Raw genomic sequence first — 69161 nt, 5'->3', positions numbered from 1 at the left:
TACGGTCGTTTTTTAGGTTCTAAGAGTATTATAGTCACTTTTTGGTAAATGATATGTTGGTACTACTGAATATGACAATGGAACCATCAAATGTGAGAAAAAAAGAAAAAAAAAAAAAGGGAATCACCAAATGTGACAAAAGAACAATCACATGTGATGTTGAAACTGCACAATGTGAGAATGGAATAATCAAATGTAAGAAAAAAAAAATAAAGGAACCACTGAATGTGACAAAAGTATAGTCACATGTGATATTTTTACTACACAATGTGAGAAAAAACCATCAAATGTGAGAAAAAAAATAAGGGAACCACCAAATGTGACAAAAAATACTGTCAAATGTAATGTTAGAACTGGATAATGTGAGGATGGAACCGTCAAATGTGAGAAAAAATAAAGTTAATACCAAATGTGACAAAAATACTATCAAATGTGATGTTAGAATTGCACAATGTAAAGATAGAATCGTCAAATGTGAGAAAAAATATGGGAACCACCAAATGTGACAAAATAACTATCACATGTGATATTAAAACTGCATAATGTGAGAATGAAACTGTCAAATGTGAGAAAAATTAAAGGAACCACCAAATGTGACAAAAGTACTGTTAAATATGATGTTGGAATTGCATAATATGAGGATGAAACTGTAAAATGTGAGAAAAAAATATGGGAACCACTAAATGTGACAAAAGAACTATCACATGTGATGTTGGAACTACACAATGTGAGAATGAAATGTCAAATGTGAGAAAAATTAAGGGAACCACCAAATGTGACAAAAGTACAATCAAATGTAATGTTGGAACTGCACAATGTGAGGATGGAACTGTCAAATGTGAGAAAAAAAAAAAGGGAACCACCAAATGTGACAAAAGTACTATCAAAAGTGATATTGGAACTACACAATGTGACAAAAGTACTATCAGATTTATAGTTATCATTTTTTTCAAATCCAAAAAATTTGGGGAAATTTCAAACCAACTCTACGGTACGTGAAATGGGTTTCAATCGTCGCCATGTAAAACCCCTTTCCCTGCACCGATGAGGTCAATTAATGGTGAGGTCCTTTCTGAAAATGGAGCGAAGTCGAAGAGAAAGGAAAGAGAGCACGGTCGAGAGAGAGAGGGAACGAAGGACAACAAATAAACAATCGATTTCTTTTTTTTGGCGAGAACAATTCCCTCGCTAGAGTTGGCGAGGAACCGTTCATGGCTTAGGGATCTGTTTCTTCTTTTGTGGTCTTGCTTAGGGTTTTGTTTAGTAATCGTCGCTCTAGATAGATTTTTGTGGATGGTTTGGATGAGAAGAATTTGAGAGACGAAACTGGAGAGAAGCGTAGATTATAGAAAAATCGAGAGAGAGAAGAAGAAAGTCAGAGATTCAGAAACTGAGAGCAGAGACTGAAAATTTTTTATTATACGAAAGTACAGCACGGTGGTACTACTCAATGTAAAGATAATACCATTAAATGTGAGAGAAAATAAGACTATCAGGTAATGTGATAAAAGTGCAGTGACATATGATGCTGGTGTTGCACAATGTGAGGATAGTACCATCAAATACGAGAAAAAAAAAAATAAGGGACCTACTGAATGTAACAAAAGTACAGTTACATGTGATGTTGGTACTATTCAATGTAAGGATGGTACCATAAAATGTGAGGAAAAAAAAAAAGAAAACCATTGAATGTGACAAAAGTACAGTCACATGTGATGTTGGTACTGTGTAGTGGCGGCTTCAGGACATATATTTAGGGGGGTCAATTAAAAGATACATTTTGGATAAAAAAAAGTGAGTCTTGTGGTCTATGTAATTTCTTTATTACAAAATTTTTCACAGTACATACTAGCAAGAAAATAAAAGATGAGAAGTGTTACATTTACAACATTTTCACAACACTCTTCTAACAAATTTTAGGTTATACATTTTTATTAGTTCTAATTTAAACTTACTACTGAAACTACTTTTTTCCCTATCAATAACAGTTAGTAACAATCAGCCACTTAAACTTTGTTGTGAGCGTATTATGAACATAGCGTTTCTCATATAAGATAAACTATAAGTTCATTGCATATTGTTTATTAATATGGTGAAGATACTAATTATTATTGTTGTGGGGCCCAAATAATTTATGGGCCAGGCACATTTACCCGTGGGGAGTCCAAAGGCCCAAGCCGAGGAGGACTATGGCCCAAGCTCGATAATATAAAGCACAAGATAGCCTTGGGATACAGCCGATGACAGTTCAGTCCTCGGCAGACCCAAAGTCCCACCAGAAAGAGGGGTAAAAACGGTATAGGACCAAAACTTGGAAGAAAAATCTAAAATATCCAGGGAAAGCTGCCCTTACTGCCATTCAATACTCTGAACCTGACAGAGCCGTATTCTTCGGCTTTTACAACCACCCCCAACGACTTTGGGTATGGGCTGATGGGACAAGTATCAGTCTTGGAAAGTTTGACCCTACACGTAGACGAAGGATAGTGAACGCAGGCTGGTATAAAAGGAAAAGTAAGTAATCTAGAGAAGGGGCTGGGAAAAATGGCCAAAAACTAGAGCTTCCCAGCCCACCTCCAGGAGAAAGACTCCAGGGGTGAAGAAAACTTAACCATGTACGAACACCACGAAAAAACCCACCGTCTGGTGACCAAGGCCTAACCTTTCAAACCCACGCTCTACAAATGATATTGTTTGGGCCTTTTTACGTTCGAACCCAGCACCGCTACGGTTCGTTACGAATCGCGTCCTTACAATTGGCGCCGTCTGTGGGAAAGGCTTGTGTGTTGGTATAGGCGGTAGGTTGAGAGAGTTCCTTCGTCATTTCTAACAACTGGTTATAGAGTTTTAGTGTAAAGTTCCTCTAGGGGCTACGCGTCTTGACTAGGGGCTACGCTAGGTAGCGTTAGTCGCATGGATAACTCTAGGGGCTCGGTCGAGGAGCTAACTCCCCTAAAGCCAAGGTCCCACGCAATGAGAAAACTAGGTTTTGGACAAAACCAAGGCATTGCATGGTCCTCGGACTCAAGCCTATGGGGAAACCAACTACTTGGATAGGAAAACTAGGTTTTGGACAGAACCAAGGCATTGCATGGTCCTCGGACTCAAGCCTATGGGGAAACCAACTACTTGGATGAGAAAACTGGGTTTTGGACAGAACCAAGGCATTGCATGGTCCTCGGACTCAAGCCTATGGGGAAACCAACTACTTGGATGAGAAAACTAGGTTTTGTTTTGGAAAGGGGGAAACCAACTACTTGGATGAGGATGAAAAACTGGGTTTTGGACAGAACCAAGGCATTGCATGGTCCTCGGACTCAAGCCTATGGGGAAACCAACTACTTGGATGAGAAAACTAGGTTTTGGACAGAACCAAGGCATTGCATGGTCCTCGGACTCAAGCCTATGGGGAAACCAACTACTTGGATGAGAAAACTAGGTTTTGGACAGAACCAAGGCATTGCATGGTCCTCGGACTCAAGCCTATGGAGAAACCAACTACTTGGATGAGAAAACTGGGTTTTGGACAGAACCAAGGTATTGCATGGTCCTCGGACTCAAGCCTATGGGGAAACCAACTACTTGGATGAGAAAACTGGGTTTTGGACAGAACCAAGGTATTGCATGGTTCTCGGACTCAAGCCTATGGGGAAACCAACTACTTGGATGAGAAAATTGGGTATCTGGACAGAACCAGGGTATTGCATGGTCCTCGAACTCAAGCCTATGGGGAAACCAACTACTTGGATGAGAAAAAGATTGAGTTTTGTAAGGTTGGCTACTTAATAACAATTCTAAGGTACTCAATCCTTGGCTCAAAAACTGTAAAAGGTTAATGCCAATAGGAGTGTTGAGAAGATGTTGAAACGCGTCACTATTCAGTAGCCTAGGGGGGTTGTTCTTTTTGTGGGTGATATGTCTTCGGATGGTTACTTCCTACACCGCATCGAGCATTGAGCTATCATCTCGGCTAGTTTTGGGGTAAGTATCGTTTTTCACAGGTCGGCATTGTTGTGCCAAACAACTCTATTAAGGTTATGGTGATATCTTTTTCTTAGCAAGCATTTTGGCCCTAAGTGTCATTGATTCAAATGCTATATTACTATGCCGAACAGCACTTGTAAATACATAATAGCGCCTTTCTCTTAGATAAGGGATTATGGCCCCAAGTATTGTACTCTAAGGTCGGTAGTATGGTGCCAGGCCGACTTAGTAGACCCATCATAATGTCCTTTCTTTTCCTGCCTAATGGGAGTTTCAGCCCTAAGTCTCATTTGTTTGATTCAATATTATTAAGCCGGATTGTTTTTATAAGCACAGAGCAAGGTCTTTCTATTAACTGGGACTTTGGTCCTAGACGTCGGCCACAGTTTAAAAAAAAAAAAAAAAAGTTTCACAAGATTGTATGTCTATTCATTGCGTTATCATTTCGGAAATATAGAGATAGAGTATGTGAAATAAAGTGATAACAATTTTCATTAATATAAAGATGTATTACAACGTACAAAGAGGGGCTTAAACAAGCCTATACAAAAGGTGGATTGCCAAAACAATAAAAAAAGAAAAAGAAAAAAAAATACATTAAGTAAACAGTCAAGTCTCTTTTTTAACTCGTCTCCGAAGTCCTTCCAAACTCTGCCTTAGTAGCGCCCATATTGAGAGAAGGACCTTCTTCAAAAGAAGATGGAGGAGATGAATGAAGAAGATGGAGGAGATGAATAAAAAGAAGGAGGAGAAGAAGAGATAAGAGATGAAAAGAAAGAAAAATGAGCAAAAGAGGGAGAAGGAAAAGCACCAGGATGGATCTGGTGGTGGAAAGAAGAAGAAAGAGAGGCAAAAGGAGACACCAGTGAACGAAGAGAGGAAGAAGCAGAGGCACTTGGTCCCTGCCTCAGTCCTGACTCCTAACACACTGGTGCCATGTTAGGTATGCTCATGAGAGAGCGGTTGGTACTGATGATGGGTGTCCTCGACTCAGTCACGCTGAAAGTTTGACGTGACGAGTCCCTGTTTCGGATTTTGGCTGAAAGGAAGGTGAGATAGATTTTGAGTCTTCGTCATCCCTGCCCTGACCAAGTCATTACGAACTTTATTGGAACGTGGTGTTCACCGGGGGGGGGGGGGGTATGGTTCCTTCATTACTCGTTGTTATGGTGAACGTATTATGATTTAGTGTATAACTAGTGGGTAAAGTAAACGCTAAGGAAGGCTAAGAATTTCAGATCTCAGAAGGATAAAAAGGGTCTCTGTATGAGAGCGATAGCCTCCTACTTGTCTTCTTATAGGAAGGACAAAACGGAAGGTATTAAATTCGTCCAGGTTTCCAAAAGAATCTGTAAACAAGGATGTATCCGTTCCACTTCCCCACCTCATCAAACAAACCGTCGAATTTAAATAAGTCTCGTAAATAGAAGCCATTAAAAGCGCGTTTTGGATAACCAAACGGCGAGAACGCATCAGGAGTAAAATCAAAAGAATGTCTCGTAGATCGGTGCATTTCTTGGGCAGATGGAGAACCGCCAGCATTAGTGAAAGGCCGAATTAAATGAGCCATAATAAATGCTCGGTGTTACCAAAACCCCTCTTTCCAACCAAGAGGTTGGACAGCAGGGTTTTGAGGGGTTATTGTGGGGCCCAAATAATTTATGGGCCAGACCCATTTACCCGTAGGGAGTCCAAAGGCCCAAGCCGAGGAGGACTATGGCCCAAGCTCGATAATATAAAGCACAAGATAGCCTTGGGATACAGCCGAGGACAGTTCAGTCCTCGGCAGACCCAAAGTCCCATCGGAAAGATGGGTAAAAACGGTATAGGACCAAAACTTGGAAGAAAAATCTAAAATATCCAGGGAAAGCTGCCCTTACTGCCATTCAATACTCTGAACCTGACAGAGCCGTATTTTTCGGCTTTTACAACCACCCCCAACGACTTTGGGTATGGGCTGATGGGACAAGTATCAGTCTTGGAAAGTTTGACCCTACACGTGGACGAAAGACAATGAACGCAGGCTGGTATAAAAGGAAAAGTAAGTAATCTAGAGAAGGGGTTGGGAAAAATGACCAAAAACCGGAACCTCCCAGCCCACCTCCAGGAGAAAGACTCTAGCGGTGAAGAAAACTTAACCATGTACGAACACCACGAAAAACCCACCGTCTGATGACCAAGGCCTAACCTTTTAAACCCACGCTCTACAAATGATATTGTTTGGGCCTTTTTACGTGCGAACCCAGCACCGCTACGGTTCGTTACGAATCGCGTCCTTACAATTGTTAAGATTAAAAAAAAAAAAAAAAAAGGTCTAAGGGGTTCAAAATTTATTTTAGGAGCCTCAAATAAAAAAAATTAAAAAATTATATATAAATTTTCTTTTTGGCCCAACTCAGGGAGTTCAACTCAGATAAAAATTGTATAGTGCATGGTACTGATGTGAGGCTGATATGTGTATAGTCACATGTGATATTGGTACTGCGCAATATGAGGCTGGTACCATAAAATGTGAGAAAAAAAAAGGAAACCACTGAATGTGACAAAAATACAGTCACAAGTGATGTTGGTACTGTGCAATATGATGATGGTACCATAAAATATGAGAAAAAAATAAGGGAACCATTGAATGTGACAAAAGTATAGTCACATGTGATATTGGTACTACGCAATTTGAGGATAGTACCATCAAATGTGAGAAAAAAAAAATAAAGGAACCACCAAATGTGACAAAAATACAGTCGCATGTGATGTTGGTACTGCACAATATGAGGATGGTACCATCAAATGTGACAAAAAAATAAAGGAACTACCGAATGTGACAAAAGTACAGTCACATGTGATGTTGGTACCGTGCAATGTGAGAATGGTACCATCAAATGTGAAAAAAAAAAAAAAATAAGGGAATCACCGAATGTGACAAAAGTACAGTCACATGTGATGTTGGTACTGCACAATGTGAAGATGATACCATTAAATGTGAGAAAAAATAAGGGAACTATTGTATGTGACAAAAGTACAGTTACATGTGATGTTAGTACTACACAATGTGAGGATAGTACCATCAAATGTGATGTTTTGGTAACTTGATATAGCAGGTTGCCTACTAGTGGGTACTGTACCCCCCAAAAAAAAGGATGGGTACGCTAGAATTACCCATAATACACATGTTTTAAATTATACAATAAATAAAAATAAAATAAAAAAATTGCATACCAAATACTAGAAAACATTATCAAGGTCATTTTCAAGGTTGTTACCAAACACCGGAAAATGAAATAGTTTTCCAGAAAATTCTTTATGGAATATGAACCATTTTTTAGAAAACGTTAATGCAGAAACAAACAGAGTGTTAGCATTATTGATATCAAAGTGTATTGTACTTCAAAATTTGAAGAAATTTTACAATGCCTCTTCCATTACCTTGTATATCATATCTTTTCCTGTCAATCAAAGGAAAAATAATTTTCGAGACAAGTAAAAACCTTAAGAAGAAGTCTTAAACTCATCTAATCATGCTACTACATACAAACTCAAGTGTAACAACAACACGGTCTGCTAAACATTTCACAACTCAACGATTATGAATCTATTCATAAACAAATTCCAAATTTTGCTAATATTGACAGCCACAGAAAACAAACAAGTACAAATTCTTAAGCAATTGTAACGATCCACAAGGAAAAAAATTCAAACAAAATAACATCTTCATCAAATACAAACAACAAGCCCTATAGAGAGAAACAGTAAAAAGTAAAAAAACCCAGTTTCCACAACATTAAAAAAAAAAAAAAAAAAACCCTATTTGATGTTCAGTTTCTTTTCTATATAGAATCATCAATTTATAATGCTTATACAAATTTCAATATGCAACATGCAAACTTTTCTTTATAAGTTTGCATAATTTTTAATTAATTTGTTATCAATCAGCTTCATATTGACTTTACAGATCAAAAGTTTAGAGAGAGAAAGTACCTTAAGAGATTTAGAGAGAGAGAGAGAGTTTTGTATTTGTATGAACTCTGTGTCTCTCCTTTGAGATTTTTGATGTTGTAGAGAGGAAAAAAAAAAAAAAAAACAAACTTGTTCCATAAGGAATGGGAATTGCTAATTTGCTATTGCCAGAGATGTGAGGCTCTTGCCTGCCTCTTTTTGACTGGTCACTCTCTCACTGCCAAAAGCGCTTTTTTATTGGTGTGGAAATAGCTTTTTCGCTTGGGAAGGGAAATTGGTAGTGTTACTGTGCTGTGATTGGTGTGGAATTGTGGTGCTGGGTTTGAGTGGGGGCCACACGTGTGTGAGCTTCTGAGAGGCTAGAGCACAAGGGCCAAATTTTGTCCGACATTTGGTTCGCCCTCCTGGTAAAGACTTAGGTCAACATGGCTCATAGTATGAGTTTTGAGTTTTTCACTGGGAGTGTGTTGTGACTCTTTATACTCTACCGATAAGTTGTTTATTTAACTTATTAACGACTATAATGTAAGGTATTAGCTAATGATTAGCGTGTTACTCTAGTCACACCTTGATAAGAAAGTTACACTAGTTGCCTCCTCTATCTTTTTTTTTTTTTTTTTTTTTTTTTTTTCCAAAAAAAGGTTGCCTAATAAACCCAAAAAAAATAGACTTTAGCTTAAGGATTTATTGTGCAAAATGTTGTTACCGTGTTTGTGCAAATACCAATAGTTGTGGTATGTTAAAAGAGAGAAAAAGAAATTTACAAAAAGACTTTCCCAACCAATAATAAGTTGTAAGTTTCCAATTCTAATTTTAACCCACTACAAAAATGATTTTTTTACTCATTAATAATCGTCGGTAACAAATTGCCGTATATTCTATCTTAAAATAGACGTGAATTCCTATGCTAAACAGATATCTATGATATTTTTACAATATTTTCTTAACAAATTATTGATGATAAATTATTACCCGTTCTGATTTTAATATACTGTAGCATATCAATGCAGGGTCTCCTTCGAGGTTACCGCCTGATCTAATACGTCTGTTTCTGATGATCTGACGGCTGATGTTTGCGTCAAAAAGAACACGTCGGTCAACCAACACGTCTGGTGACGTGTGGGTTGTTTATGCCGGCTTATCAAATTAGCTGACGACGACGTCGTTCTGCTCTAATGCGGCTAGTATCTTGGATCCATACATTTTTTTACTTTGTAAGGTTTCGCGGAAAGAAAAACAACTCACACTGTTTAGGCCCATTGGGCCATTTGGTATACAATTTTTTTTTCCACTTGAATAAATAGGCACGAAAAAGAAGGAAGAAGTACAAGGTACAAACAAGGAAAAAAGTAGAGAAGTTGCCACCAACTTTTTACTAATAAGTCAACAAATTAATATTATTAAAGAAGAGTTGTGTAAAGGAAAAATTAAACAACCTAAAATGAAACCCAACAACACCTGCATCAATGACCCACCCCAGCCATGACAACCACCCCAACAATCCAAATCTAAGAGGTGGAGCCTATGAAATAAGGAAGAGGAAGGAGGAGAGAGAGTGCGAGAATGGATGATGATGACCAACCCCAACAACACAAGAATCGATGATGACAATGATCCTACAACAGTGATGGTTGTAATCTGAAGAGAGAGAGAGAGAGAGAGAGAGAGAAGAAATCATGTATATAATATCATTTATATTGTAGCAATATGTAAAAATTTGAAGAGCGGTGCATAATGAATGGTTATTCATCATCTTGCATAACCCAATAAGAATGCTCTTATAATAATATATGCTTAAAAATATTTATTTAAATAAAAATAATCATTCGATATGCAATTTTCATATCGTGATCCACTCATATATGGAAGATGAGTAATTTTTTGAATAGTATAAATGAAATTAAATTTGTTATTTTACATAAAAATGTCACGGGTGTGGTTGTCTTAGCTTTAATAAGGCTTCATTCATTTTTTTTTTTTTTTCTTGTTGTTGTTTACTTTTTACTAAAGTCTTTATCATGGTTCTTTGTACGTACGTTGATCCCAAAAGGAAACCTAGTTCTCCAATTCTCCTCTTCTACCCAATCAAAATAGGCATCAATTCTTCTTTTTCCTTGCATCTTGGTTCCTTGTCTATTCTTTCCTTTGAACCAATCACATTCACACGTACGGTTTCGTGTGTAAAGTGCCATGGCATTGTTGTGGAGGACATTCCTATTGATTACCCTATAAATAATGCAAATTAGGTTGTAGTTTTCAAGAAAGTGATTTCTAGATAGTAAACACCAAAATCTGAAGTCATGGGGGAAACCAAGCTCATTGATGACCTCAGTATGTTCTCTTTCCCTTTCCAAGATTATTAGTTTACTCTATTATTTTTGTTTCTTATTTATTTATTTAATTTAAATATTCATAATAAAAGAATATCAAGATTTTCATACTCCCTAAACCCCGTGCAAACACATCAAACAATGGATATTATTTCAAATCTTGCTCTTGAGAGAAAAAAAAAGGGGAATGATATCTCAACTATAGCTCTTCGTTTGTTTTGACATCAAATTTTTCTTAGATTTTTATACATTAATTTAAAAAAAATTTAATACACCAATTTAAAATGTTTAATGTAGAACAAAAATCAACCTAAACACAAGCACAATCAAAATAAAATCATTACAAATTAAAATAATAAGCACAATAAGCGTGCTACAGAAGAAAAAAAACCTATCGACTTTTTTTCCCAATAAAGAAAGAAAGGGGAAAAAAAAACTATTTGAAAGTTGTTTTAGAGAAAATTTTAAACTTTTGAAGGCGTTTTCCCATAATTTTCAGGCATATCATGGTTATTTGAATGTTTTGAAGAGCTACTATTTTCATCATTTCAATATTTTTTAGTTGGTGGTTTTAAGGACATTTCAATAATAGTAGAAAATTTTAAGATATTTTGGTCTTTAAAATTTTGAGGGTATTTTTATCACATTAGATATTTTTGTGGAATTTTGGCCATTTTAGAACTTATGAGAGCATTTTGATCATTATAAAAGGTTTTAGGTGAGGGTTTAAGGTATTTTGGTCGTCTTGAAAATGTTGGGAACATTTTGAGAGTATTTTTGTTACTTTAGAAGTTTTTCTAATGTATTTTGGTCATTATAGAGGTTTTGTGTGCATTTCAATATATTTTGGTCATCTTAGAAATTTTGAGGCCATTTCTATCATTTTGGAGGTTATTATGGGGCATTTGTTTTTAATTATTTTAAAGGTTTTATAAGATATTTCAGTCATTTTCAAGTTTTTAGGGATATATTGATTATTTACAAATTTTTGAAGTATTTCTCAATTTGGATGCTTTCATGGTGTTTTGGTCATTTTTAAGATTTCAAGATCGATGTTCTCTTAAGATGTAAGAGGAGTTTTAGATTCATGAGAAAGGAAGTTCTATTCTCCTAAGGTTCAAAACGTTTTAAGCTCCTTTTGGCATGTAAAACATTTTCAGCATTATCAACCTTAAAGATAGTGTATTTCTTGATCACGAAAAAATTATTTATGTTTAATCAAGTTTCTCAACCGAAATTCTCAACCACCTCAAATGTCCAAAAATGAGGAAAAATTTTCCTTTTCCTTTTTTTTTTTTTGCTAAAACAAATGGGATCTTCATTCGATTCATTTTCTTTGTAGAGTATGTCTATGCTTGTATAATTATTATGTATATATGTATTGCATTGTAGATTATGTCTATGCTTGTACAAACGGTTCAATTTGATTTAATAAATATTTTGTATATATGTATTACACGACATATAAATATAAATATTTATATTTGGTATGACTCTTCCTTAATGCTATACTATTTAATATTAATATTTTAAATTATCACCATTAGATTACAAGTTTTCTTGTTTCTCAAAAAAAAAAAAATTACAAGTTTTCTTTATTATTAACAAACATGTCAAATTTCGTTTTGATTGATCAATGTTATTTACTTTTTAATAACGTATTATATGTATAATTTTAAAGTCCAAAAAACTTTACATCTAAATTTTACAAACATGGATAGATTAAGAGGACAACAGAATAAATAATTTAAAATGTTAGAGACATAATAAGTGGCGGCTCTAGGAATTTTTTTTTTTTTCCAGAGTAGTCATTAAAAAACTTAAATTAATAAAAATTTTAAGAAAAATAAAACTTGAATATATTAACATAAAAAAATAATTAAAAAAACATGCCCAAATACATAAAGTTTTAAAATTTTCTTTACAAGTTTTCATATTTTGAAATTATTATATGATATGATAACTTCATTATCAATGTTATTAGTTACATCTATTTCAATGTACACTATTAAACAATTATTAAACTACTAATTTCTCATTAATTATCAACATATTGTCTAAACAAGTAAAAATATAAACAAAATTTATTATCTTTTTGAAAAAATATATCACATAAATCCATCAAATTCGGTTAAAGACTAAATCAAGTATTAATAGACTAACTATTTGAAAAGTGTGCATTTTTAAATAAAAAAATAGCAATCTTAAAACATGCAATTTGAAAACACAATTTAAAAAATCACAATTAGACGTTTGATTTGGGCCTTTAGGCTAATTTGTTTTTTTGGACAATTTTTGAAAAGTACTACTTTCACAACATTTTTGCAAAGCTTACACAACAAAGCCTAGGTAGTAAGTTTTTACTAGTTCTAATTTGAACATACCACTAAAATTATTTTTTTTGTCTATCGGTAACAATCTAATACTTAGGATTTGTTACGAAAGTGTTGGGAAAATGTTGTGAACATAATATTTTTTGTAATTTTTTGGAGAGGTAGAATTTTATTTTTAATGAGCTCAAATTGTTATTTAAGGTGTTTAAGCTTTTTTTACGGTGGTCAAGTTTTTTTTTAGGGGTGAGGTTTAGGTCTAGTGTCCAATTGCACTGAACCCGTTGAGATTATAACAAGTGTCCACTTTTGAACACATGTCACCATGTTAACGAGTCCAGTGCACTACATGCACTGGACCTAAATCTCACCCTATTTTTAGGGTGGTCAACAACCCATATTAATTGAAAGCCCAATTTTTTAAAGGTACATTAAAAAAATATTCAAGTCAAGGTGGTCATGTGACTACTCTGAACTACACTTGGTGCTGCCCCTGGATGTAATATGTCTTCAGTCATTGATTTTGTGATTATAAAACTTTTATAATTTTTTTCCTTAGTTTTTTCTTTTTTGTTTACAATTCATGATTAATAGTAAAATCGCTTTCTTATCTATGTGATTAATTTTATGGACAATTTGATATGAGTCTTGGTGGCGCTGAGAATATGAATTAAGTACAATAATGAAAATACAAAGTGTGCCTTTGGATGAGCTTAATTCATCAATTTATTCCTTTCAAAAAACAAATTCATCAATATATTTAACTTCTTTTTTTGAGAAGATCAATATATTTAACTTTGTTTATTTGTAAAAATTAAATAAAATCTTGAAAAATATGATATTTGAAAAGCCATACGTTCCATTTTAGGATGAAAACAATTACATGTCATAATTAAATTCATCAATATATTGTTTATTCATTTTTCAAGTTTCATTGCCCTTAATGTATTTTGTTAAACATTTCTTTGACCTATGATGATTATGCTTTAGCACTGCTTGATTGAAACTGTTGCCAAACTTGACCCATATCTCATTGCCCAATTGTTATTAGACAGTGTATTTAAATATTTCTAATGTATTGCAGCAATCAAAAGAACAAAAAGACATTTTCGTCCAGCGCATTACTTACTTAAAATACAGTCATACTCTTTACTATGTGATACTGGGGTGGAAAAGTATGACTCTGGTGTTTTTGAAGCCAGTGGACACAAATGGTGGGCTCTAATATTATTCTAAATCTTGTTTTTTCTATTCAAATATAAATATTTACTTCTAATGTAGTTAGTTTTATTTTGCAGGAGGTTGTCTATTTATCCAAAAGGAAACGAGAAAATGAATGGAAGTGGTCACATCTCAATTTACTTGGCAATTGTTGACACCGAAAAGTACACTCTTGGCTGGGAAATTTATGTCAGCTTCAAATTGTTCCTGTTCGATCAAATACAAGACAAGTTCTTGACCATTCAAAGTTTGCTCTCTCATAGTTTATATATATATATATATATATATTCATCTTTTATGATTGTATTTTGGTATAAATTGTTAAATTACCAATTTTCTTAAAAACTTAAACTATTAGGAGATGATAAATTTATTCACGTATTGGACACTTGAGTTACTACTGAGTAGGAACTCAACACGTGGAAATTTAAATAGAATGTGAGGAGATCATAGGGAAAATTTAAACTCAGGACTTTTTATTTTGATACCATGTTAAATTTTCAATTCTCTCATAAACTAATCTAACATTTTTTTTTTTTGGTGTAGATGTTGATGGGGTAATTAGAAGATTCCATGATATCAAGACTGAATGGGGCTTTCACAAATTTCTGTCCCTTGTATCTTTCGAAGATCTTTCTCAAGGATATCTTGTCAATGATTGTTGCGTATTTGGTGCTGAGCTTTTTGTTCATGAACGCAATGCCAAACGGGAGTTTCTTACTATGATAAAAGAACCCCTTAACCATACTATGCCTTGGAAGATTGAAAACTTTTCATCACTAGATAAAGTGACATATTATTCTCGAATATTTCCAATTGGCGATGTGAGATGGTATTGGTTTTTATTATTATTATTATTTTTGATATGTATTATTATAAGTTGGACTTTTATTGTTGTAAAAAAAAGGAAAGTTTCCTTTTTGAAACTTAGAACCTATTTTTTTTTTAACTCTTTTTATTAAATCCATGCAGGAAGTTACTGGTTTACCCCAAAGGAATTTATAATGGAGAATCGAAGGTGATATCTCTCTTCCTCTTTTGTTGTGATTGTGTTCTACCTGAGCAAAAATGTTTTGCAAAATTCAAGATACGTATAAAGGACCAAATTAACAATGAAAATCACGTGGAGAAAACAGGTATGTATGCTTATATGTGTGTGCGCACACACACGTGCCTCCCATTCTCTTTCACCTTGTTTTGTTCCTATGTAAGTTTTGTCTCAATTTATTTTATTTTATTTTATTTTTTATTTTTTTTTGTTTCATACAGAAAAACATTGGTTCACTGCCTCTTCGAATGAATGGGGTTTCTCACACTTTATGCCTCTTAAGGATCTCGAAGATGCATCCAAGGGACTTCTTATGAATGATGCTTTAATTGTAGAAGGAGAAATAATAGTTATATCTAATGTTAAGTGATTCCCTATAATGGTTGTCTAAGAAATTATAGCAAAAACTATACTTTAAATATTGTAAAAATACTTCTTTATCCCGAAATTGCATTTGGGGAGGTTATGGGATTATTATTATTGTAATTGTAAAGATGTCAATATTAAGAAGATTTAAATTTGTCTTCTTTATTTTGAAGCTTGTGCATGCGCTCACACGCATACACCTACTTTATATACATAAATACACACATGTATGTATATAAATGTGTGTGCATATATATATAATGCAATTATATATGTATACATGTATGCTCTAAATCATCTCAGTAGTACATAATAACCAATAAGTGTGTATTTATAAAAGTTAAGTTCATCTTTTATATGATATAATTTTATTTCAATGTAATACTATTTCATAAGTTATATAGATTTAATATTTTATCATACTCATAATTGGTATATGCTTTGACTCAAGTTATACCCAGTATTAATTTTGTTAAAATTAAATCTCTTAGTATCTTTATATTAAATTTTTAAATCAAATATTCTTTCAATATTTATCATACACAACAAATTTTATACCAATCAAATGTGTTTTACTATTCAATCAATAAATTATGCAATAATTCAATAAAAAAAATCAATAATACATTTTTATAACGCAAAAAATATAAAACCTGGACTATATATAAATGAGATGATTTTTATCGTCTTATTTTTTGAAGAGCTCCACAATATGTATAATTGAACTCCACGATATATATATGGATGTATATCATATTATCATCATTGAAAGGGTAAGCCAAATATCATGCCCTAACAAGCAATTTATAGGCAATTTGGTTTATTATGGCTACCAAATGTCATGCCCCCTTTTTTTTTTTTTGGTAAACTGGAATTAGCATTAAAAAAACACTCTAACGAGAGAGCAACAGAACAGGGCAAAGCCTGTCAAAATACGGCCCTTGGCAATTAGTCGCAACTAAAGGGGTCAAGTCCACAGGCAGACAAGAGTAGGAAATGAAATCTACAAATTGACAACTGCCTAAATAAGCTATCAGCGCACCTGTTGGCCTCATGATAGATATGCTTGATGCTTATTTGGGGGATCTGAGCAGCTAGACACCTGCAGTCTTCAAACAGCGAGGAAATAATAGAGTTTACATACATGGGATTGTTGAGAGCATCAACTAGTGCCTTAGCATCAAGCTCGACCATGACAGCACTGAATTTTGGTTGATTACACAAGATAAGACCATCGCGAAGGGCCCATATTTCAGCCAAGAAACTGTTTGCTTTACCAATTTTCCTAGTGAAGCCTACAACCCAGTTGCCCCGATCATTTCTAATCAGCCCTTCACCTCCAGCAATACTCGAAGAAGCATCAGAAGACCCATCGGTATTAAACTTTACCCAGCTCGGATTCGGCTTTTCCCATCTGACTTGCCTGATTTCCATACGATTGCTGCACCTTGGCTGGGTGACACACAACACATACTCCGTTGCTTGCATAGTTTGGTTAGGATTAATTTCCTTATTGTTGAAGACCACCTGGTTCCGATGCTTCCATATTAACCAAATGGCAAAAGGAAAGATGAAATGCCAGGGAACTCCATTGAATTTGCGGGTGGACCTTGAATTAGCATTAGAAGACAGCCAAGTTTTAAGGTCCTGAGAGAAGAAAAAGGAGCTGGAGTTGTGATAGCCCAGCTGATGCCTCAAGGGTTTAACTGACCGACAATCTCGAAGGGCATGGGAAATAGACTCAACATGGTCATGGCACAAAGGGCAGGAAGTGTCTAAAGGAATACCTCTTTTAGCTAAGCACTCCTTAACCCCAATGCTATTATGCATGCACCACCAAATGAACATTTGGATTCTAGGCAAAGCCTGAAGCTTCCAAATCCACGAACCCGAGAAGGACTCAGCTTCCATCATATCTAAGGCTAAGAGATAGGCACTCTTCGTGTCAAAGTTTCCCTTAGCAGAATACTTCCAAGCCAATTTGTCACTGCTCCTAGCAGCTATCGGTAAAGTAATAGCTTGAATGTTAGCTTTTATCTCTGTGGGAAGTTCAAAGGGAATAGCAGACCAGCTCCAACCAAATGGAGTACGCAGGTCCTTCAAAGTGAGGTTGGCCGAACCTTGAGGAAGAGGGCCTTGGATACAAGATCTGATGGGGCCACAATTTAACCAGCAGTCAGTCTAGAAGTTAAGATTGCTCTCATGCCCTGGCACCCACTTAATTCCTTCTTTGAAAACATATTCAGCTTTCTTCAACCCTTTCCACGTGGAAGAACTTGGGAGTTTTGTCTCATTTCTAGAATTTACCCGCTGCCTGGAGCAATACTTGAATCTAAGAACTTTAGCCCATTGTGATTCCTTATCAGTGTGGAAACGCCAGTTGAGCTTAGCTAGGAGCACCATGTTTCTTCCTTTTGTAGATTGGAGACCCAAACCACCTAACTCCTTGGGCTTGGTTACTTCATTCCAATTAACCCAGTGCATTTTCCCTGTGTGATCTGAGGACCCCCAAAGAAAGTTCCTGTTAACTCTATCAATGCCTTTGAGAATATTACTGGGTAAACAAGTACTCTGCAAAACATAGCTAGGGATGGCTGAGGATGAAGCTTGAATGAGAATCATTTTGCCTGCCATAGAGAGCAAATTGGCCTTCCAACTAGCAAGTTTCTTCTTTACCCTATCTAGAATGAAATCATAATCATGCCTCTGCCTCCCCAGGTGCTTTATAGGAAAACCCAAGTATTTACCTAGGTTAGAGGTTGAGTTGATACCCAGCATGTTAGTAAATGCTTCTCTCTGATCAGGCTCGACATTAGGAGAAAAGAAAACACGAGACTTAGCTTCATTCTAGACTTAGCTTCATTCCAGTTGAGCTTAGCTAGGAGCACCATGTTTCTTCCTTTTGTAGATTGGAGACCCAAACCACCTAACTCCTTGGGCTTGGTTACTTCATTCCAATTAACCCAGTGCATTTTCCCTGTGTGATCTGAGGACCCCCAAAGAAAGTTCCTGTTAACTCTATCAATGCCTTTGAGAATATTACTAGGTAAACAAGTACTCTGCAAAACATAGCTAGGGATGGCTGAGGATGAAGCTTGAATGAGAATCATTCTGCCTGCCATAGAGAGCAAATTGGCCTTCCAACTAGCAAGTTTCTTCTTTACCCTATCTAGAATGAAATCATAATCATGCCTCTGCCTCCCCGGGTGCTTTATAGGAAAACCCAAGTATTTACCTAGGTTAGAGGTTGAGTTGATACCCAGCATGTTAGTAAATGCTTCTCTCTGATCAGGCTCGACATTAGGAGAAAAGAAAACACGAGACTTAGCTTCACTCATTTTCTGCCCAGATTTTTCACAAAATTCATGGAGAACGACATTGATGGCAGCATAGTTTTTCGGGTTTGTATTTGCAAACAAAACCAAATCATCCGCAAAAAAGAGGTGCGAGAAAACCGGACCACTTCAAGAAGCTTTAACCGGGTTCCATAACTTAGTAGCACATTTTCCCTCAATCAAATGACCTAAGAATTCCATGCAAAGGATGAAAAGGTAGGGGGAGAGGGGATCACCTTGCCTAATACCTCTCGAGGGCAAAATGGAGTCAAGATTGCCACCATTAAAAAGCAGGGAGGTGGACACAAAGGTAACACAGCTCATGATAAGATTGATGAGATTCTTCGGAAAATTAAAGTGAGTGAGCATCTCCCTAATGAAGATCCATTCAATCCTGTCATAAGCTTTTTCTAAATCGATCTTGATGGCCATGACCCCATATTTTCCTTTGGCTCTCCCAATAGTATGAATTAATTCTTGGACAATAATTGCATTATCAACACCTCTCCTACCTGGAACAAAAGCAGCTTGGTATGGAGAGACAAGAGTATCCAAATGCGGTCTAATCCTGGCAACAATAATCTTGGTGATGATCTTATAAACTGAATTGCATAAGCTAATTGGTCTATAGTTCCCAATAGTCTCTGGACCTTGAATCTTGGGAATAAGGACAATATGGGTCTTGTTGAGCTACTCGGGAACTTTCCTTTCAACGAAGGCTTTTTCGACTTCCTTCCTCACTGAATCCCCTACAGTGAGCCAAAATCTTTGGAAGAATCCAGCATGCAGCCCATCTGGCCCTGGGGCCTTATAAGGTTTCATGGACCAAAGAGCCTCCTTAATTTCTTCAATGGAGACCATGGCATCCAGAGACTACTTCACATCCTTTGAAAGTTGCACTTGCCATTGGTCCAAGCAAGAAGGGTTCTAAGGAACCGCCACTTGAGTGATGGTGTATAAGGTATTGAACCCTTTCCTAAAATACTCCATTACCTCCCTTTCCTTAGTGAGCCACTCTTCCCTATCATATTTTACTGCTGCAATACAATTCCTTTTCCTCCTGGCAAGAGTAGAAACATGGTAAAAAGAGGTGTTCCTATCCCCTTGGATCATCTAGTTCAGCCTGGATTTCAACATCCAGAGATCACGCTCTTGGTATAGAATATTCCCAAGCTCTTGTTGCAGCTGGTTCTCAAGATTGATAAGGGAGGCACTGGGGTTATTGGCTAGGGCCTTCTGAGTGCCATAAATTCTAGCCAGGATCCTCCTTTTTTTCTGATGGATGTTGCCAAAGTGATTTCTATTCCAAGTTGTTGCATCCTTCAAGAAACAGTCAATAGACTCAGCCAATTCTCTATTCCCATTCCAAGCCTTAGAAACGATGGTGGGAAAGGAGATATTAGAAAGCCAAAACTCTTGGAATTTAAAAGGCCTGGCGAGCTTCACTGAACTGACTAGCAGAGCTTCCATGAGGACGGGACAGTGATCAGAATGACACCTAGGGAGATGAATTACTCTAGCATTCAGGTAAAGGACACACCAATCCGGGTTCACGAAGAATCTGTCTATTCTTTCTAAAATCAAATTATTGAGCTCTCTCTTATTAGTCCAAGTATATCTAGGACTAGAGAACCCCATGTCAACCATACTGCATCTATCAAGGCATTCTTTGAATGCCTGTGATCAATTGATGCTCACACTTCTACCTCCAAATTTATCTTCATCAATTAAAGGCTCATTGAAGTCCCCAGCCATGACCCACGACAAATTATGTAACTCTGCAACTTTAGTTGGATTCTCCCACAAAATACATCTTTCCTCACTCCTAGGACTAGCATAAATAGCTAAAAACAACCAAGTGATTCTGGAAGTTTGTACCTCAACTTCAGCGTGAATTTCCTGCTCGGTTTTTGCAAGCAATTCCACCTCCACAATGTCTGAGTTCCAAAGAAGCCATAAGCCTCCAGAGTACCCAATGGTATCTGTGTGGATAGCTCCATCCAAAGGCAACCTATCAGTAATTGCCTTAGCTCTATCACCTCCCAATTTAGTCTCCATAACCACGAGGATGGCCGGATCATGCTCCTGAACTAGATCACAAATGTGGCCCTGAAAGTTAGGCTTCAGAGCACCTTTGCTGTTCCAAATAATAATATTCATGAAGGACTGGAGGTAGTAGGCCTTAGAGCACACTTTAGTGGTGTGGAAAATCTCCATTTCCTTAATCAGAAACCGTCTGATCTTCAGCAAGCTTCTCATCTTCGCTATCCAAGCATTGATTTGAGGGTTGGGCACCCATATCGGCTTGAGGAATAATTTCCTGAATCTGTTCAAATCTCTCTTCATGTGAGTAACAAGGAGCATCACTAGCAGACTCTTAACTCCAACGTGGTGAGCGTCGACTCTCTGATCACTCTCGCTTCCACCATTATTACGGTTCTCGGTATAGGATGTCGCCGAGAATTCAAAGGTGGTGCTTTCAGGCTGCTTGGGATCTAGGCAAGGTGAAGGGGATAGGGTGGGAGCAAGAGTGGTGAGTTTCCTAGCTAAGCCTTCCAAACCAGAGTTGACGGCGCACGTGGAGTTTGTACTAGAAGCTAAGTTTCTAGCAATTTCCTTTTTGTCCTTCATAGATGAGGGATAATCTTTATGTGTTCGGTGAGATGGGCCTGGGCTTGAAAATAGCTCCTTACTAACACTAGCCTCTTTATTGCTTCCGAAAGACACCCTGTTCATGATTGGGCTTGAGGTGGCCTTATCAATATGCTTAAGTGAGCCTATAGTTTTAGGAGCCCACAAATTCTCCCTATTCTTGGTCATGGCCCCAGCCTTTGGATTGGAACTTTCACGTGGCACGCTTCTGCTAGATGAAGGACCACCAGCTGATGTGGTCGTTCCTTCCGCAAATTCTGGAGTTCGTTGGAATGGAGCAGTCCAGGCCGTGCTGTTGGCACCCCTAAGTACCATTCCCTAAACCATGCCCTGTCCTTGTCCCTCTCTGTCCATACCATCTCCTACTCACAATCATCCAAGGGCCATATTGTCATTCAACGTCCTTCAACTCACATGTATTTCACGTATCACCATCATCCACCCTCCGGTGTTCTGCACTTTTGTCATCGGCATCGAAAGCCTGACTTTCTTGAACTTCCTTCGATGATGTTGACGGTCCTTTTTCCTTCCGGATAGTGTATGGGCAAGCTTCAACCTTGTGCCCTACTCTGCCACATGAAAAACATTACCTTTGGATACCTTCATATGTTACTACTTGCTCAAAACATCCGATAAGAATGGAGTTGATTAGAGATTTATTGATGTCAAACTGAACACATAGCCTAGCGTATCTACTACGTGCCTCCATGGCCGTGTGCAAATCAATCTTTAACACCTTGCCAATAGATTCACCGATTTCCTTAAGCACCTTTGTTTCATATAGCTCGATGGGGAGCTCATTGAGTCTGATCCAAATAGCGATTAGAGAAACGTTTGCTGTTGATGGCTTGAAGAAAGGCTCCCATACTCTTAATGAGAGGAAGTGATCTCCTACGAACCATGGGCCCCTCTTAATTACCATGTCTAGATCTTCCTTAGAAAAGAATCTGACTAAGAAGAAACCATAGGCAAGGTCAATACAATCCATCCTCCCTTCAGGTCTCCATAGCTGGTTCAACTTGCTCTGCATGTAGCTAAGACGCACAGTTCTCCCAACAAGCTTAATAATGATGGCCTTAGACCAGGGACCTCTTGTGTGTCGCTTCGTTTCCTTGGACAGCTTGATTTTCACCTGCCCCTCTGTTGGGAAAAATTCTATATTATTGTGAATAAATTTTAGCAAGCACAGCGGAAGCACAACCACACAAAAAACACAAAGATTTACGTGGAAACCCTTTCTCCTTGAAGGGAAAAACCACGGGACAAACTTCGAATAATTTCACTATATTAAATAGAGATTACAATACGTAGAGATATAACTTGAGTAAAAAAAAACTCTCTTTTTCTTTTCACTCACTACTCTCTTCCTCACTGTGTATTTTCTCTTACTCTCTCTATTTTTCTCTTCTCTCTTGCTTGCTCTCACTCACGCAGCTCTTCAAGACTGCACCTAGTCCTCACCACACTCTTGGGACTTCACTTCTTTTCCCCTCTGCCCAAATGGCCGAATGGCCTCTACCTTTATTTCTTCATCTTTTCCTTCTTTTCTCCCTTTCACACTCTTCATATCAAGTCACAATAAATGCAAGCCACTTACTTTGACTTTGCTTCAACCAAAATCTCTTTCTTAAGCTCTCATTGGCCGAATGGCCTTAATGCATCAACCCCTCTTTTCTTCTTTTACTCCTCAGCGTGTCCAACACACCCAAGCCAACCAACTCTAATAACTCTTGCTGACTTTTGTACATAATGAAGAAAAGTTAAGAACTATGAATGACATGCTCATTAAATGAGTTCTTGACAAAAAACATGTGGGCTGGACGCATGGTGCACCCAACACCCTCACGGGTAGAGATGGAAGCGTCACCATTCTCATCGTCGGAATCTACGTCCTCATCCATTTGGTTAGTCAGGTCGAAAGCTTGGGCAAAAGCTCCTGGTAATTCCCCCACAAGTTTATCCTTGAAGGATGTTTTGACAGATAACTCAGGGACTTGGTTACCCAGCGGTGGTGAGTTTGCCCGAGAAACGCCGTTGAACTCCGCATGATTGATGTCTTTCACCTTTTTATTGCTCTAGGCCAGTTCAGCTTCTTCCTCTCTAGAGAGAGTTCGTGGTTGCATTTTTTTACTTTCCCAGATTCTTTTGACGTGCAAATGTGGCCAGGCTCTATTGCACGTTTTAAGTCGGCAGCTTCTGTTGGCATTTTGTCAATTGTATTTTTGAGCAACCCCATATGTCATGCCCTAATAGTGTAGGAAAGTTGGCATTTAGCTAGCAACTGAAAGTCGTCGTTGGTATGCTTTAAATGTCCACTTTTTTTTATATCAGTAAAGACATTTGTCTTAGCTAGTATCGTTGCAAATACTTTGTCAAGAAAAGTTTTTCAGCTTCGTCGCTAATATATTACTATCAAATTATCAATAATAACAATAAAAGCGTTGCTAATAATGATAATTTTTTCCGTATATAACTAAAGATAAAACATACATTATTATAGCTTGTTAAATAGCTTCATTATCCAAGTAAAACTTTAACTTTTATAATTCACTAGCATCATCTATATATATATATATATATATATAAAACCGAAACCTCTGCTAGCACCACAATTTTCCATGTCAGCACAATATTTAAAAAATAAAAAATAAAAATAAAAACATTATAACACCTCAAAACCCTAGCAACCTTACCCCTCTCTCAAGTTAAGAAATATAAAGCCACAGTTTCTGCAAACTCTCTCTCTCTCCAAACGTAAATATCAAATTCAACCCCTTTAATTTCTCTTTATATTTTTGAGGCTTCTATAGAGTTATAGTGAGTTATGCTGATTTTGTTTTTTGTGTGTGTGTATAGATGGTCATAATACTCCGGTATTCCAAGAGAAGTTTGTGTTTTCGTTAATTGAAAGCCTTAGAGAGATAAGTGTTGCAGTTTGGAACAGCAATACAAAAGACGATTTCATTGGCAGCGGAAAGTAATTACTTTGTCTCATATTTTTGTTTTTTGAATTGATTTTGTGTGCTTTTTAGACCCTTTTGGATCAATTTTGTTAATTGGGTGTTTTTTTTTTTTTTTTGATAGGGTCCAATTGGGGAAGGTTCTTTCAAAGGGTTACGACGACCGCACTTGGTGTCTGTATACTACTAGTGGGGGGTAAGTGCTATAAATTACTAACCCTTTTAAGTGTATAATCTGTTTCTAAAATTATCTATAATACGATTTCATTGGCAGCGGAAAGTAATTACTTTGTCTCATATTTTTGTTTTTTGAATTGATTTTGTGTGCTTTTTAGACCCTTTTGGATCAATTTTGTTAATTGGGTGTTTTTTTTTTTTATAGGGTCCAATTGGGGAAGGTTCTTTCAAAGGGTTACGAAGACCGCACTTGATATCTGTATACTAATAGTGGGGGGTAAGTGCTATAAATTACTAACCCTTTTAAGTGTATAATCTGTTTCTAAAATTATCTATAATATTTTGTCCTCCGAAAATTTTATCTCTTTAATTTTAGTATATTGTGTTTCTTAAGCTATAGACAGATTTTCTTTGTTTCTTATTTTCAATAATAAATCATTTTATTGCAATACCGGTAATTGTTTGAGAAATCCAATATGTTCATATCTCTATAGAATAGAGAATAGTAGAAGCCAATTTTATTACAACTACTTAAATTGAGTTGACTTAATTCTGTACAATTACAAAGTATAGCATGAAAGATAATGGAATTAATTGTTGTAATTTTTATTTTCTTTCCATGTTTTGAATTTCCATGTTTTTATTGTTGATGAGAAATTAAGGCTCAGTTGCACAATATGTGTAAATTCTTCAGAAGGCTACTTTAAATAGTAAGTCAATGTGTCTCTTACATTTGGGTATTAGTTAGAATTATTTTCAAATGATTGTACCAATAAAAGTAAATGTGTATAAATTTTGTTTAACTATCCCGTGCATCACACGGGTTAGCGACTAGTTATTATAATAATCGATCTAGTAATTAATATTAAATTGCTGTAATTTCCTTGAGATGTGAAAGAATGATTAGATCATCAAGTGTGATTGGTTTTCAACTTTCCTCTATTCTTTGTATTTCGGTAAATGACTTCTGCTAACAAATATTAGTAAAAAAGAAAAAAAATAAATTAACACGGAGAATGAACTAATCATATAATACAACTTACCATTAAATGATTTTGTATTTGTTGGTGATATTGTGAGACTTTTTTTTTTTTTTTTGATAAAGATATTGTGAGACTTTAGTCCAAGAACAATATTGAAAATTGGCATGATTACATAGCAACCGTTAGGCAAAATATGATAACGTAGTTAAAGTCCAAACCAAGCTGGTTTTGTTATGGAAGTCCTAATCCATAGTTGACTGTGAAATTAATTAAAATCATTTGTGAGTGACCAGCGGGTGGATGAGTTAGGTCTAAACGAGTTACAGGTATATCTGCCACAAATTAAAAGAGCTAACAGCCCAAATTAATGGTTTGCAATTGATTATTCAGCTCTGTCCCTATTTTTTAGCCCAAATTAATGGGCTTGCAGCTACAAGTACGTTTAGTTTTTGGACCATTTTTTTTAAGAATATTAATTTTAGGATCAATTTACCGTAAGTCCTAAATATGGGTTTGTTCTTTAAATAATTTTTAGCCAATTAAATGGATCCTAATTTCAGGTTTTATAATTATTATTCTAATTTTTTTTAATAAATTAAAACTGTGAACAATATTTTGGTTGCTGCGTGTGATCCTAAATGAATAATTTCCTTAGAGCGTGCAGAACTAAAAGTGAAATTGGTCATACATATGATATCCCTATTAATAAAAGAAATATTACTAAAGGGTGGGTGAGGGTTAGGGTTTTTTAAAATTGCCCTACCGTTTTCAACTAGATCATCAGAGAAAAGGGTGATAATAACAATAATGGTGTTGCGAGAAGTGCTACATTCACAGTTTTTTTACAATACTTTCACAACAAATTCTAGGTGGTAAGTTGTTACTTGTTCTAATTTGAATCTATTATTGAAAGTACTTTTTTATCCATCATTAACAACTTACCATTTAGGATTTGTTGTGAAAATTTTATAAAAATGTTATGAATATAGCATTTCTCATAGTATTGCAGCCATATGATGGCATTTAAGGTTTCAATGAGAGAGAGAGAGAGAGAGAGAGAGAGAGAGAGAGAGAGAGAGAGAGAGAGTTGAGTGGGTATTCATAAAAAAACTAACAAAATCAAGTATTGCATAATAAGAAAATTCAAATTTTTAGGTATGGGTACTCAGATAAGACTAGAAGATTCAGATGCATATTTTAATTTGGAGCTCATTGAAATAATGTCTAATCCTTAAAAAGTAGTATTCCCATTAAATAAACAATTTCTCTCATCTATTCCTGGTAGTTAATCTACTGGGAAGTTGACTCAAATTCTTATCATGATTTGGTTACTTTTAATAACACAGAGAAATTAACTCTCTTTTTTTTTTGGAGAAAGAATACAAATTTACTTGGTTACCTTTAGGTATTATTAGTGTGGAATGAAAGTCTACTTTTTGTTAGTGAAGAATTTGAAATTTCATGTCAAAGAAGTAATGTTGTATATTTTTTTCCACCAATGAATAATATTAGTTTTTATTTATTTTGGCAATCCAAATACAAAACATGTGTTGTAAGTGGGAAAAAATTGGCTTTTGCCCCTTTCAAAAAAATAATCCAGCATTTTGCCCTTTTTCCCAAAGGGAAATGCCCCTCTTTTGAAACCCGATTTTCTCAAAATCGAGTTAAGCCCTATAGTGACGTTATTAAGGAGCCTATAGTGATGTTTTAAGGACTTATGGTGGTATTTTGTAATCCGATCTCTATGAAGTTGAGTTATAGGTAAAAAAAAGAAAAAAAATTGCATGTAACACGACTTCATGGAGATCGGATTACAAAACGCCACTATAGGTCCTTAAAATGTCACTATAGGCTCCTTGAAACGCCACTATAGGGCTTTAGAATTTTTTTTTTTTTTTATAACTCGATTTTGAGAAAATCGAGTTTCAAAAGAGGGGCATTTCCCTAATTAGTTTGGGAAAGAGGGCAAAATGCTAGATTTTTTTTTTGAAAGGGGCATTTGCCCATTTTCTTCGTTGTAATTGTCTCTAGAATTTTATTTTTAAAAATCAAAACTGCTGCAAAGTTTTGCAATTCAAAGTGCGAATCTTGAAATTTTGACTCATGCTAGATTGATCGAAATTACAATTTCAACCTATCGAGAACTTAATTTGACCAATTGAAAATCATAGATCAAATAAATTTGCAAGTTTTAAAGTGCTATCCACCATCCAAGCTACTAGGGTTTTGGGCCACTTATGATCTACACTATAAAAGAGACCATATAGGTCCAAACAAACAAGTGAGAGTGTTAATGTGGTGTGAAGTGTGGCTTGAATTTTGCCACAAGCCCATAAGGCCCAACCAAGCCCAATCCGGTCATAGAAATTGACCTAATACAAGTTGTATTAGGAATCCTAGGAGCCGGCTTGATAAAGTAATATGTATATATATATATATATATATGTGCTTTATGATATGCAGCAAGAAGGAGAGAATTGATGAGAGTAATTCCAAAAAAAAAAAAAAAACCTAGCAGCCGCATAAGAAGAAGAATAGAGTTTTTCTTGTCTTGTGGATGAGATAGAGCTAAGGTGTATTGGGATTTGGGTTTCTTGAGAGTGTTATTGTGCACTATTGTATCTCCCTATTTTTTATAGTAAAATTTCTCCGTCATCTCTGTGGAGGTAGGCAGTTTGCCGAACCACGTAAATTCTTGTGTTCTTTGTGTGTGCTTGTTATTTAATTTCCGTTTATTTACTGTTATTGATTTGAGTCCTGGAGTGCTACCTGCACAACAAGTGGTATCAGAGCCAGGTTAGGATTCAATCCTTTGAATACAGTAAAGATGTCAAGCACAAAGTATGATGTAGAGAAGTTTTGTGGTAAGGGAAATTTTTCACTTTGGCAAAGGCGGATGAAGGATCTCCTAATTCAACAAGGAGTTCATAAGGCCTTGCTTGGGAAGGAGAAGAAACCGGAAATGATGAAGGATGTAGAATGGGTAGAGATGGATGAGAAAGCAGCAAGTGCTATTCGTCTCAACCTAGGTGATGAGGTCATTCACAACATCCTAGAAGCAAAGACTGCAAAGGAGGTTTGGGAAAAACTAGAAGGTCTTTATATGAGAAAGAATCTAACAAACAAGTTGTATGTGAAGAAGCAACTGTATGGTTTGCATATGAAGGAGGGTTCAGATCTGTTGGAGCATCTCAACACGTTTAACATGTTGAACACCCAACTGTCAAGTTTTGGGGTGAATTATGAGGATGAAGATAAAGCATTACTCTTATTAGCGTTGCTTCCTACTTCTTTTGATCATCTAGAGACTACGTTGATGTACGGGAAAGAGACTATAGTACTCGAGGAGGTGACTAGTGCTCTCTTGTCACATATAAAGATGAAGCAAGATTGCGATGGTTCTCAGGCTAATGAACTTATTGTAAAGTTTGAGTCAAGCAATAGGGGTAGAAGCAAGTCAAGAGGACGGAACTCCAACAGGAATAGATCACAATTTAAATCACGTGCAAAGAAAGATGTAGAGTGCTTTTATTGTCACAAGAAAGGGCACTACAAGAATCAGTGTAAAGAGTTGAAAGAGCATTTAGAGGAGAAGAAGAATGGAAAGAAGCCCCTAGAATCAGCTAGTGTTGCTGAAGAAACATCAGATGACAATGAAGTTGGTGCAGATTTACTTTCAGTCTCATCAGGTAACAATGTTCTATTGGAATCTTGGGTTTTAGATTCAGCATGCTCATATCATATGACTCCAAAGAAAGATTGGTTTGACACGTTTAAGCCTTACAACGGAGGTATGGTCCAAATGGGTAATGATGCTACATGCCCGGTTATTGGAATTGGTACCATGAAGATCAAGATGTTTGATGGAGTTGTGAGAGTTCTTAGTAATGTCAGACATGTTCCAGATCTTAGAAAGAATTTAATTTCTTTAGGAGTATTAGATGATTTGGGCTATTCATACTCATTAAAGGGTGGAATCATGAAGATTACTAAAGGTGCTTTGATGGTGATGAAGGGACAGAAAATTTTATAGATTGATTGGGAACACAGTTGTAGGAAGAGTTGCAGTCACCACTCCGGTGGAGTCCAACGCTGGCGACACAAAATTATGGCATATGCGACTTGGCTATATTGGTGAACGTGGTATGTTAGAGTTGCACAAGAGAAATTTATTGAAAGGGGTGAAGACATGCAAGCTAGACTTTTGCAAGTATTGTGTGTATGAGAAGCAGCATAGAGTCAGTTTTAAGACAGGCTCTCATACAAGTAAGGGTGTTCTTGACTACATTCATTCAAATGTTTGGGGCTCAGTATCAGTTTCTTCTCATAGCAGTGCTCAGTACTTCGTCAGTTTCATTGATGACTACTCTAGAAAGGTATGGATTTATTTTATGAAGCATAAGTCTGATGTGTTTGGCATATTTCAAAAGTGGAAAGCATAGGTTGAGAATCAGACTGGCAGGAAAATAAAATACCTTAGAACAGATAATGGACTAGAGTATAGAGATGAATAATTCATAAGATTTTGTGAATTGGAAGGTATTACTCGTCACTTCACAATTAAAGGAACTCCATAGCAGAATGGGGTTGCAGAGAGAATGAACAGAACCTTAGCAGAAAGAGCCAGATGCATGAGATTGAATGCAGGGTTACCTAAGGTGTTCTGGGCAGAGACAGTTAACACAACAAGCTTCATTATTAATAGATCTCCATCATTAGCCATAGATTTCAAGATTCCAGAAGAGGTTTGGTTAGGTAGACCAGTTGATTATTCGAGTCTAAAAATCTTTAGTTGTCCAGCTTATGTGCATATGCAGAGTGGAGAGTGTTCTAAATTGGATTCAAAGTCAAGAAAATGCATATTTCTTGGTTTTGAAAAAGGTGTTAAAGGCTACAGGCTTTGGGATCCAATCTCAAAGAAAACGGTGATTAGCAGAGATGTCATATTTGATGAAGCCTTTATGTTGAAATAGAATGAAGCAGAGACATGTGATGATAGGCCACAAGAGAAATTAACTATTGAGGTGGAGTTTGACGAGAATAGTTCACCCAGTGATAAGGGTGATGCTGAGATTGAACCATAGCAGCAACAAGAAGAGTCTTATTCAATTGCTAAAGGTAGAGAGAAGCGGGTTCACAAAGCACCATAGAGATATGGCTTTGAAGACATGGTTAGCTTTGCTCTCATAACTAGCAGTGGAGATCCATTGTCTCATAGGGATGTAGAAGAGATAGGTCACTACAGAAGAATAAGACTAGGGAATCCTCTAGTATGTTGAGAAAGTCAGTTCCAACAAATAAGTTCAAGAGCTACTTGGACTTGGTTGATGTTTGCAGCTTGTAAGCCCTTAAGAGCTAAGGTGGAGGCAATGGAGGAGTTCGCTAGTGTAGTTTGATCAATTCAAGCCAAGGTGGAGATTTGTTAATGTGGTGTGAAGTGTGGCTTGAATTTTGCCACAAGCCCATAAGGCCTAACCAAGCCCAATTCGGTCATAGAAATTGACCTAATACAAGCTGTATTAGGAATCCCAGGAGTTGACTTGATAAAGTAACATGTATATATATGTGCTTTATGATATGCAGCAAGAAGGAGAGAATTGATGAGAGTAATTCCAAAAAAAAAACCTGGCAGCCGCATAAGAAGAAGAATAGAGTTTTTCTTATCTTGTGGGTGAGAGAGAGCTAGGATGTATTGGGATTTAGGTTTTTTGAAAATGTTATTGTGCACTATTGTATCTCCCTGTTTTTTATAGTGAAATTTCGTCATCCCCGTGGAGGTAGGCAGTTTGCCGAACCACGTAAATTCTTGTATTCTTTATGTGTGCTTGTTATTTAATTTCCACTTATTTACTGTTATTGATTTGAGTCTTGGCGTGCTACCTGCACAACAGAGAGAAAAGTGCCTCCTATTCTACATCTAGGGTTTGTGTACCCAAAACTCTCTTATATAATCATATCTTCTATCCTTGAAGAAAATCAAGATCCGATATTGTAGAAGTTCTTGCCTTATACCAGTCATCAAAGATGCTAGAGATCTAAACTTTCAAGGGTGGTTTTGGGATTATGGTTATTTATGAAGAATATGGTTATTTAGTCTGTAAACTTCTATTTGATAGTGGATTTGCTCATCTTGGGATTGATAAGATCAAGTCCTTCCAGTCTTTTTTTTATTGTGGAACTAGTTTGTTTCAATGGTTTTCCGAGGTTACCATATCTGTTACCTAGGAAAAAAAAATTGAAACAAATTGATGATTGTTTGATTAAATAGGGTTCTCAAAATAAATCTAATAATCAACTCGACCTTAAAACTGGTTAATTACTATTTTTGACAGGAGTCTAAACCTAACAAATAAGAATAGGATTCTCAAATAAACATAATATTGTAAAAGATTTGATGACTTTGACCCAAGAGTTCTCATGTATAGGAAAAGGAGAAGAATTATAGCAGTGTGTATAAAACCAATAGAGAGAGAAAACTCACATTGGGAGGTATAGCACATGAAAAGAAAAAAAAAAAGGTTTTTGTAAAACATATATATCAAGGAGAATTTGTGAAGTTCAAATTAAAATAGTGAAGCGAGAAAAGAAAAAAACCTACGTATAAGTGAGAGCAAAGAAAACAATGAGTTTCTTTAGTCATGAGATACACAAAAGAGTGGAAAAATTGGGATTTTTTCTAGGAGAGTTATGGATGTTGTGTCTATGGAAAGTTGTAATATCCAAATTGAAGATGGTATGGATTTGTTTATTTCCTACTGTATTGATGTGAACTCGAGTTTTAGATATAAACTTGAGAATATATTGTAATTTATTTTATTATAGTAAATTTATTTGGAGTTAGTATCATAGTTTTTCTGTTCAAGAAGTAATGGGTTTTCACATAAATCCTAATATTCTTATATGTGGTTTATTTAGTTTCTAATGATTTGAAATATTTAGCTTCGAAAAGTTAGAATGCTATTTAGGATGGATTAAAATTATTTGTTGAATTTAATGCATAGGTATAATATTAGACTATGGCCCATTAGAATCCCTTTAAGATTTGTCTGGATGATTTGAAGAGAATGTGAAATTTGGTGAACAAGAAAGAGAATTATGGGAGACTTCTTTGAGAGAGAGAGAGAGAGAGAGAGAGAGAGAGAGAGAGAGAGAGAGAGTAAAGAAGTTCATTTGTTAGAGAGGGAGAATGAAAAAAGGTGAAGGTATTGCCAACAACCAAGATTGAATTAGACAGAAATGGACCATTATGATTGGATTAGGGAAATAAATGAAAGGAGAAAGGACTTCATTGTTTAACTAAAAGTTAAAGATATATATATATATATATATATATTTTTTTTTGAGAAAAATGAATATTCCGTTAGAATTAGTAACTATAAAATACGGTGTTATTTTCTTCAGAAAATTTCAAGTTAGTGTTGTTTACTTAAACTTTATGAGAATAACGTAATTTATCCTATAAAATAACCCAAATTATATTAACCTATTGAATATATTAAATCATTATTACAATTAAAATTATGTCAATTGTATTGATGAAAGTGAAAGAGTCTTAGGAGTCAACCTTCCTGATGTGATTGATTTTGAGTGGTAGAGAAAAAATATAAGATCTATGTGAAAGTGATTGTACTACTCATAGTTGATCATATCATTAAATTTTGACAAAAATAGTGACAAATGATGTAGTCCTAAAAGAATTGTGGGTGAAAATGAACCTTAAAAATAAAAATCTAAACTTCAGTAAAAAAAAGAAAAAAAAAAGAAAAGAAAAGAGAAACAACCACAAAGTCCTTCCGAGTGTCCTAAACATAAATTGTGAGGGATGAAACTACACATTAACAATTTGAAAGAAAATGGGCCAGAGAAAGAACAACAAAAGGAAAATGGTTTGAGCTCCAATATGATATAGGCTATATAGGTCCTGTGAAAATTGAATAGTCATATCCTATTAAAATTTATTACCTTTTGCCTTGCCTTAATAGCTGGTGCCATCTGTTACTGCCTTAAGGTAGGGTTAGATGGGTTTTTGTTTTTTGTTTTTGGTTTTTTTTTTTTTTTGTTTTTTTTTTAAACAAACTAACTATTAAACACACACACAATTAATTACATTCTCTAACCAAACTCAAACATATTACTTAACCCAAAGATGGCTTGTAAAATATTTAAGGGTCTAGGTTAATGGGTGCTCTTGGGGTATTTATTAATGGACTATTTTAAGAAAGTTTTAATACCACTTTTATGAGAAAAATAAATAATTGTAAATAAAATGGTAGCCAATGAATAAGGAGGAGCGAGTCGGATAGGTCACCGGTGTGGTGCTAGCCAATGAACCTCCGAAGACACGATTGGAGAAAATGGTATCTGAATATCTAGATTGATATATGTGTTTTTGTTTACCATTGCTCTAGGTTTGGCCTCCTTTATATATGTTTTTACCTTTCTAGCCATTAGAGGCCTTCAATGGTGGCTTAATTGATTGTTTGAGTAACATATTTGGTGATAAATGTAGTGTTTATGGGGAATTCTGAGTTGTTATGCCCCTTGCTTCGTTTGACCGTAACGACTCTTGCATTGAATGTGTTCTTTATGGCATTTTGGTCGTCCATTACCATGTTTAGATGAGGAACATTTCCCAACTCATCAAAAACAGAGCCATGTGGCTGATTGTCCAACCATCTTAAGTAGTCTGACCTTTCAACCTAATTGCTTGAAGTTGAACCAGTTTGAACGATAGGTCCAGTTGGATAAAGTGAGATTTTTATCTTCTTCTAACAATGCTTTTATAGCATTTTCTTCCAAATCCATGAAAGTATTAAGGATAATAGCCTCAGCCAATCGCAGCTCATTTTCACTAAGAAGAAACATTTTGTAAAACTCACTTGTTCGAACTTGAATTGGTTCTAGAAGATCTCTACCATGAATAGGTATGCACCCTTGGAGTTTCAATGGTTCTTGTAGGTCTCTATGCTTGCATGAAACTGTCTCATCTAGCTTTGGCAAATGCAAAAGCAATGACAAAGATATCAACAACCAAAGATATTTGACATGAAATAAACGTAAGGTGGGATGTGTTGGTGCAAACACAATAATAATGGAAATTACACAAAAAGAATCTGAATAATACTTTTGAATACTATTAATTCTAAGAGAAAAATTACACAACACTATTTGGACTGAGGTGTGGCACTCGCTCTTTTTAAAGAGATTCAAGCTCTTGGTTGACTAAACATTGTAACTGATACAGACATTTTCTGACTTGTCTCCCCTAGGATACAATAGCCCAACAAGTGTTGTATGGCTAGAACAATCTCTGGACAAAGTGTTCAAGCCCAAAGCTCCACCAGAAAGAACACCCTTCCTTGCCAAAAACCTCTCTATTTTTTTTAGTGTATATTGAAGTCATTTGGATTGGGTCTGAATGAGTCTATTTATAGGCTCAGTGGGCCTCACGAAATTACTACGCAAATTAATCTGATTAATTAGGTCCATTATTCTAATGTAGCGGGTGTTACAAGATTAATTGCTGAATATTAATCTGATAGGCTGGAGTTACACAAGTAACGGTGAGATAAGGAGTTTCTGAAGAATGAAAAGGCCCAAACGGAGTCCATTAAGTGGTTGATGACTCTTCATTTTCCATAATAAAAATGGAGTATTAATTCGGGTCATTTACTCACCAACGAATATGGTAATTATTCTGAATGGGCTGTCAAGTAGGAAGATCCAAGAAGCCGATTCATTTCCATTTTTGACACCTCCACTCGTCACCTTCCCATTGTGCACATATCTAGCTCAATATCTGAGTCAATTCATATAAGCCTATTAATCACCACAATTAAAAAGTATAAAATAGTCTTTCTCCTTTTCAATGTGGGATTAAATATTTTCACAAACTCCTCATCTTCCATATTCACTCCCATATCTTTATATTTATCTTGTAATATTTATTCATTTTAATTAATTAATATTAAAATGCTCCAACAATCCCCCATTCATTTTAATATTAAATTTTTTTTAGTCAAAGAGATATTACCAAGCAAAGACGGGTCACTAGGCATCATGAAGGTGCGCTTTGCATTGAAACTTCACAAGCAAAGACGGGTCACTAGGCATCATGAAGGTGCGCTTTGCATTGAAACTTCACTTAGTAAAATAGCAATCTTAACTCCAAAGTCGTAGTGGTCTCCAACTTGAACTAGAACTGCTTTAGGGAAATTAAGCATCACTGCTTACACATAACAACCTAGGTGTTGACATAAGCTTTTATAGCTAGCACTTGATGGTTGTGTGTTGATCCTAGTTTTATGAGTGTATTCGAGATTGAGTCCAAATCTCATAGGGAGTAGCCCCACCCCCACACTTACATAGGTGAAATTTTGTAAAGGGTGCTCCTGTAATTCTGACACCCCACTCATATGAATTACAAATTTCATTAAGAGTTTTTTTACTCAACCTTTTCACATTACAGGATAAATGCACTTACATCATAGGGATGAACAATTAAAAAATTATTTACAAAATAAATAATTGAAAAAATAAATAGTGTATTTCCTACAACCATTGTATGATTCACTTTTCCCATTGAACCCAATTCTCAGGATCTTTGGTCCTTGGGTTGGGTATCCTCATAATTGGCTCATGAATCTATGGACTTATGTCCCATCCCCCTCGATGTATTCTAGACCCTACCTTTTGCCAAGGCCTTGGTAAATAGATCTGCAAGATTATTATTAGATTTAATATGATCCATAGTTATGATGCCACTACTCAAATAAGATCGCACGGTACTGTGCTTTCTTCTTATAGGTTTGGATTTACTGTTGTAGTGACGGTTTTCTTAACTCTACCAATTGCAGCAGTGCTATCACAATGAATTAATATAGGTGGTGAACGGTGCAAAACTGCAAGTGCACAATATCGTAGTTTTATAGTAAAGTGATGAGAAGGGTATCGTCCTTAGGGATTGGTAACTTACTTTTGACAAATACCAAAATTATGCTAATCTCGATTCTATCTAGAGAAGTCACTAAGGTTTTTGTAATTGGAATTTAAAATAAAATCAATTTAAATAAAAGATACGCAGAGGAAAAGAAAGATGTTGCTTGAAAATCAACTTCATAAGAAAGAAACTTCTAGGAAATCGATTTCTCCTAATCCCTCACTATGCTTTACTTATCTAGCTAATTGAATTTAATTCTCTCTGTTTGTTAGCAATCTCCAAACTCATCCAACAGCCTCTTTCGATAGTCAATTGGAAACATTCTTGTTCATTATTTTACATAAGAGTATGCAATTTAATAAAGCAAGAAAGCATTAAGACCAACGATTTTAATACTACATAGGTTCATACAAGTCTTTCGATTTCTATATTTACCTATGCTGAAATATTCAAGATCTATCCTATAATCCCCTCTTTCGACATCAAATCACAAGATTAAAATCATCTAATTAATGGCCAGTTAATTAGAAGCAATAAACTTAGAATAAATCAGACAAACATGAAGAGAATTTGTTCAAATTAACATAGAAAAGCAAGCATAGTTCGAAACTAGATTATATCGTTTCACTACAAGAAAACTGAACTATTGCGGCGGACCTATTGCGGCGGGTGCGAAAACCGCCGCTATAGATCACCTATTGCGGCGCTTTTTTGGCCTGCCGCTATACATGAGATCTATTGCGGCGTTTTATATGCCCGCCGCAATAGCTCTAGTATTTTGCGGCGCACTATAGCGGCGGGCCAATGACCCGCCGCAATAGACCTGTTTTAGCGGCGCTAGGCTTAGATATAGCGGCGGGTCAATATATACTCCCTTTTGCGGCGGTTTGGACCGCCGCAATAGACCTTTAAATTTCCATCTATTTTTTTCGCCTTCCCACTTAAAGATCAAATAGTAAATTACATCCGATTGGCATGAAAATTGGCATGCATGTTAAGAACATATAGAAAATGTGATCCAACGGTTGGATTTTTAAAATTTGAATTAAACAATAAGTTATTGATTGGTGTAACATTTTTTAGAGATACATCAAGTGTAACTTGAACCCAACGCTATATTTCTTAATTCCATGTGAATTTTGACAAATCTATCGTTAGATTACATTATCTTTATATATTTTTCATGCATACAAAATTTAAAGGTGATTAAAGATTAATAGTTATGTCATCAATCAATTATTTAAATTCAAGTTTTTGTAATTTAAAATAAAGCATAAAATATAAGTTTAAAGATCAAATGGTAAATTACACCTGATTAGTATGAAAATTGGCACGCATGTTAAGAACAAACAGAAAATGTGATCCAACGGTTGGATTTTCAAAATATGAATTAAACAAGAAGTTATTGGTTGGTATAACATTTTTTAGAGTTACATCAAGTATAACTTGAACCCAACGTTATATTTCTTAATCCGATGTGAATTTTGACAAATCTACCGTTAGATTACATTATCTTCTTATATTTTTCCAGCATACAAAATTTTAAGGTGATCAAACATTAATAGTCATGTCATCAATCAATTGTTTAAATTCAAGTTTTTGTAATTTAAAATAACGCATAAAAGATGAGTTTAAAGATCAAATGGTAAATTACACCCGATTGGCATGAAAATTGGCAAACATGTTGAGAACATATAGAAAATGTGATCCAACGGTGGGATTTTCAAAATTTGAATTCAACAATAAGTTATTGGTTGGTGTAACATTTTTTAGAGTTACATTAAGTATAACTTGAACCCAACGCTATATTTCTTAATTCGATGTGAATTTTGACAAATCTACCGTTAGATTACATTAGCTTCATATATTTTTTATGCATACAAAATTTCAAGGTGATCAAAGATTAATAGTCATGTCATCAATTAATTGTTTAAATTCAAGTTTTTGTAATTTAAAATAACGCATAAAATATAAGTTTAAAGATCAAATGGTAAATTACACCCGATTGGCATGAAAATTGGCATGCATGTTAAGAACAAATATAAAATGTGATCTAACAGATGGATTTTTAAAATAATAATTCAACAATAAGTTATTGGTTGGCGTAATATTTTTTAGAGTTACATCAAGTGTAACTTCAACCCAACCCTATATTTCTTAATTCAATGTGAATTTTGAGAAATCTACCGTTAGATTACATTATCTTCATATATTTTGCAATTTCAAGGTGATCAAAGATTAATAGTCATGTCATCAATCAATTATTTAAATTCAAGTTTTTGTAATTTAAAATAACGCATAAAAGATGAGTTTAAAGATCAAATGGTAAATTACACCCGATTGGCATGAAAATTGGTATGAATATTAAGAACAAATAGAAAAATGTGATCCAACGGTTGGATTTTCAAAATATGAATTCAAAAATAAGTTATTGGTTGGTGTAACATTTTTTAGAGTTACATCAAGTGTAACTTCAACCCAACCCTATATTTCTTAATTTAATGTGAATTTTGAGAAATCTACCGTTAGATTACATTATCTTCATATATTTTTCATGCATACAAAATTTCAAGGTGATCAAAGATTAATAGTCATGTCATCAATCAATTATTTAAATTCAAGTTTTTGTAATTTAAAATAACGCATAAAAGATGAGTTTAAAGATCAAATGGTAAATTACACCCGATTGGCATGAAAATTGGTATGAATATTAAGAACAAATAGAAAAATGTGATCCAACGGTTGGATTTTCAAAATATGAATTCAAAAATAAGTTATTGGTTGGTGTAACATTTTTTAGAGTTACATCAAGTGTAACTTCAACCCAACCCTATATTTCTTAATTTAATGTGAATTTTGAGAAATCTACCGTTAGATTACATTATCTTCATATATTTTTCATGCATACAAAATTTCAAGGTGATCAAAGATTAATAGTCATGTCATCAATCAATTATTTAAATTCAAGTTTTTGTAATTTAAAATAACGCATAAAAGATGAGTTTAAAGATCAAATGGTAAATTACACCCGATTGGCATGAAAATTGGTATGAATATTAAGAACAAATAGAAAATGTGATCCAACGGTTAGATTTTCAAAATATGAATTAAAAAATAAGTTATTGGTTAGTGTAACATTTTTTAGAGTTAGATCAAGTGTAACTTGAACCCAACACTATATTTCTTAATCCGATGTGAATTTTGACAAATCTACCGTTAGATTACATTATCTTCATATATTTTTCAAGCATACAAAATTTCAAGGTGATCAAAAATTACTAGTCATGTCATCAATCAATTGTTTAAATTCAAGTTTTTGTAATTTAAAATAACACATAAAAGATGAGTTCAAATATCAAATGGTAAATTACACCCGATTGGCATGAAAATTGGTATGAATATTAAGAACAAATAGAAAATGTGATCCAACGGTTGGATTTTCAAAATATGAACTAAACAATAAGTTATTGGTTGGTGTAACATTTTTTAAAGTTAGATCAAGTGTAACTTGAACCCAACGCTATATTTCTTAATTCAAAGTGAATTTTGACAAATCTACCGTTAGATTACATTATCTTCATATATTTTTCATGCATACAAAATTTCAAGGTGATCAAAAATTAATAGTTATATCATCAATCAATTGTTTAAATTCAAGTTTTTGTAATTTAAAATAACGCATAAAAGATGAGTTTAAAGATCAAATGGTAAATTACACCCAATTGGCATGAAAATTGGCATGAATGTTAAGAACAAATATAAAATGTGATCCAACGGTTGGATTTTCAAAATATGAATTCAACAATAAGTTTTTGGTTGATGTAATGTTTTTTAGAGTTATATCAAGTGCAACTTGAATCCAACCCTATATTTCTTAATTCAATGTGAATTTTGACAAATCTACCGTTAGATTACATTATCTTCGTATATTTTTCATGCATACAAAATTTTAGGGTGATCAAAGATTAATAGTCATGTCATCAATCAATTATTTAAATTCAAGTTTTTGTATTTTAAAATAACACATAAAAGATGAGTTTAAAGATGAAATGGTAAATTACACCCGATTGGCATGAAAATTGGCATGCATGTTAAGAACAAATAAAAAATGTGATCCAACGGTTGGATTGTCAAAATGTGAATTCAACAATAAGTTATTAGTTGTTGTAACGTTTTTTAGAGTTATATCAAGTGTAACTTGAACCCAACGCTATATTTCTTAATTCGATTTGAATTTTGACAAATCTACCGTCAGATTACATTATCTTCATATATTTTTCATGCTCACAAAATTTCAAGGTGATCAAAGATTAATAGCCATGTCATTAATCAATTGTTTAAATTCAAGTTTTTGTAGTTTAAAATAACGCATAAAATATGAGTTTAAAGATCAAATGGTAAATTACATCCGATTGGAATAAAAATTGGCATGCATGTTAAGAACATATAGACCACGTGATCCAACGGTTGAATTTTCAAAATATGAATTCAACAATAAGTTATTGGTTGGTGTAGCATTCAGTAATAAGTTATTGACCGCGCCTTTCTCTAAATCCAACCGTTTGACTGTGACCACAATTTGCCAGAATTAACGTTTCATTACACTCTTCTAATCCAACGGTTAGATTTCAAATCTAAGAATGGCACGTGATGGACATTTTCTGTGTACTTATATGATTATGTTTTCTCAATCTGACCATCTAGGTAGTCATATTATTATTATTTTTTTAAAAGTAAACGTAGTTTTTTTTTTTTTTTTTGATGGGAAAAGTAAATGTAATTTGTCACATATTAAAATTATTATATAAATTTAATATATAATAGCTATGATCATTTTTTTTTTAAATTTTTAATAAGATAGAATGTGTGATAATTTATAAATATATATATTTATTATAATGATTTATATAATAATAATTACACATTTTAAATTATATTTATTTAAATAGTAATAAAAAATATATAATTTATTTAAATAGTAATAAAATATATATAATTTATTTAAATAGTAATAAAATATATATAATTTATTTAAATAGTAATAAAATATATATCATTTATTTAAATAGTAATAAAATATATATCATTTATTTAAATAGTAATAAAATATATATAATTTATTTAAATAGTAATAAAATATATATAATTTATTTAAATTGTAATATAATATATATAATTTATTATAATATAATATAATATATAGTTATTTATTTATATGACTATGACGTTAACTCCAATCACCAGTTCAGTGGTGTGCAGCACATGTTTTGCCCATATGGTCTCGAGTTCGAGACTTTACTTTGTTAATAATTATTTAAAAATTTGAAACTCTTATTTCTTTTGTTAACCCTAGCAATAGTTTTTTCTCCTAGCCGCCCCCTTCTCCAAATTCTTTTCTCTTCCTCCAGAGCCGTCACCCTCCCTAAATTTTTTTTCTCTCTTCAAGAGACGCTACTGTCAAGCATAGTTTGGAAGCTTTTTTTTTCACTTTGAGCTCTAGTTTAATTGTAGGTCGTTTCCTCTTCCTTTTCCTCTTACTCTGAAATCTGGAACTACCTCTGGATCCCTCCTCATTTCTTACTCAAAAGATGGTTTTTGATGCGAGTCGAAGTCGGTGTTGCACACGGAGATGGCGAAGAAGAATCTGTTTGTGAAAAGAGGTGGTGAAAATTGAAACTCAAACTCACTTTGATTTTTCTTAATTTTTTGCCTTTTATTTTATTGCAGTTATATGTGAAATTAGCTTAGATTAAAGGATAGACTCTAGAGAGTATAAGATTTGTTGGATCTTTACATATATAAATGTGTGTAGGAATTTTGATTGGAAACTAATAAAATCGAAGTTTTGTGTGTGTGAGTGAGTGAGTTTAGGAATTTTGATTGGAAACTAGTAATATTGAATTTGTGTGTGTGTGTGTGAGAGAGTGATTGTGTGTAGGAATTTTTTGTTACCTAGTTTTGGGTTTTGTTACTTACCTGCGGATTATATATAGTTAACGGGCAGTTAGCTTACAGATTTTAATATTTCAATGCAGGTTGGATATAGGCACATTGATTGTGCTTAAGTTTATGACAATGAGAAGGAGGTAATTTTGCATAACACCAGATATTGTATATCATTTTAGTTGCCATTTCATATCATGACATTTTGTTAAGTCATTCAACTTTGGTCAGATCTACTCTCAAGTGTTTTTTTTTCCTAAAAATGTTTCTGACCAAAGTTTGACAATGGTTAAAAAGTATTATTAGAATTGAAATTTATACATATTTATGAAAGAAAAACCAGCTGTGACCAAAGTTTGACAATGGTTAAAAAGTATTATTAGAATTGAAATTTATACATATTTATGAAAGAAAAACCAGCTGTCCCCAAGTTGCAGGGGTACTATATAGTGCATTTCACCTTTCATGTCACTGTGTGGTCTATGAAGCTTACTGCTTGATTTGCTAAGAAATTACTAAAAGCTAGCACAAGTAACCATATTCCTTAGAATAATTTAGAAATGGTCAATAGTCATCTCTTTCATCTTCATGGCATAGCTCACTCCTGATATTTTCTAAGTCAACCAAGTGTGGGGCAATGTTAGGATTTAGTTGTGAGCAATTTAATAAATCATGTTAAATATAAATAATTTGATATTGTTATAACACCTCCCTCACATATTTACGATGATTGGTTGAATCTGATATTGCTTTGGAAGCTGAGATTGTGTGCAGAAATGATCGAAATCCTGCTTTTCAGATATTTGGATCTTAGGAGTGTAGAACACTAGAACTAAATAGGGTTTATTTGATGAGAGAAAGTTATAAACAAGTCACTAGCCACACAACGAGGGATTTGAATTGTTATGCCACTGAGTTATAAAGCTTTTGGCAACCATTACACTATTAAAGGGTCAACAAAAGACATTATAAATTCATGTGTGTTGGTTGTGCAAATTTGCAATACAGTTTACCTTGTCCTCTACCTTTGTACTTCAGCCTTAAATTCCAGATAGAGTGTACATTGATCTCATATGCTAGGTTGAGAATTCAGATAGTCTACTAAACTTTAAAGTTAATGACCCGGGTGGCTTTTCCCAATTTGTCCCTAGCTCCTAGCCCCACAACCACAACCTCTCTCTCTCTAACAAAATATGGTTTTTTCCTCTCACATACTTCCTGTCTTCTTCTTCTTCTTCTTCTTCTTTTTTATAAAATCCTTATAAAAGAAAAATTGCAAGTAAAATTGGCAGTGAGTGAAGTGTGAAGATTGGGGGAAGGACAGAGAGAAAGGGAAATGGAAAAAGACGGAGAGGTTGTGTGCGTGACCGGAGGTAGCGGGTGCATTGGATCCTGGCTCGTCCGTGAACTCCTCCATCGTGGCTACAATGTCCATGCCACCATCCAAGATCTCAGTTAAAAAAACCAAATTTGCTCGATCGATCTTCCATCACTTTATTATTATTATTATTCTCCTAACCCATTATCTGTTCTGTTGCAGAGGATGAGAATGAAACGAAGCATTTAGAAGGTCTAGAAGGAGCCGAAACTCGTCTCCGTCTCTTCCAGATTGATCTCCTTGACTACCCCTCCATTCTCCGCGCTGTTAATGGCTGTGCTGGTGTCTTCCACCTCGCCTCTCCCTGCATCGTCGATCAAGTCCAAGATCCCCACGTTTGTGCTCCTATCCTCCTCTATCTTTAAACATTGGATATTCTCTTGCAGCTGGAATTGATTTAGTTTTACGTGGTTCCTGTTTTTCTAGATTAAAACGACAGCGCAGTTAGATGCAGCTCTTTCATTTTTTGGAGCTACTGCTTCGGAGGATTTTAAGTTGAATGAATTTGAAGAAGCCTGTGGTGTTGGTATGTCAAATTTTACATGTTTAGGATGATCATTTCGTAGTGTGTTTTTTTGTATGTCAAAATTTGAATTGGAGTGCTTCTCTCTGGCCTGCTGATGGTCTCATTATTTCTTACCCTAATTTAATTTAATTGTTTTGTGTGTCTGTGTAATTTTATTATGTATTTTCTAACTTCTTCTTTCTGGATATTGATTTTCATTTGTTTTTGCAACCAGGTGTTGAGGTTTCAGTCGAAGAAATTGAACAAGCTGTAAATGAGGTTTTTGAAGAGAATAAGAATGTGATTTTGGAGCAACCCTATTGAACAAATGGTTAGTGACTTTATTCTATGGAATTTCTGATAATTTAATACATGTACTTTGATTTCCTTAATTTTTTAAAATGGCTTATCATATTATGATGTAGACATGTTGAAATATTGTTACACTTTGACATGGAACAATCTCTTGGACAATTGGTTTGTTAAGGAGGGGTCATATTGTGGGGTATTTGCGTCACTATGCTTGTGTGTGTAGATGCATCACTGATCAACCTTAATTTATTTTTGTATTGCCAATTCAGTTCATGCTATGCCATCTTTTTCTTTTTATTGTGAAATTTTGTTACTATGTGGTTCTGTGATCGTTTGTTCCTGCCTATTCCTAGTTGTAGGCATTTAACCTCTACCATTATGCTGCATGATTCCGTTCTGTTCAGCATTTGAATTTGTGTTCTATTTCTTTGTGTGTAGTGGGTGAATTGTTAGGGCATGTTCGGAGGCGGCACCCATGGGGTGATCCAAAAATTGTGAAGGTAATTCTTTTTTTTAAAAATTTTTATGTTAACTTCGGTTATGACTGGATCAATTTTTGTTGTTTCACTTTAATAGTGTTTTAACATCATTGATCATACTTTATAGAGACCAACACAACTTTGGTATTTGCTTGTCAGGTTTGTCTGGACATTAGAACAATAAAACTGTCCGCAAATTCTCTCGGGTAGCTTTTTGTTGTACTTTTTTTAAAAATGTTTTGCGTTTAATTATATCGGTTGACTCATCAATCTCTCCTTCTCTCTCTCTAAATATAGACACACATGTAACCCCAAATTGAACTGCTTTTGGGGTACATGGCTTTGTACTTGTGCAGAGAATGTACCATCGTTTTGGAAATTTTATGTGTTTTGTATCCTGGAAATTGTTATAGAACATTTTTACATTGTTTGTACGTTAATCTTGTTAAATTTGTGATGCAATCCATCTAGATAGTTAGCACATATTTCATTTGACTTGACTCCATATTATGTATAGTAATGATGCAGTAGCCTGATGTATTAACATTACTCATTAGCTTATAGCAGCAGCAGTAGTTAGAAGAATAATCTAGTAGTTTTAGTGTAAAATTGTAATAAGTAACTTTAAGTAACAGCTAGAGCTTTTGTAACTCAATTAGTTAGCAACCAAGGCTGTTAGCAGTTTGTATAGCTGGCATTAGGCCCTGTGCTGAGTATGTTAAATTCCTTAGAAGTTAGTACTTAAGCATGGCATGTATAAATATCCCTAAGATGTACAAATTATTCAGTTTTGAATGCAATTACATAGATTAGCCTAGTGCTATTATGAAGAGATGTATTATGTTGCATTTTTGTTCATTGTTGTGCTCCTAATGTCTTAGTGGAGCTAAAATTATTACAGGTTATTTGTAATAGAAATGTGGTTTTAGGACCTAGGAGGAAAAAAAAACAAAAAAAAAAAAAAAAACCTATAGCGGCGGGCGAAACCGCCGCTAAAAGGTACACAGGGTATGTCGTCCATGAAGGTCTATAGCAGCGCTTATTTACCGCCGCTAAAAGGCCACATGACTTGAATGGCAACCTTATATGGCGGCGGTTTTTAGCCCGTCGCAATAGAAAAAAAGCGCCGCTAAATGGCAGATCTATTGCGGCGCTTTTACCGACCGCCGCAATCAACCTATAGCGGCACTGCAGCGCTAGCGGGACGGCCCGCCGCAGTAGCACCCGCCGCTATAGGTCAAATGTACCTTTAGCGGCGCTTTTTTGGGCTTTAGCGGCGTTTTTTGCCCGCCGCAATAGCCCGTTTTTCTTGTAGTGTTTTCCTAGAATAAAGAAAGTTTAGTTCATGCTAAAAATTAAATCCAACACAAACGAGTTCACCATAATTTTTTCTGAGAAAATTGGAAAGAAAATAAATGTTGAAAAATTCTCTGTACCAGCCCTTTCTTTTTTTCTGCTTCAGCACCTTTCTTCCTCTTTCTGCTTCAGCGGCTGCCTTTCTTTTTTTTCTGTTTCGGCTGCCCTTTTTTTCTCTTTAGCGTTCCTTTTTGCTTTTTCTTTTAGCCCTACGTTTTTAAAGTCTAGCCCCTTACTTGTTGCAGCCTAACACAGCCCAAAAAGCCCAAACGTTTTTCAGCTTTTCAGCCCAAACGTTTTTGCTTCAATTCAATCACTCTTTCTTCTTGTTTTTTCTGCTTTATTCTTTTCTGGTTCAGGCCAAAAATGTTACATTCAGCCCAAAACGTTTTTTTCTTTTCTTTAGGTTGCCCTTTACTTTTCAGCCCAAGTGTTCAGCTCAAAACCTTTTTCAGCTGCTTCATGTCTCTTTATTTGAGTAAATCTTCATTTTCTTCAAATCTGAAATAAAATTTAAATAACAATAATGAAGTCTAAAATCAACAAAACAATAAATAAAATTAGGCTAAAGTTTAAAGTTGAGAAGTGATAAATTACACTCAATTATGCAAGTCATCAGGTGGAATTGGCTTTTCCTAAAGTGGAATTTCATATAACAAATCTTTAAGACAATTTGCCTCTTCACTAGCTAAAGCTAATCTACATATATATATAAAACCGAAACTTTTGAATCTCCCAGATTTTAACACTTTTAGCATTATTTAAAAAAAAAAAACTATTAAAAAAAAATTAAAACCGTAAACATCGTAACTATTTCTAACTCAATAACTATTTCAACCAAAACTTTTGAAGCTCCCACATTTTTACACATTTGCATTATTTAAAAAAATAAAACCCTAAATAGCGTAACTATTTCTCCCCAAAACAAACCCGATAATCTTCAACTCCTAAACAATACCCGATACAAAAACCTATTTCTCAGTCTCTGTCTCTCCTTTAAACGCAAACTCAGCCCAACAAACACTGCAAGATCCATTCCCTTCTCTCTCTTTCTCTATCTCTCTACCCTTCTCCTTCCCCAAAATCCAAATGCTAATCAAATCTAAGAGACCACCTCTCATGGGACATTGGGACAAATCAAGTTTTAGAGACTAAAACGATTCCGTTGGAGAGAGGCTACAATTATTTCTCTTAATGGGTTTTCGCTAGAATCATTTGGCCGTTGGGGGGACGATATGGTATGTTAGGTTTGGTTTTTGATTTTGTTATTAATCTTGATTTGTGGTGCTTTAAATTTTCAGATCCCACACCCTCCTTTTCTTAGCCTCTTCATTTATCAAGTTCCAAAATCAACCAAAGGCTCAACTTTGAACATACCCATTTGCAATTTTTTCTGAAGATCGTCATTGCCCCTCCAACCAAATCAGTGGAGGCAAATTTCGTGGTAATTTTTTTTAAAAAAATTTATGTTTCTAGGCACAACCCACTTTAATACTAATTGTTTTACTAGCCCCTTCACGTTTTGTATTCCAATCATGCTTAAATTTAGAAATAGTTTTGTATTATAAATATCATTTTATAATATTTATTGGCTATTCTTGGCTTTGTATTATTGAAATTTTTTTTTTTTTTTTTTTGTGTGGTTATTATTGGCTATTGTTGTTGTGTCATGTGAGAACTGAGTACTGTTTTTTATGGTTATGTATATTATGGTTGCTTTGTTGAGTATTCATTATTTTTAGTACACACTGAATCTAGATTACAGGAACTATATTCTTATTTTAAAATTTTTGTAATTTAGGACTTTTGATTTATATAAGTTATTATTATTTAAAAACTTTCATCAATTATGAATACTATTTGAGTTATTGACTTTAATTAAGGTTGAATGATGAGAAAAAGCAGAGCATGATAGTCTCCCTCAAATGTCTGGGTTCTTTGATGGTGAGCATGCTTAGACTAGAGGATTTTGTGTTGATAAAGGAATTAAAATTAGGGTATTCTAGCAGACCTATGTGTTTTAGGTTTTTTTTTTTTTAAATTTTTTTTTTAATTTTTTTTTTATTATTTTTATATGGTTTTTGCTTTGTTTCTTAGGTTTAGATTGTTTATCCTTGATCACTGTTAAAATCTGTAGTTGAAGCTTGAATGTTGTAGTGTAGTCATTTGACAAATGCAAATTAACTGTTTTTTAATTTTGTTGCTTTAAATTTAAAGGTGTTAAAATCTATTGAATAAGTTATAATGATCATTGTAATAGAATACTTGCTTTCTAAATCTAAATCAAATGACTAGAAGATTGTGCTTTATGTTAATTTGATTTTCATTTGAATAAAGCAAATTGATTTATAAGGTAAGCAGTTTTATGGTCAAGGGTGAAAGTTTTTAATTTAAATATTGTCTTGGCTTTTGTATCCTTTGGGCATATTTTGATATAATTAGGCAAGGTCACTGTGAAGAATCCATTGTGCCACTTAGAGTACAAAATATTTACATTTCGTACTCTATGCAAATTGAGTGCAGTTGATTTATGTGTAGAAACTAAGGGCAACTGAACAAAAGTACAATAAAGAAGTTGTGTTATTGATGAATATCTACTAGATTTGAAAGCCATTGAAAGTAGTCCCTTTCCCTATCTCTGTTGCCTTTATTTTTCTTCTATAAACTGTATATGGAGGATGCCTTGGATCTAGCCAATGCACCACTCAAACACTATGACAAGCTGTCTCAAAAATAGAGGAAACCTAAAAACTCTTCCATTTTTCCTTGTTGTTCTATCTTTTAGGTTTAAAGTAGTTATTGAAGAGAGATACAACTTGATTGTTTACTATTTAATTGTGCTTTCTTATTTTATTTATTTATTTTTATTTGGTTGTGTGGATTGCAAATTGTCAAAATTGAACAATAATTTGAAGGAAAATTATTGTCAAGGATTGCATTATTTTGGAACATGGGATGCTTTTTTCACTATAGTGAGGAAGGTCAATTTACTTGCTATAATATTGTGCCTTTTGTTTTTAGTATCTCAATGCATTATTTCTGATACCTTTCAAAAGCTAGGAAGGATTAGGATCTCCATGGAATGTTCTCAAAACCCCCAATTTTTATTAGGTAAATCAATTAATTGACAAGAGGTTTATGTGTGGATTTCCATGTAGAAGTCAGATGGTTACAACGATATTAGAGAGACTGCAGAGAAATGGATTCAACTATTTAGTACTCTCTATTTCTTAGTCACAGCTATGAACACAGTGGACACATTTAGTTGATAAAGATTAATTTTATAAATTAGTTAGCTAGAAATATGAGGTATTATAATTGCAAACCGTTCATAAATTCCTTGACATGAATAGAGGAATTGTCTTAGAGTGATTTGTAGGTAGATTTTAATACAGTAGAAACATAAAGCCAAATTTCCATTTTCTATGTTGGGTATGATTAGGTGCACATCAATCAATCGTTAGATTCATGCTTTGTTCATAATTTATATATGTATATATCATGTTATCAAATTTGTCCAAGATGTGGAAGGAGTTGAACTATGTATGACCCTAAAAAATGTTGATAACTTAGTAGCATGTTAGTAGAGTCCAATTTAGTTCTTTCTCTTCTATTTTTAAAAAAAAATTAATAAGTAATGGAGGAATTATTCACTAATGGGACATGTTTTATGGATGACTTGGAGATGGGAAATAACACAAAAGTAAGAGCAAAGAATACTCAACTAAGTTAGAAGTTTCTTAAGTAGTTTTTGAGTTTCTCATTTGCTTTATTGTTTTTCTTGGCTGCTAATGTAAGTTTAGATTGAAATAATGAAAATTAGTTTATAAGAGATGGGGGAACTTTCCAAGTTATTTTTTTCATCTCTGAAGGGTACCATCTTCTTTAAAGTTGTGGTGTAGTTGATCTAATTAGATAATGCTATAAGGAAGTAGATAATTGTAACATTTATACATGCATAATCTGCAGAAAGAAACAACTACAGGTTTACAACATAAAGGGAAGTTAAAGGATCTGTAATGTATATGCACAGACCCATAAGATAGTTGGAGAGGACTAGATAATCTACTAATGGTTTCTTTGCTATATTACATGGAGATTCATGTTGAGATTAAGTACTTTTAATGATATTTTTGTGCAAGAAATTATTTGTATTTAAAAAGATTTATGTGCAAAGTAGCAATATGATATAAATGTTTTGGTTTACAGACTCATCACATTTAATTGTCGATTTTGCTATGTTAGTGAATGCTTCAAGAACATCACAGTAAAAGAGCTTGCCGAGCTTGCCAAATCCTTATTTCTCTTAGAATAGTAACTTGCATCCTTTAGTTCTTTGTTGTTGTTTCTGTTTTCTATTGTTACCATTGTTCATCAGCATGAACATTTTAAACAATAATTTCTCCCTTACTAGGTTCATTATTAAGGCTTAAAAGGTGTTGGAAGTTTTGTTGGGGACTAAATGTTATGTGGCAAAAAATCAACTGGACCTATTATGATACTACAATGTGCATGTCATTAGGGAAACAGTCTATATGTGAATTTTGATTTGGAGAAATGAGGATTTAGCTGTCTTTTATTTTTTTTCCTTTTGATAAAGATAGTGGGTTTGGATGCATGGCTTATAAAGATAGTATTTTGACATTAAGCATAGTTCAAGTTTGGTTTGGATTGTGTTTGTCAGCCAAGTGCTAATGGATTAGGAAAGCTAAGGTATACAATATATTAATATGTAGGCTAATTTTTTTAACAGATTCAATAGTTTTTTTTTTTTTTTTTAATTTTTTTTTTAAATTTATGGATAGTAATAATTGCTTCAATAGTTTTCTGTTGCTAATGGACTAGGAAAGATTATTCAATGGTTTTTTTTTTTTTTTTTTTTTTTTTTTTATAGAATAAATCAGATTGTTCTTATGCAAAGTAATTTTATGGATATTATTCGCTTCAAGGCTCTTTATTGTATGCATTTTCTTATGAGGCATTTTGGCTCTATATTTGTATTCAATATTGAAGTTAAGGTAGTTAGATGTATAGTTTAGTGATCTAGGGAGGAGGATGAAAATTGTGAGCGAGTAAGATACTTGGCAGATTCTTTCAAATATTGTGCTTTCAATTGGAGTGACTAATTGGTTGCTATACATAGAGCTCAACTTGGACATTGATGTTGATATATGTTTGAGGAATTTCATCTTATTTTAGTTTTTTATGTCGCTCCTTTTTCAAATAATGATTCAAAATAGTTGTTTCTTCAAGTAATTTCTATTTGAAACCGAGGTAAACTACATATAGTTTCAATAATGTTTTATAGAAAGAGAATGATTGAAACTTTACTTTTACTTTTAATATAGAGCTACATTCCATTTGCAATGAGATTGCTGACTCCAATTCCATTGATGATTTATAAAAGTCCCCTCTCTATACCTGTTATCAATAAGTTATTTATGAAATGTTTTCCACATTGTCATTTGACCCTTTGATAATAGATTAATAGTTTTGTACATGAGCTATGATGCCACTTAGGTTGATTACTTGCTCAACAAATTAGTCTCTTATTGGTTCTTTTAGTTTTTTTTTTTTTTTTTTTTTTTATATAATTCTTTTTTTACCATGTGGTTGATTAATTATCTTTTTATTTAACTAGCCCACGCATCACACGGGTTAGTGACTAGTGCTATTAATTCAACTTCCATTGTTGAATTAGCAATTATTGTTTGCTTTTTAGATTTCCAACAAATAGCACCACTACCTAAGGTAAAAATATAACCAGTGGTAGAGAGAGAATTACTTGACAAAGTATTCCAATTGGCATCACTAAAAACTTCAATCACAGCAGGGTACTTTTTATAAAATAAGGCATAGCTTTTGGTACCAATTAAATATCTCATGACTCGCTTAATAGCTAGCCAATGATCTTTACTAGGTTTGCTAGTAAATCTGCTTAGCACTCCTACTGCATATGCAATGTCAGGTTAGTACAATCAGTAGCATTACACAAACTACTAATGATACTAGCATAATCCTTTTTGATTAAAAATCTCATCATCATTATTCACAGGAAATAAATGAACACTAGAATCAAAAGGAGTAGCTACACTTTTGTGATCATGAAAATTATATTTTCTCATTATTTTCTCAACATAATGTGATTGATCAAGAAATATTCCATCACATGTTTTTGTAAATTTCATGCCAAAAATAAAACTAGCCTCACCAAGATCTTTCATATCAAAATGGCTTTTAAGCATATTTTTTGACTCATTTATAATAGGCATATTTGAGCCAAAAATCAACATATCATTCACATAGAGGCTAATAATAACATGTAAATTATTCCATGATTTAGAATAAATATATTTATCACATTCATTTGATTTATAACTATTCTCAAGCATGCAGGAATCAAACTTTTCATGCCACTACTTAGGTGCTTGTTTTAAGCCATATAGGGATTTAGTTAGCTTACATACATTGCTTTCTTGTCCAAGCTCTACAAAGCCTTCGGGTTGATCTATATAAATCTCTTCCTCTAGGTCTCCATTTAGAAAAGCGGTTTTTACATCCATTTGATGAATTTTCAAATCATAAATTGCAGCAATAGCAATTAACAATCTAATAGATGTAATTCTTATTACCGGAGAAAAAGTATCAAAGAAATCAAGATCGGCTTTTTGTTTAAAGCCTTTTGCAACAAGTCTAGCATTAAACTTGTCTATTGATCCATCCAGTTTCAAATTTTTTCTAAGGACTCATTTACAACCCATAGTCTTACAACCCAATGGAAGATCTACTAATTTTCAAGTTCTATTAGAAATTAGAGATTCCATCTCATCATTTACAACCTTTTTCCAAAATATAGCATCAGGTGATGTTAAAGCCTCTTTTAAATTTTGGGGATTTTCCTCAATGTTAAAAACATAATAATCAGGACCCAAATCCTTTTCAACTCTAGCTCTTTTACTCCTTCTTGGTTCCATTTCAAAATTTTCTTGATTTTGTAAATGTGAAGTAGAAGAACTAGGTTGTGACAAAATATTTTCTTCACCCCCACTATTTTTCAAATTAAAAGGAAATTTTTTTTCAAGAAAAATTGCATCACCAGATTCAAAAATTATTTTGTTTTCAAGATCGAAAAATCTATAGGCTACACTATTAATCGCATAACCAAGAAAATCACAAGTAGTAGCTCTTATCAAGGGAGTCAATCTCATACCGGAGGTTGTACCGGTTTGACAAGTGGAACAATATATTTCAATACCGGTTAATACCAGTGTACCGTTTCGGGTTTACCGTTATTTTTTATATTTGAAAGTTCAAATATGTATATAAACACCCTTGAATGTTTAGACCTCCAATTTACAACTTAACCAATTCAAGCATTATTTCAAACAACTAATGTGCGGAAAATGAACATAAGCTATAATATAGAATTGGAAAAACTATCTAAGCCAAATTAAAATCACAACCCACAGTAGATAATAAAAAGGTAAAGATAAAAGGGAAGGAAGATGCAAACACAAAGACAACACGCGATGTGTTATCGAAGAGGAAACCGAAGCCTTCGGCGTAAAACCTCTCTGCTACCCTCCAAGCGGTAAACAATCCACTAGAAAATGTAGTTGGGATACATGGATAGCAATAGACCCTCCAAGCCTAATCTACCCAGTGCACCTAAGCCCTCCAAGTTTCTTGCTCCAACGAGGTTGTGGCGAACCTTTTTCTTTTCTAGCTTCCCGGATTCCGCTACTAGACCGTAGCATCAACCAATGTAGATTGGTTCCTTCCTAACTGCTTCCCAGAAAACCAAACAGCCTTCTCACAGTGATGAATATGGTGAGAACAAGGTTTTGGTAAAATGCCTCTCAAGGATTTGACAATTGAGAGGAAGAGAGTTGAGGAATTTGAAGAGACTTTAATGTATAGATTGTAGGTGAATCAATCTTGTTTTTCTTTAGGGTTTCTCTCTCAAAATTCTCTCTGGAAGCTCTCATTCATTTGTGGGTATAAGGGGTATTTATACTGGAGTGAGAGAGGAATGTGAAACGTCAGGTTTTACAAAACAGGGGTGACTCGCGGCTTGACCTCGCAACTTGACTGAGTCGCGAGATCCAATCGTGAGATAACTGTATGGCCAGTTGTCCTGTTTTGTCCTGTAGTGCTCCAGCTAGCATGACTATTCACCTTCTAGCACGCTTGGCACGTGTGCTGCGTCTGGCGGCTTGAAACCACGAGCCACCCGTGGGACCAAGCCGCGAGTCTCTGTTTTCTTACACACTCTTGAGCAATCAACACTCTATCTCAGTCACTACCCTTACAACAAACCCACCTAAATACAGGGTTACTAAATGCTGAAATACAAGCAAATTTGGCAAGGAATAAAGCCAATAAAATGGTTGATTAAATTCAACCTTACAATATTTATAAATATATATATATATATATGTGTGTGTGTGTGTGTGTGTGTGTGTGTGTATTATAATAAATACAAAAGTTTACCATAAAACATTACGTCTTTTCAGAACAAATTATTCGTAGTTTTAGACTTTAGCATCAATTAAAAGAAAAAAAACACACACATAATATAAAAAATAGAAAGCTTAATTGTTTATTGTATACTAAGAAAACAAATAATACTAATAAGTTGATGCAAATAAGTTACCATTCTTCCCTTACAAAAATTCAAAAATTATAAAACTATAAAAAAAAAAAAAAAAAATTCTGTACCGGCCGATATTACTCGAAATTGGCCGGTACATAGCTGATACGGCCAGTAATTAAACCGGTACAAAATGTTGGCATTTCGATACTAGTACACGTACTGATACGGTACATACCGGCCAGTACGGTTGGTACCGATACACTATCGACTACATTGGCTCTTATACCTAATTTAGGTATTTTAAGGTTAGTAAGCCTTACATAAGCAAGACAACCCATACTCTCAAATATCCCAAAATTTGGCTTATGTCATTTCCACATCTCAAAAGGTGTGTTATGTGACTTTTTATGTGGCACCCTATTCAAAACATGACATGGAGTTAAAAAACTTCACCCCAAAAATGTAAAGGTGCACTAGATTCAATTAACATGGCATTTGTTAACTCAATTAGAGCTCTATTTTTTCTTTCAGCCACACCATTAGAAGCAGGTGAATATGGTGCAGTATTTTCATGGATAATTCCCAAAGACTGAGCAAATGAGTTAAATGCACTTGATTCATACTCATGGCCTCTATCACTTCTTATTCTTTTTATTTTTCTACCGAATTGATTTTCTATTTCTTTCAAAAAATCTTGAAATTTTTCAAAAGCATCAATTTTATTTTTCAACAAATAAATTGTTGTATATTTTGAGAAATCATCAATAAAAGTGATAATATATCTATTTCCCCCACGAGTTAAAATTCCCTTAAATTCACATAAATCACTGAGAGGGAACTTTTTCCTTCCACGTAGGTGGTTTGGAAGGAGAAGGAGTTTTCTTCTTCTAAGGACAACTTTTGGAAGATAGTGTGAAAGAAGTGAACCCTTGGAAATTGGTTAGAAGAAAAGCGGCTTTAATAAGTTCTCCAAGAGAAGCAAAAGAGTTTTGAAGCTAGTTTTGCTTTCCATAAGAATTGGGGCGAGTGTGTCCATCTAATCAACAATGATGATAGAAGTGAATTTTCTTCGATTAGGTCTTCTTGTTAGTGGAGTGATGAGAGTTCTACTTTCCTTCTTTCTTAACAGGCTTAGGGGGGGCACCTAAGACAGATTTCTGACTATTATTTTTAACCTTACTTTTCTAACTCCATTTTAGAATCATTGTTTTCTATTTTAGTATCATCATAAGGAGGTACAAATATATATATAATGGCAAGCAGAATTGGAACTTGCTCAGGTAGAGAAAGAAGTGACATACTCGAGTCTAGTCTTGTCAGATGAAGACTTTTGAATGCTCAACATCTCATCTATTTTTGCATTTGAAGTACGTTCTATTTGTGCACGGACGTGGAAAATTTCAGTATCTAACATCTTGGTCTTCTAAAGCAGGAAGTTATTCTCAAACCTTAGGGCTCCAATGGTTTGATTTCCTTTATCAACTTTAGTGGACAGATTCTCTGTCTTTATTTCCACCTTGCTCAACTTCTTCATAGCCAATCTGTAAAGCTTTTCATATTTTTTAGAATTCTTGTGAAGTGTTGAGTAAGCTATTTGGATTTCATCATTGTCATCCAACTTCTTAAAATTAGATTCATCTAATTCTTCATCCTCACTTATTGCCTCTTTAGTATCATTAACTAGTTCAATAGTGGCTGTGAGGGCCATGGACTTTTCCACTTGGCCACTGTCATCTGAATCACTCTCTGGTTCAGTATCACTCAAGGTTGTAGCTAGGGCTTTGTTCCTCCCTATTGACTTGAGATATGTTGGACATTCTTTCTTCGTGTAATCATAACCTTGACAACCAAAACATTTAGGACTAGGTGGAGTGTTGCCATTTTGAACACCTACTTTATTCTCCTTCTTTGTATTGTCTTATGACCTTTTTGAAGAGATCATTCATCTTCACACTAGCATTCTTAATGAATTTCTTGAACTGCCTTATGATGTATGCTTTGAACTTAGTCTATTCCCATCAGAGAATTCCTCATCTTCGTCATCTTTGACCTTCAAAGACGTATTCTTGCTTTTTCCACCCTTTCCAATTTTGGCTAGACCTAACTCATAAATTTGAAGGTTCCCAACCAACTCAATTAATGGGATCTGGTCAATATCCTTTGACTTTTAAATAGCAGTAATCTTGGTATGGAATCTTTTAGGAAGAGATCAAAGCGTCTTCCTTACCATATTAGGATTAGGAATTTTCTCTCCTATATTGAAGGCAGAATTCACATTTGTGAGCATAGCGACTTCCTCCTTCTAGGAAAAAGGGGGGCAGTATGCCTCTGCCGAGTGGACTAGGGTAGATAAAATATTAGAGTTGCCACTTAGATTAGGTCTAGGAACCATTTAATAGTGCCCTTAGTGGAAGGACTAAATCTTACTATTAGAGTATGGGTTTGGAGTTTAGGTATAGTTTTGGGAAGGTGTTAGGTACCTAAAACCGCTTGACTCATAAGTCGGCTTCCACTCATTGTGTCTTACATCTTAATCTCATTAAAGGCACATTTGATATTGCATTCTATACTCATATACACACTAGCATACATCTAAGTATATAACATGGCATTTCATCGCGAACCCTAACATACATCTATCATGCTTCTCACATCATCATAAACCCTAGCATACATCTATCATGGCAATCCATATCAAACCTAGCATACATATATCATACTTATCATCTCATCCAAGGTAGTATCAAGCAAGGTATCTTAAGGGCAACAAAATGGCAGCAATCAAACAAACTTGTTTACCATATTTAAAGCATGACATATAGACTTTGCATATACACATTTGTCAAGGGAAAATCAAGGTTATGTAACAAACAAATGCATGATCATGTGAAATGCATGACTCACCTTTACTTACTGTTAGGACATATGTGATTCACTTGTTAGAAACATATGTCACTATTTTATGTAATTGGCTAATCCTTTAACAAAACGTACTTTACTTGTGTTTGGGTAGATCTAGGATGTGTTTAATACTTCAAGAAACTGTGTTTCAAGATCAAGTGTTGAAGCCATGCAATTCTATCTAAGATTCAAGCTAAAAAGCACAAGTTCATTAAAGTTTGACAGCTAGCTCGACAACTAGTATCTATCGAGCTTGAAGAGCTGTTCCAGCCCTATGGCTCAACAGCTGCTCGATAGATGGCTTTTTGTCGAGATTTAAGAAAAACAGATTTTCAATTCTATTTTGACTCTAATCCATGATTATGTGTTCGGGCTTTCTTTTCTCACAACCCTAGACATATAAAATGATTATTTTAAGGGCCATCAAATGTGACATAAGTTGTACAAGTGTTGAGCAAAGTTTGTTCAAGCAAATTGTTGATTCACTAGTTCATCTCTCTTGTGAAGAAGTTACTGTGTTTGTGCATCGTAGGGTTTTGTGACCAAGTATCTTCTAGATCTTCATTGTGTGATGAATTGAAGAACTTTGTAGCCAACTACCTTCTCTAGTTGGTGATTGAAGTTGCGTACTGGGATCCGCGCAATTGGTTAGTCACGTACTGGGAGCTATGCATTACAAGGAGAGATTGTCACTACAGAACAAGTCCAATTGGGTATTGGGGTAAGGGTTCAACTATAGGTTGGTATAAGGTACCAGGATTCCTTTACTTATAACCGTTTGTTTAGATAATAGTTGATTTTTGGGAGTGGTGACTTAAAATCATCCGGTGGGGTTTTTGTCGTTTTGGTTTTCTCCATTCATAAATAAATCACCGTGTCAATTTAATTTCTGCTACACTTAGTTTAATTGGTGATTTGTTTGTGCTGCTACACGCTTTGCATGTAATTAACTTAATTAATTCACTTGGCTAAATTAATTGGTTAATTTATCGCAAGGGGTCAATTCATTTTTAGCCTATCAAGTGATATCAAAGCAGGCACACTCTGATTAGGTTTTAATCTTTGTTGTGTTGATCCATTGACCCCTGTTTGTCATGGATAGAGGACAGTCTTTAATTATACCTCCTTTATTTGATGGTACTAACTATGCATACTGGAAAGTACGCATGAGAGCTTTCTTTTCGTCTCTAGATGAGAATGTGTGGCTAGCTGTTGAGATAGGCTGAACCAAGCCAAAGAAAGCGCCGGCTGATTGGGATGAAGCCAAGATCAAGGCGGCAAACTTCAACAGTAGGGCATTGAATGCTTTGTTTAGTGCAGTCACTAATGAGGAATTCAAAAAGATATCCTCCACTGAAATTGCAAAGGAAGCATGGACCATCCTTTAGACAACCTATGAAGGAACTAAGGCTGTCAAGGATTCGAAGTTTCAGAGGCTCACTACAAGCTTCGAAGAGATTAAGATGGTGGAGGATGAGTCATTTGATGAGTTCTATACCAAGTTCAAGGACATAATGAACTCAACTTTCAATCTTGGGGAAATCATTCCTGAACCCAAGATTGTGAGAAAGGTGCTCAGATCTCTACCTGAGAGATTCCATGCCAAAATTACGACAATCGAGGAGTCAAAGGACATTGACAAGATTCCTTTGACAGAGCTGGTTGGTAATCTGCAGACTTACGAGCTAGGGTTAACAAGGATTGGTAAGTTAGGCAAAAGCAAGAGCATAGCCTTGAAGGCCAATATCAGTGACATGGATGAGTCTTCAGACGATGAAGATTCTAAGATGAAGTCCTACATCACTAGGTAATTCAAGAAGTTCATGCAGAAGGGCTTCGACAAGGACCATAGGCAATCTAGTTCTTCTTAGTTCAAGAGTCAAGACAAAGATGCTAGGGATGACGATCAGTACACTGTTCCCGTAGGACCTAAGTGCTTTGGGTGTCAAGGCTTCAGTCACATGAAACAGGAGTGTCCTACATATCTCAAGAGCATTGGGAAGAGTAAGGCACTTGCTGCTACTTTGAGCGACACTGAGCTTGAGGATGATTCCGACAATGAGGATGACGGAATCCTGAATGCCTTCACTGCTATTATCAATCCTACTGAGGGGATTGTTGAAGATGTGGATGAAGAAGAGGAATTGGTGGAGTCCAAGTTTGAGAAGATGGATGATCAAGATGATATCCACACAGCCTATGAAAAACTATACAAGCTTTTTGAGAAACTTTATAGGCTGGCCACCAAAAAGCTCAGTGATGTGGGACTTGATCGTGAAGAGCTTTCCACAAAGTTTGATGAAGCTAATCAGACTATTGGAGTACTGAGGTTTGAAAATAATTTCTTGGCTGAGAAGACCAAGAAGCTTGAAGCGGAGTTGTTCCAAGTCAAAGCTCAATTGGAGAGGACTTCAAGTGCAAAACTTGATGAGATGCTCAGTCTTCAAAAATCTACTTCTAATCAAACCGATTTAGGGTTTGATTTCTCTTCTCCTAGTACTGCTTCTACTAGTACTTCTGTTTTTGTTCCTCCTGCTAATAATGTTAAAATTAAGAACAAATTTGTTAAAAATGAATTAGCTAGTGAGAACTTAGACAAGAGTAAATCTATTTTAGGAGCACCCCCTAAGCAAGATAGAAGGAAGCTAAAAACCCTAGGGCTAAGAAGGCTAACTCTCGAAAGTTTAAATAGAAGAAGCAGCATCTCTGTCATCATTGTGGAGTTGCCGGTCATACTTGACCAAATTCCTATAAGTGGTTAGCCACTTAACAGAGCAACGACATGATAGCTCTGGAAGCCAAAATCAACTTCAAACCTCTCTTGCTCCCCTTGAAGATCTTTTCAAAACCCTCATGTTCCTTTCAAACTTGAACGGTTTCAATTCTTCCCCCTCACTACCGGTTTAAGGGTTTAATCAAAGGAAATATTCTTCCAAGGTGTGAAAGGAAAATGACTCCAAGTGATTCTATCAATTTATTCTATCAATTTCTTCTCTCTCTTCATGTTTTTGTTTTTGCATAACTTGTGTGTTTTGCTTTTATTTTGAGTTAGTCTAGTTTTATGCTTTGCTTTGTTTAACATGTTTTTGTTTATTTGTTTTCAGTTTTGTATTATTTTGTTTTTCATAAAAAAAAAAAAAATTTGAAAAATCAAAAAATACAAAAACAGTGTATGTTTTGTATACATTGGTACTTGTGTACCTTGGATGGCCATTGAAACAAAGTTTTCAAAACTCTGTATCTCTTGTGGCTTAAATGAGCATCTCTATGCACAACTAAGCAAGTGAGTTTTATGGCTCATATTTGTAATGAGTAAGGTTAAATGATTCCTGTACTTAACACTCGTATCACTAATATAACAAAAATTGTTGGAATTTCATTATGTTCTCCTTCTATTTGACTTGAATTGTCTTATTCTCCTCTCTTTAATCATGTAAAGGCTCCTAGGTGCCTTGCCTTTCATCAGTATTATTTTTCTTTTTCGTTTTTTTTTTTTCTTTTTTCTTTTTCACGTTGTGTAATTGAGAACTGTCAAAAGCAAATGGGACAGCAAAGAAGCAATTAGCCAATTAGTGTAAACTAATAATAGAGGTTTTGCCTTTTATGAGCCACTTCAAAAGGCAAATGCAATCGAAATCCATAGAGAATCAATTATAGAGTTTTTTATATTTAAAACCCACTACCAAATTTTCCCACTAACATTATAAAAGAAAAAGCAGTCTCAACTCTAAAGTCACGCGAACGACTGTCGTGGAAATCGAGGTTACTTTAGTGAAATCATAAAATATGGAGACCCCTTGACAAACGACAAAATTGTTCAAGCTGTAAATAATTTATAAATTTTGAATATATTTAGTTTAACAAAATGTGAGAATTGTAAGACTTGTTTTTCATATATATTACTTTTGTAAATTGAAATGAGAAGTGTTATGTCAATAATGTTTTCACAATATTTTTACAACAAGTTATAAGTGGTTAGTTGTTATTAATTGAAATTTGAAACTATTATTGAGATTACTTTTTTGCCCCTACAATAACAACAGTTACAATGTTTTGTCAAACAATACAAAATTGTGCAGGCGATAAATAATATATAGATTTTAAATGTATTTAGTAACTAAATTAGATTTTAGTTTGACAAAATATGAGAATTGTAAGTCTTGTTCTTCATGTATACTACTTTTGTAAATTGAAATAGTATAGAAGATTCTCATACAAAGCTAAAATAATGACTACCATGTGGTTCAAAAACATAATGATTAAAAACAGAAATCTGTAAGATTTTTATTTTTATTTTTGTTTTAAATGGCAGGTTCAAATTTTGGTTAAATGAATTGTAAAGTGTGTTTTTCATGGTGTAAAAGTGAGAGGGTAGAAGATTGTGGAAAGAAAATGAAAGATGGATAGGTATTTTCTTGTTTAGTAAAGTAAAATATGTAAGAAAAAAATGATGGACAGTTATTTTCTATTGGACTCATTATTTCTAATCTTCATGTAATTGGAAGAAAATAGGAGAAAAATGCCTTACATAATGGCTGGTTTGGATGGAGGGTGGAGGGAGAACAGAGTTATTTGACGATATTTTATTCCTCTAATTAATTCCATACAAGTACAAATATATAAACAAAATTTAGTTACAAAATTGGTTGTACCTTAAGGTTATATACAACCTTACTCAATATCTTTTTGTTGGAAGTAAATTTTGACAAATCCACCATTGAATTGCATTTTCTTCTTATATCCTCCATACTAGTAAAATTTCTAGAAAATTAAATAAAAATAACTATATCATCAATAAATTGTTTAAATCACAAGTTTTTAAAGTTTAAAATTATGCATAAAATATAATCTTATAGATTATAAAGCAAATAGTCATTTTAGTTAGGTAGCTTTGTCCAAAAATCATTTGACTTTTAAGTGTTATATATATATATATATATATATAGGTATATAGGTATATACAAGGCTATGTTCTAATAATGGTACAGGGTTGGAGAGTATTCATTTGTAAAATGAATAAAGTGGAAAGTACGCATGAGAGCTTTCCTGTAGTCTTTAGATGAGAAAGTGTGACAAGCTGTGAAGATAGGTTGGACCAAGCCTACAGAAGCGATGGCCGACTAGGATGATGTTAAGATCAAGGCGGCAAACTTCAACAGCAGGGCATTAAATGCTCTATTCAGTGCAGTAACTAATGAGGAGTTCAAGAAGATATCCCTCATTGAAACTGCAAAGGAAGTATGGACCATCCTCCAGACAACCTATGAAGGAACCAAGGCAGTCAAAGACTCAAAGCTTTAGAGGCTCACTACCAGCTTTGAAGAGATCAAGATGGAGGATGATGAGTCGTTCGATGAGTTCTATGTCAAGCTCAAGGACATAGTGAACTCAGCTTTTAATCTTGGGGAAGCCATTCCTGAACCCAGGATTGTGAGAAAGGTGCTTAGATCTTTGCCTGAAAGATTCCATGCCAAGATTACCACAATTGAGGAATCAAAGGATATTGACAAAATTCCTTTGACAGAGTTAGTTGGCAATCTGCAGACCTATGAGTTGGGTTTAACAAGGATCGGGAAATCGAGCAAAAGCAAGAGCCTGGCATTGAAGGCCAAGAGCAGTGATACTGATGAGTCTTTTGATGATGAAGATTCTAAGATGAAGTCTTACATTACCAGACAATTCAAGAAGTTTATGAAGAATGCCAATGCAAAGGGCTTCAACAAGGACCGTAGGCAATCTAGTTACTCTCAGTTCAAGAGTCAAGACAAAGGGAAGAAGGATGCTAGGGATGACGGTCAGTACACTGTTCCCTCAGGACCAAACTGCTTTGGGTGTCAAGGCTTCGGTCACATGAAACAAACGTGCCTCACATATCTCAAGACCATTGGGAAGAGTAAGACACTTGTTACATTGAGTGACACCGAGCTTGAGGATGATTCCAAAAATGAGGATGATGGAATCTTGAATGCCTTCACTGCCACTGTCAATCCTACTAAGGGGATTGTTAAAGATGTGGATGAAGAAGAGGACTTGGTGGAGTCTAAATTTGAGAAGATGGATGAACAAGATGACATCCATACAACATATGCAAAGTTATACAAGGTCTCAGAAAAGCATGAGAAGTTGTATAGGTTGACCACCAAGAAGCTGAGCTGATGTGGAGCTTGAGTGAGAAGAAATCTCTACAAAGTTTAATGAAACCAATCAGACTATAGGAGCACTAAGGTTTGAGAATAACTTCTTGGCTGAGAAGACCAAGAAGCTTGAGGCAGAACTGTTCCAAGTTAGAGCTCAGCTGGAAAGGACTTTAACTGCTAAGCTCAATGAGATGCTCAGTCTTCAGAAATCTGCTTCCGATCAAACCGGTTTAGGGTATGATTTCTCCTCTTCTAGTATTACTTCTGCTAGTACTACTATTTTTGTTCCTTCTGTTAATAATGTTGAAACTTAGAACAATGAAGTTAAAAATGAATTAGCTAGTGAGAACATAGATAAGGGTAAGTCCATCTTAGGAGCACCCCCTAAACTTGTTAAGAATGAGACTAAAAACCCTAAGGCTAAGAAGGGAAACTCTCAAAAGCCAAAACAGAAAAAGCAGCATTTCTGTCATCACTGTGGCGTAGTTGGACATACTCGACCTAATTGCTACAAGTGGCTAGCCACTCAAACGAGAAACAACATGATCGCGTTAGGAGATCAGAATTAGCTTCCATCCTCTCTCACTTCTCTTGAAGATCTTCTCAAAGCCCTCATGTTCCTTTCGAATTTGAATGGTTTTAACTCTTCCTCCTCACCTCCAGATCAAGGGCTCTCTAAATGAAAAAGTTCTTCTAAGGTGTGGAAGGAAAAGGGCACCAAGTGATTCTGTCACTTCTTCTCTCTCCCCTTTTCTTGTTTTTGTTTTTGCATTACTTGTGTGTTTTGCTTTATTATTTTGAGTCAGTCTAGTTTTATGCATTGCTTTGTTTTATTTAACATGTTTTTATTTGGATTAGTTTTCAATTTTGTTTTATTTTGTTTTTCATATAAAAATTTAAAAAATTGAAAAATACAAAAACAGTGTGTGTTATGTGTACATTGGTACTTGTGTACCTTGGATGACCATTGAAACAAAGTTTTCTAAACTTTGTATCTCTTGTAGCTTAGATGAGCATCTTTATGTACAATTAAGCAAGTGAGCTTTGTAGCTCGTGTTTGTGATGAGTAAGATTAGGTAATCACTTGTACTTAACACTTGTATCACTCTTTTTGACGGGAAGGACTAGAAAATTCTAAGAGAAAGGTATAAATAACCATCTCACCACTATTTCCTACCAATCATGAAATGACATCTGTATGCTTCAGCATAGCAAAAGTGCAATGTCAAATGCTTAACATCATTGGATATTTCTTTTCTATCTCTTAAATGCCCATGTATGATATGCTTATTAAAAGAAAAATATGTAAAGAAAAATAAAATGTAAAAAGATCAAAATGCTTTATATGATTGCAAGCATGTATTCTAGGAGACATGGGAGTTATAGGATGTTCCTCGAAGGTGATAGTCTCCATCAAATAGTTATGATTGTGTGTGAGTTAAAGTGATTTTCTCATATTTCAAATCGTCAAAACATGTAGACACTTATGCAATCTTGCGATGTTTTTCACACACAACACGCAATATTCTTTGCTACTCTTGATATATGTGTAGGTACAATGTGATTTGGTTATCACAAGGTTTACATGTGTTAATGTATGCTTACTAAACTGTCTTGACTTGTTTTTGAAATATAAAATTGGTTAGACTTGTTTAGTGTGTGTGTGTGTGTTTTGGAATCTATGTGCTTACCATTTTTTTGTTGAGAGATGACTTTGAGAGTTCAAAATGATTGTTTGTATCCTTGGTTGAGCTGCATGTTTGATTGCATTTATGTTTGTGTTTTTCTCTTCTTTGAAAAATTGTTTTTAAGCAATCTCGACAGCTCCTCGACATCTCTTGACACCTAGCTTTTCTATCAAGCTCTTCAGTTACTTTTTATCACAATCTTGACAACTCTCAATAGCTAGGTCGATCGATCAAGCAACTTTCTATCCCCTCGATAGCTCCTCGACAAATCCTTGATCCATCGAGCTTCTTTTTGCCTTGGACACTTGCTCGATAGCTACATCTGTCGAACCCTTTAAAGCTCGACTCCTGTCAACACCTCTCAATCTGTCGAGAATTACTGAGCTTGTATATAAAGGGTTCTCATGATCTCAAACTCATTTCGCTCGATCTCTCTTGATCTCTCTTGTCTCTTCACCTCCCAAAACCTCTCTCACTCACTCTAAACCTCTTCCTCAAGGATTTTTGGGCCTAGATCAAGTTTTTCTTCACTTGGTAAGGGTCCTAATCCTTCTTTTTCATGCATTTCATCTTTTATGACCTAACTTTTGTGGTTTGATGAAAAATTTAGGGTTTTTCAAAATAAAAGAGGTTTTTGCAAAATTTTTGGGATGGGTTTTGTGTTTTTGATCTTAAAACTTCATGTATTACATCTCATGTGCATTATAACATTTTTTCATGCATTCTTAGATGTGTGTTTACTTTGTTACATACTTGTGTGCTGGTAGGATTGGATTGGGTTAAGCCCATGATGCAATTACCTTTGCATGTCACATGTTCATGCATTCCCATGCATACGTACTTTCTATTTAATATATTTTGATATATTTTGCTACTTGGGACTTTTCTGATTGTCTCTTTCTCCCTTTCTCTAATTTACATTAGTTGCGTCATGGCACCTAAGCGTAAATCTACTCCGTCCCGAAACTCTCTTCGTTCTGGGGCATCCATTTCGTCTGATCCTACTCCTTCTCCTATTTGGTTCCGTGATGAGCAAGCCCAAAAGGACTTCTCGGAGAACTTTTCTAAACGAGGCATTCATTCGGAACGCCAAGTCATTTTGTTGGACTTCTCCGACACTAACCTATCCACTGTCATTCATAGTAGAGGTTTGAGAGTCACTGTATGACGTCCCAATTAGTTGTCCATCCGTGTTGATCCAGGAGTTTTACTCCAACATGCATGGATTTGATTATTCAGTACCTCTTTTTGTTACTCGCATTTGAGGTACGCATATTGTGGTCACACCGGATGTTGTATCCGATGTGCTCCGTGTCTCGAGGGTAGAGCATCCTGACTACCCCAGTTGTGAGCGTTTGAGGACTGTGTCCAAAGATGAGCTTATGTCCGCTTTTTGTGAGCATCCCTCTAATTGAGATGAGCGTTAGTTTACTCCATGTTCGACCTTTGCTAAAGGTCCTAGATTCATGAACATGGTGATGATTTTTGTTTTGCATCCTCTTTCTCACTATAACTCCATTATCGAGCCTCGTGCTCGATTTTTGCTTTCTCTTTTAGAGTATCTTACTGTAGATTTCCCCTCCCATTTTATTCTTTCTATCATAGATGTATATAGGGATACAACGACCCATGATAAGCTTATCTTCCCTTCAGCTATCATGGGGCTTTTACGCCATTTTTCTGTTCCCTTTCCCGTTTCTAATCACTTTTCTATTATGTGTGCCATTGACGCCGCTACCGTTAAATGGAGTGAGGCGCAGCTATGTTCAAGGTGGTATGGTATGACAACTCCTCCCACTTCTTCTGCTCTATCCACCTCCGCTCCTTCTTCTTCTGTAGGTGGTGTGACTCTGGACGCGATCATGACGCAGTTTCAGTGCATGGATGCTCGCCTTGACACTCTCACTAATGAGTTGTGTCAGGTGAACACCCGTATTGGTCGTATTGCCAGACAGCAGGCTCGCCTTGGTGGCTTCATAGAGTCTCCTTCTCCTCCTCCTAAGGCATCCGAGGACGATGATGACTCCGACGACGATGAGGATGATGAGGATGGAGATGCTAGCTCACCCAGCGATGACAAGATGTCTACTTGATACTTTTACCCTTTGTCATTCGTGACAAAAAGAGGGAGTAGTTTTGGATATGAGAGTAGTCATTCTCATAGGGGAAGGGTTAGTATAGGAGATTTTTGTTAGGGGGAGTGTTGATAGTGAGAGATGTAGTAAGGTTTTTATGTATCTTTTTCTTTTCTCTCCTTTTTAGATACATTGTTCTTGTACATAGGTCTTGTGACTATTTTGACATACATTGTACTTATATTCTTTATATATTGATGTATGTTTTTCACCTACCCTTACATGTGTTGTTTCTTTTCTCTATTTATGCACATGTCTCTTATTACTTGTATGCAATCTATTATTTCTATTTCACACCAAGATGCCTTAATGAGTTTTGTTTAAGGTGTTTCAAAAATACAGGTTGTCAAAGTCTACTTGCCATAAACTCTCTTCATATAAAGTTTTTCAAGAGTTTGTGTTAGGATAGATTTTATTGTATTCAACAAGTGAATATGTGATTTATGACTTCTCTCATATCTCATTTGTTTGTTAGGAACATATGTCATTATTTTATGTAATTGGCTAATCCTTTGACAAAATGCACTTTACTTGTAATTGGGCAGATCTAGGATGTGTTTAATACTTCAAGAAACCTTGTTTCAAGTTCAAGTGTTAAAGCCATGCAAGTTTGTCCAAGAATCAAGTCAGAAAGTGCTATTCATTAAAACTCGACAGCTAGCATCTATTGAGATTTAAAGAGAGCTGTTTCAGCCTGAGGCTCGATAGTTGCTCGACAGATAAAGTATCTGTCGAGTTTTATGAAGTTCAGTTTTCCAGGACTATTTTTCATCCAATCTGTAAATGTATGTTTGAGCTTTCTTTTCTCACAACCCTAAACATATATAAGGATTATTTTAAGGGCCGTAAAAGGTGACACAAGTTGCACAAGAGCAAATTTCATAAATGTGAAGAAGAGTGTGATCGGAAACCTAGTTTGCCCTAGTTCTTGAAGAAGCTGTTGTGTTTGTACACCATAGGGTTTTGTGACCAAGCAACTTCATGATCTTCATTGTCTGGATGAACTGAAGAACTTTGCAGCCAACATCCTTCTCAAGTTTGTGATCAAGTCTCGTACTGGGATTCGCGCAATTGGTTAGTCACGTACTAGGAGCCGTGCATTGAAAAGGAGAGATTGTCACTACAAAATAAGTCCAATTGGGTATTGGGATAAGGTTCAACTGTAGGTTGGTATAAGGTACTAGGATTCCTTTGCTTGTAACCGCTTGTTTTGATAATAGTGGATTTTCGAGAGTAGTGACCTTAAAATCACCTGGTGGAGGTTTTTGCCGTATAGGTTTTCCCCATTCGTAAACAAATTACCGTGTCAATTTTATTTTTGTTGCATACTTAGTTTAATGGGTGATTTGTTTGTGCTACCATGCTTTGCATGTTAATTTAATTAATTAATAAATTTGGCTAATTAATCAATTAATTCATCACAAGGGGTCAATACGTTTTTGGCCTATCATA

The 69161-nt window shown here is 34.8% G+C and overlaps 2 protein-coding genes across 3 annotated transcripts; both read left to right on the top strand.

The window, feature by feature from the left end:
* Window positions 1–10147: 10147 nt before the first annotated feature.
* LOC115985087 (MATH domain and coiled-coil domain-containing protein At2g05420-like) lies at window positions 10148–15237 on the top strand. Its single transcript, XM_031108057.1, has 6 exons — window positions 10148–10269; window positions 13683–13812; window positions 13897–14066; window positions 14366–14651; window positions 14792–14955; window positions 15089–15237. The coding sequence occupies exons 1-6, from the start codon at window positions 10239–10241 to the stop codon at window positions 15235–15237; spliced, it is 930 nt and encodes a 309-aa protein (XP_030963917.1). The 5' UTR covers window positions 10148–10238.
* A 26397-nt stretch (window positions 15238–41634) lies between these two features.
* On the top strand, window positions 41635–45346 carry LOC115983820 (bifunctional dihydroflavonol 4-reductase/flavanone 4-reductase-like). 2 transcript variants are annotated; one of them, XM_031106643.1, is made up of 8 exons: window positions 41635–41939; window positions 42315–42365; window positions 43515–43676; window positions 43763–43935; window positions 44027–44126; window positions 44341–44436; window positions 44856–44917; window positions 45056–45346. In XM_031106643.1, the coding sequence occupies exons 3-6, from the start codon at window positions 43559–43561 to the stop codon at window positions 44427–44429; spliced, it is 480 nt and encodes a 159-aa protein (XP_030962503.1). In that variant the 5' UTR covers window positions 41635–41939; window positions 42315–42365; window positions 43515–43558; the 3' UTR covers window positions 44430–44436; window positions 44856–44917; window positions 45056–45346. The 2 variants fall into 2 exon arrangements, 1 of the variants encoding a protein (XP_030962503.1); XR_004090249.1 differs by lacking the exon at window positions 43515–43676.
* Window positions 45347–69161: the final 23815 nt, after the last annotated feature.

Source organism: Quercus lobata, chromosome 4, assembly GCF_001633185.2.
Source record: "Quercus lobata isolate SW786 chromosome 4, ValleyOak3.0 Primary Assembly, whole genome shotgun sequence".
Lineage (NCBI taxonomy): Eukaryota > Viridiplantae > Streptophyta > Magnoliopsida > Fagales > Fagaceae > Quercus > Quercus lobata.
This window is presented reverse-complemented; position numbering and strand designations above follow the sequence as displayed.

Coding starts and splice junctions, on each gene's coding strand:
- LOC115985087 (XM_031108057.1), top strand. CDS start 10,239: ATGGGGGAAACCAAGCTCATTGATGACCTCA. Junction 14,652..14,791: donor CCAATTGGCGATGTGAGATG/GTATTGGTTTTT, acceptor AAATCCATGCAG/GAAGTTACTGGTTTACCCCA. Junction 14,956..15,088: donor AAATCACGTGGAGAAAACAG/GTATGTATGCTT, acceptor TGTTTCATACAG/AAAAACATTGGTTCACTGCC.
- LOC115983820 (XM_031106643.1), top strand. CDS start 43,559: ATGGAAAAAGACGGAGAGGTTGTGTGCGTGACCGGAGGTAGCGGGTGC. Junction 43,677..43,762: donor TGCCACCATCCAAGATCTCA/GTTAAAAAAACC, acceptor GTTCTGTTGCAG/AGGATGAGAATGAAACGAAG. Junction 43,936..44,026: donor ATCAAGTCCAAGATCCCCAC/GTTTGTGCTCCT, acceptor CTGTTTTTCTAG/ATTAAAACGACAGCGCAGTT.